The sequence below is a fragment of the Peromyscus eremicus genome, chromosome 4 (assembly GCF_949786415.1).
Source record: "Peromyscus eremicus chromosome 4, PerEre_H2_v1, whole genome shotgun sequence".
NCBI classification, from domain to species: Eukaryota; Metazoa; Chordata; class Mammalia; order Rodentia; family Cricetidae; genus Peromyscus; species Peromyscus eremicus.
Window position 1 is genome coordinate 105877879 of NC_081419.1, and position 71705 is coordinate 105949583.

Below are 71705 nucleotides of genomic sequence, written 5' to 3' on the forward strand. Positions count from 1 at the left end.
AATCAAGCAAAACTCTAGGAAAAAGGGAAGGGGCAGGTCTTTTTCCTTGTCTTTAAAAGGGAGAGTCAGCTACTTCTATTGATTGTATTCATTCCGACTGCGTGCTCCTCCTCTGCAGGGAGAGGGAACGCAGAGAGAGGAGGGTGGGACTGGGTGGGGGTGTAACTCCGTGTTAGAATGTTTGCCTCTTCTGTGCAGGGCCTTGTTTTTGATGCCCAGCATGGAAAAAAAGAAAGAAAGAAACATGAGGGAATGAAGATTTGAGGGTACCAAAAACAGGAGACCCCACCTGGGAGAGGCAAAAGCCACCCTAGGATGGTGGGCAAGGGTTAATTCTAGAACAAGAGTGGTGCAAACTGAGGCAGGCAGAGAAGCATTCTAAAGTCTTGAAGCAGATGTGATGACAGTTTCTAACACACCTGAATTCACAATAATGTAAGGTAATTATCATCATCATCATCATCATCATCATCATCTAAGTAAGATATCTTGTGCCTGAACATTCAGCTACTTGGGAGGCTGGGGGAAAGAACTCTTGAATCCACGAGTTTGACACTAGCCTGGGCAATACAGTCTAACTGTCTCAAAAACACAAACTGGGCTGGAGAGATAGCTCAGTGGTAAAGAGCACTGGCTACTCTTCCAGAGGATCCTGATTCAGTTCCCTGCACCCTCCCCGTAGCTCACAACCACCTGTAGCTTCAGAAGATCCAACACACATCTTCTGGCCTCCAAGGGCTCTTGCATACACATGGTAAATACACATATATACATAGAGAAAAAAATTAGTAAATTTTAAGTCTAAAAAATATTTTTAAACAATCAAATAGAAAACAAAAACTCAATAACTATTAAATCTAGGAAAAGAGTTATGTAGGAAAGGAACTAAATCATCCTGCATGGCACAGTTATGGGTAGCATTTTCAGACCATGCCGATTTAAACACTACATCTACATAAAAGTACAATCTATCTGCACAGGATTATGGAGGGGAATTCAGAAGGGTGTGTGTGTGTTGGGAGTGATTCACTTAGCTTCTTTGAACCTTAAAGCTAAAACCATGACAAGGACACATGGAAACCCTGTAGATTTCCCCATGTGGTGGTTTGAAAGAAAATAGCCCCCCCCCCAGAGAGTGGCACTATGAGGAGGTGTGGCTTTGTTGGAGTAGATGTGGCCTTGTTGGAGAAGTGGGAGTGGGCTTCGAGGTCTCCTATACTCAAACTATGCTCAGTGTGGCACACAGTTGCTTCTGCTGCTTGTAGATCAAGATACAGAACTCTCGCCGGGCAGTGGTGGCTCACGCCTTTAATCCCAGCACTCGGGAGGCAGAGCCAGGCGGATCTCTGTGAGTTCAAGGCCAGCCTGGGCTACCAAGTGAGTTCCAGGAAAGACGCAAGGCTACACAGGGAGACCCTGTCTCAAAAAACCAAAAAAAAAAAAAAAAAAAAAAAAAAAAAGATACAGAACTCTCAGCTCCTTCTCCAGCACCATGTCTGCCTGCATGCCACCCTGAGGATAATGGACTAAACCTGTGAAACTGTAAGTCAGTCCCAATTAACTGTTTTCCTTTGAAGAGTTGCTGTGGTCATGGTGTCTCTTCACAGCAATAGAAACCCTAAGACACCCCACTTTATTTCAGCTCGCCTAGCCATTGTCAAATTTTTCCATTCAGGATTTTTTTCTGTAAGAATCACACAGGGCCTGGTATGCTGGCAGCAGCCTCAGTCTGTGTTCCTGACTGCTCAGGATCACAAGGGCTTCCTCAGCAACTTAGTGAGACTGTGTCCCAAATGGAAAGTAAGAAGAGGACTGAGGGTGCAGCATGTGATCCTGCCTCTCATGATTCCATCTCTAGTACTCCAGAGCCAGAGAGTGAGGGCAAGCAAACACCCATGGAACCACTACCATCACAGAACATGTTATTCAGGACACCCGGGGCCCATGTTCCCAGGGATTATCACTGATTTTTGACTCAGAATGAAGTTAACAAACGTCAATACACTAAAAAGCTGTTCCCTCCCTAATTTCTAACTATTCATGGGGAGGCCAGGCCTGGTGACTCACACCTCTGATCTCAGCACTCCAAAGGCTGAAGCAGGAAGACTGTTCAAGTTCAAGGCCAGTCTATGCTAGTGAGTTTTGACCAGTCTGGGGCCTGGAGTACCAAGTAGGACTCTCAAAACAATAAATTTTTTTAAAAAAAAAAGTCAAGAAGGAAAGAAAAGACAAAGACAGAGCATAAAATTTAAAAACTGTCCACTAGGATTGCTGCAATTAACATACAGTTTCCACGGAAAAAAGTACTGAGAGAGAAAACAGTCTCAGAATTGGGAAAATTGGGGAATTGTATGATAAGAAAAAGGAACTGTAATTTCTCATAGATGTTTACTCAGAAACAAAATTTCCACTTTTTCTACTTTCCTATCAAAATTCCACATATTGGAGCTGGGGAGACTTCTCAGTGGGTAGTGTTATGCCCAGATTGTGGGGACCCCCGAAAGACCACCATGGAGGTTGAATCCCGTATGTAAAAGCAAAGAGCCTTTATTCAAGCTCAAGCTTGGACTCTCCATTCTGTCCAATGCTCTGGTGTGAGCAGAGAATGCCCAGCCTAGGCAGGGTGGGGTTTTTATCATAGCAGAGGTTAGGGATGAGGGGATTTCCAGGGTTCAGAACCCTGATTGGCTGACATTTGTCTAGAGGTATAGGTGTGTGCTGGGAATGTTTGGAATGTCAGGTATTTCCCCTTAGATGCTGGCCCTCCCTGGGTGGGTTTAGCTTATGGTTTTTTCTGGGGACCAGGGGGTACCTGACAGTTAGCCTGTCATGGCAGCTGTGTCTGGGCCCCTAAGCATGTGGTCAAGATGTTTTGGGCCCCCCACAGGTAGAGTCCTTTCTGAGCAAGCATGAGGATCTGAGTTCAGTTCCCCAGCACCCATATGAAATCCAGGCACCTATGACCCTAGCACTGGTGGGTAGAGACAGGTGAGTCCTGAAGGCTCACTGGCCAGCAAGCCTAGCTGGAATGATGGGCTCAGGTTCAGTGAGAGACCCTGCCTCAAAAAATAAGGTAAAAAGTGATTGAGAAAGACATCCCAATGTCAACCTCTGGCCTCCACAGATGCATGCATGGATACACACACACACACACACACACACACACACACACACACGCATCAGAAAGAGAAGGAGAACTCCACATACCCTCCAGCTTGTTTGCAGTAGATGTAGCAGCACTGAAACACAGGGTATAAACTCAAGCCTGATAGTAACTTAGACAAGTATTCAAGTAAGAAAGGGTAAAGAGACAGGAAACTGAGACTAAGTAACCGGAAGATTGGTAAGCAATTTCCACATCCTGCCTCTTGAAGTTCTTTGAAAGTGCCAGGATTTCACAATTAATCTTACACCAATTGAAAGACCTTCGAACATTCCTTGAGCAAACACCATCTTCATGTATCGAATTGACGGTCATCAGAAAACAGCTGGGGGGCTGGAGATGGCTCAGTGGTTAAGAGCACTGACTGCCCTTCCACAGGACCCAAGTTCAATTCCCAGCACCCACATGGCAGCTCACAACAGGAGTCTGTTAACTCCTCTTCAAGGGGATCCAACACTTTCCTACAGACATATATGCAGGCAAAGCACCAATGCAAATGAAACAAAAATAAATACTTTAAAAAAACAGCCGTAAAGCTACAGCAGGAGACTCCAAGGATCTTTTTATACAAACATTCGCTGACTCGCTACAGCAGGAGACTCCAAGGATCTTTTTATACAAACATTCGCTGACTCGATCATGTTGACTTCTTGATCTCAAAGCCAAGAAACCTTTCCAGCCTTTCCACACCTTTGACTCCTGGCAAAGTGTCTAGCTGCAGGGATATGTGTTTCAGGCACCTCTAGAACACACTGGAACTATTAAAACGGCATCACAGAAGACACTCCTGGGAGAGACGACTTCAAAACTCAGAACTATACCTGACTAAGTGCAGAAAAGACGAGAGGAATAAAACCAGAAATACTTTAAAATATTGTTATTGATTTCATGCGTATGGGCATTTGCCTGAAAGTATGTCTGTGCACCGTATGTATGCCTGGTTCCTGCAGAGGCCAAAAGAGAGCATCAGATCCCCTAGAACTGGAGTTTCAGAGGTTTGTGAGCTACAACATGGATGCTGGGAATCGAACTCAGGACGTCTGGAAGAGCAGCCAGTGCTTTTAACCACAGAACCATCTCTCTATCCCCACTGTGAATATTGTCTTTATTCCCATCTATATTTTCTAATGTCCTTATCGGACACGCAGAACTTTTGTTTTACAGAACAAGTGACTGAAGAAAGGAGGTGAGGGGGCAGCTGTTCACACGCTGCCTGGGAAGCCTTGGCCACCCCCTCCAGTCAGTTGTCATCTAGTGCTTCATAGCAAGTTGTGTTTTCTTTGCACCAGGCTGAAGGGGTTTCTGTACCTTGTCATCAACGTTCTCTAACTCCAAATTCAAACCATCTGGACATCCTAACCAAAGAATTAAACCCCATATTGTGTAGCTTCTCTGCCTCCACCATGCAAAGCTTTCATTCAGACTTTGTGGAAATAATACTCGATTCTCAATATCAGGAGTTATGGAAACCATCTGTCTTAGTTCACTTCTGATACTATAGCAGAACATCATAGGCTTGATAATTTATAGAGACTAGACATTTATTTTCACAGTTATGGAGGGTAGAGGGTCCAAGGTCAAGATACCAGCAGGGTTGGTGTCCAGTGACACCTACTGTCCCCTTTCAAGGGGGTGCCTTAGTGCTGTATCCTCTGGGGGCGTCGAGAGCGTTGGGTTCTCACGTCATCGTCACAGCAAAGAAGGCGTGACCCTGGTACTTACTCATGACTGCAAGCGTGTGTGATGGGTCAGGCAGAGAACTCAGACCAGTGCCAGAGGAGACTTCAAGGTCTACCCAAGTGACCCATATCCACCAGTTAGGGGTCATATCCCAAAGGCTCTATAGGCCCTAGAAGAGCACTACCCCCTGGAAATAAGTATCTGTGCACAAGAAATTGTGGAACATTTTACATGCAAACCATAAAGCTATGTGTGAAACTTCTTTTACAAGGGGAAGGAGGGGACCTGTGAGGGGAAGGAGACTCTACTCAAAGGCCCCACCTCATAATAATATCCCACTTGTGACATTTAAAGGGGACACATTCAAACTGCAACATCATCTTATGTCATCTGTACATTAGGGTCAAATAGTGCCATCTTGTCATTTCTAAGAAGGCAGGAGGTTTCAAATGTGTGGTTTGAGCCACAGGTGTGACAAACCACTTTCAGGCAAGTTGCTCCTTCCAAGACTCTATCCTAATCGGCCTGGGGCCTGGAATGTCTTTAGCACTGATGCAGGCACCTGCCTTAGGACAAGCTTGAGGTACTCCTCCACCAGGTGTTTGAAGTGTGATCCCAATTAGTCTTAACAATAAAAATCTGGAGTCAGATATCGAAGGTAAAAGCTGAAAGATCAGAGAAGCAGAGCAGCCAGCCACTAGAGACGCCTTAGCTCTATGAAATTCTCAGATTGAAAGGGGACCTTGTCTCTACAAATCCTCAGACTGAATGGGAGCTGAGATCCTGTCTCCACCTGCCTGATATTCCTGTCTCCACCTCCCAATTGTGCTGGAATTAAAGGCATGAGATCCCAAGGGCTGGTATCAAAGGTGCGAGCCACCACCACCAGGCTCTGTTTCTCTTTTAGACTGATTCAATCTTGTGTAGCTCAGGGTGGCCTTGAACTCCTGATCTTCCTGCTTCCTCCTCCCAAGTGCTGGGATTAAAGGTGTGTGCCACCACTGCCTGACCTCTATGGTTAACTAGTGGCTAGCTCTGCCCTCCTATCCCCAGGCAAGCTTTATTTATCAGAACACAAAATATCATACAAAAGGTACTCACTCTACCTTTCCATCTCAAGATGCCTCTTCTTAGCAGAAAAAACAGAAGCAACAAGCATTGACAAGAGGAACCAAAATTTTTAGAGGAGGTTTTGTGCTTCAACTTGTTGTGCCCAGATGGCAACCCCTGAGAGAGACCACCAAAGACCGAAGACCGAAGAGCATGCCGGAATGCAAAGGCAAGATTTATTGAAGCAGTTCAAGCCATGCGGCAGGGACCTTGTCAAGCCATCCAACACAATAGAGGTTGGAGGAGGTGCCCACCCCTCTGCAAGCTCAGTTTTTTTTAAGGCAAAAACCACAAGGTTACATCATTTAGGAGTGCTAGTATGGATACAATTCTGATTGGCTAGTTTCTAGGGACTTTCTAGAAATCATGGCTTAATCTTACTTCTAAGGGGGTGGTTGCCCATCACCACTTCTCATTGGCTGCCCTCAGGTGGGGACATTTCTGTGATCAGTTACCCTGGAAACCAGGGTTGGATTAAACAGTTATCACCGAATGAATAGCTTGTGACTCTGTACTTCGCATTTTCTAATTTCTGGAATCTGGGTTGACTGGCTCCAGTAACTCAAGGCCTATACCTAAAATAGAGGAAGCTTAGGCCTTGTTTCTAAGATGGAGGCATTTTGGTCTCATTTTGCTCTCACAAACTGACCACATTTGTCAAGCTTAGTTTGTCTCATTTTCTTCACTTAATGAAATAAAAAAAAAAAAAAACCACGACTGCAAATCAGCTTGGGCAATACCTCCAAGCATTCTCATGTTCACCTTTGCATTCTGCCATTCAAAACAGCAAACAAACCCTCTACACTCCTGCACTGCACTGCAACCTAGAACAGCCACCCAACGGCAGAAAGAGGACCCCTGGCAGCCATACGCTGCTTTTACAATACGTCCTTTCTCCCTGCAGTGACCGCTCAAATACTACACCACCGTGCCCAGCTCTGCATAGCAATAATAACCAGGCAGGCTGCCTAGCAGCCAATCCCCTTTCATTTCTAATCCCCCATCCAAAAAGCCTTTCAGGACACTTCCTGATGGGTAGAGAGCAGCCAGTCAGTAGATAATTGATTCATTTGAAGGAAAAGCTGAGTCTTGATGTCTTCTCACCAAGTCTTTCAGAGTCCCTGGGGAGGCGGGGTGCTGGTTCCTTACCTAATCTTATCTGGCCACCCCCTTCCACTCCTTCCCTGCCCTCCTGACTGCAAGTGGAAGACCTTCGAGACATTCAAAGATGTGTTCACCCCGATCCAGAACGGGCAAGTGGGTCTCTTCACAGTGTACTCTCTGAGGCAGGAAGGCAAGGCTCTGAGAGAAGGTCAATGTGTTCATGAAGACAGACCAAATGTCAAGCGGCCTCCAGCACTGCCTGTTTCTAATCGGCCGAAATCCAGTTTCAATGTAATTGAATCAGCTCAGCCAAACGCTGTGTTTTCCAGTTTTCCTCAGCCGTCAAGAGCTTACACACACACACACACACACACACACACACACACACACACACACACACACGGGGTGGGGGGGTGCTGACAAGGTTACTTTATAACAACTATAAGTCTCCCAGCTCCTACACTCCCTTACCACTGATGAGACCAAAATGAGACCAAAATGCCTCCATCTTAGAAACAAGGCCTAAGCTTTCTCCATTTTAGGTATAGACCTTGAGTTATTGGAACCAGTCAACCCAGATTCCAGAAATTAGAAAATGCGAAGTACAGAGTCACAAGCTATTCATTCGGTGATGACTGTTTAACCAAGGAATGTTCCAACCCTGGTTTCCAGGGTAACTGATCACAGAAATGTCCCCACCTGAGGGCAGCCAATGAAAAATGGTGATGGGCAACCACCTCCTTAGAAGTAAGATTAAGCCATGATTTCTAGAAAGTCCCTAGAAGTGAGCCAATCAGAATTATACCCATACTAGCACTCCTAAATGATGTGACCTTGTGGTTTTTGCCTTTAAAACCTGAGCTTGCAGAGGGGCGGGCACCTCCTCCAGCCTCCACTGTGTTGGAAGGCTTGACGAGGTCCCTGCCGCACGGCATGAACTGCTTCAATAAACCTTGCTTTTGCTTTCCGGCACACTCGTCTTTGGTGGTCTTTCTGGGGGTCGCAATCTGGCACAACACCACCATGTCCTCCTGGATCCTGATACCAGGCACAAATATTTAATCCAAGTCCAATTCTGTGTTTGTTGGTGGTCCTCAGCGTCTCTCCCTCTCAAGGGGGCAGAATGTTCTGTTTTCCCTGGGGTCTATGGCCCCTTCTAACCCAGTATTAGCAGCAATTCCTGTGCATACCACGGGGGTGTGTTACATGTAAATTGGGCTGTGTGCACATGTACAGGAGGAGGGTGCATGTGAACCCATATGTGGAGGTCAGAGGTCAATGTCAGATGTCTTCCCCAAGGACTCTCCAGGAGTTCTTGGACTCCAAACTCAGGTTCTCATGCTTGGGAACTGAGCCAGCTCCCCAGCTTCCTACCCACTGCCTCTTTCTGAGAAGGTATCATTAAGTTGCCCAGCTCAGCCTTGAACTTGAGAGCCTCCTGCCTCAACTTTCTGAATAGCTGGGATTACAGGCTTCATTTGTCCAACTCAGCAGGCATCTTGAACAAGAATATTGTTTCCAGCCGGGTGGTGCTGGCACACGCCTTTAATCCCAGCACTTGGGGGGCAGAGCCAGGAGGATCTCTGTGAGTTCAAGGCCAGCCTGGTCTACAGAGCAAGATCCAGGACAGGTACCAAAACTACACAGAGAAACGCTGTCTCAAAAAAACCAAAATATATATACAGTTTCCTCTAAGCTGCGTCAGGACACATGCAGAAGGAGCTGCTAAATTTTTCCCTTTGGACAAAATAAAAGCAGAAAGTGAACAGATGAGCTAGGCATGCCTATAATCCTAGCACTTGGGAGGCTGGGGCAGGAGCGTTGCTTTGAGTTTTTGAGGTCAGCTTAAACTAATTAGTGAGCAGTCCACGCCAACTTGGGCTACAGAGTCTGTCACCAAAGACAAAGAAAAAAGGAGGGAGAGAAAGAAAAAAGAAGAAAGGAAAGAAGGAGAAGGAAGGAAAAACCAACAGGCAGTAGCCGATGCAAGAGGCCTCTGATTTTTATAGTTTATGGGAAAATGCCTACATACTGAGCTAGAAAAATCTTCCTCTTCGGCAATTTCTTGCTACTAAAGTTCCAGCGATGGCTTTGCTCGCTCCGTTAGGTAACCTTTCATTCTCCCGCCTTCCCCATTATGTAACGGGAGCACTGGGTTCTGGACCAGTCTTCCATTAAAGATGATTTTTATAGTCGATGACCGACGTCAGGGAGTGATGACACCTGGAGGTGGTTTAAACAGATTCAAGTCTTTAAGCCAGTCCGGAGCGGTGACTCATTTCCCGGAGGGAGAAGCGGCGCTGCCATTGGTGAGCAGGCACGCCCCGCCCCCTCCGGCCCCGCCCCGCTCCCCCTGACTCCCTGCCCCGCCCCGCTCCCCCGCGGCCTCGGAGCAGCAGACCCGGTCCGCACGGCGCGTCGCTGACAGGTAAGCGGCTTCTGAAGCCTGGCCTAGGAAAGGAGTGCTGGAGCCAGGCCTCGGCGAGCCCTCGGCCTTCCTGGAGCCAAGCCCGGCTTGCTCCGGCTCTCGGGGCGCTGAATCCGCGGGGCTGAGGCCGAGCTTGGCTGGGAGGTGACCGTGCGCCCGCTGCTGCGCGTCCCCTGGAGGGACCGAACCCCAGGAGAGGCCCGGAGCCAGCCCTTCCTCCCCAGCCCGGTTCACTGCCCAGCATCGCTCGGGAATGGGGGTTGGGGGTTGGGGTGGCATCTTTTGACTGTCGTTTGCTGTTTTCTTCTCTCTTTGTAATAGCTACAGCGAACATAATTTTACACCACCGTGGTCTCGTCAGTCCTTAGCATCTCTCAGTCCCATACCCAACGCCGTGCTGTCTGCCCTGCCGGGCGATTTCACTGTCCTACCTCGGCGTTTTCATGGCTGTCTTATTTTCTTGTACTTTGAATATTGTGGTTTAATAGCAGTTGCCCATGTGCCGAATTCCGCATTTCATTAAGAGAAACTCCTGGGAGTGTGGAATTAAAGACGTGTGCAAATCTAATTACATAACAAACAGCCAGAATTTTGAATTAAGATATCAGTCATCTGGAAAAATTAGCTATTCAGTGAACTACTTTCCTTACACACACACACACACACACCTGAGAGCTTCAGCGAGGGGAAGGAAGCAGAAAGCTAAGAGGTGATTTGTGTTTTATTTGTATCTGGCACAAGCTTTCCATGTTATTTATAACAGGGACTAAATGATGAGTCATTTTTCTGAATAAGATGCAGAACAAGATGCAAATTAAAACAAGTTTGTTTGTTGTGTTTACATCTATTAAATAGACAAGAACAATGTCAACAGCAACCCTGAGAGGTTGCCTGAAACTACCATTCAGGTTTGGGGACAGGTGGCCCTACTTTAGGGCTAGAAAGATGGCATTACAATCAACTTTATGACGTGACATTTCCTGAGGTTCCTTTTTTTTTTTTTTTTTTTTTTTTTTTTTGGTCTTTCTCTGTGTAGTTTTGGTGCCTGTCCTGGATCTCGCTCTGTAGACCAGGCTGGTCCAACTCACAGAGCTTCGCCTGGCTCTGCCTCCCAAGAGCTGGGATTAAAGGCGTGTGCCACCACCGCTCAGCCCTGAGGTTCCTTTTGTTCATCTTTTTTTTTTTTAGACTTAAGTATTTATTTTATGTGTATGGGTGTTTTGTATCCACATATGCATGTATGTGCCTGTGCTGTGGAGGTCTGAAGAGGGTGTTGGATGCCCTGAAACTGGAGTTATGGATGGTCATGAGCCCAGTACCACGTGGAAACTTGGAACCAAATCCAGGTCCTCTGGAAGAGCAACCAGTGCTCTGAACGGGCTGAGCTAGCTCTGCAGCCTTTCTGGTCCATTCTTAGGAGAAAATGCTACCTGTGTCTGGCATTTATTGCAAAGATGAATGGTCTGTGTAAAACTTGATGTTGAATGTATACTATTCTGTTTCCCATTCACACTTAACAGGATATTGTAAGTCAGTAGGGGCTTTTTTGTTTGGTTCATTGGTTAGTTTGGAGTGTTTTCGTCTTTCTGAGTTCATAACAGTTCATAACAGGCTCTCAATATGTAGCCCTGGCTGGCCTGGAATTTGCTATGTGGACCAGGCAGGCCTCAAATTTGTGGCAATCCTCCCTGGTGCTTCCCAGAATGCTGGGTTACAGGCATGAGCCCCTGTGCCCTGCAGTGGAACAATCTGGTGAGGTATTATTAGTTGTGAGCTGTGACCCAGAAACCCTTCTGGCAACTTACCTGTGATAGGACAAAGGGCTATGGGAGCCATATGCCAAGCAGTGACTTAAAATTAGAACCAACTGAGAACCAATCTAAATGTTTAACAGCTGAGCCTCTAAGAAAACTATGGCAGGTGCGTGAAAGGAACCTTGGGGATCCTGAACACTCTTCATTTGGGATCCATGTGTCACTGGGGAAAACTGAGAGTCAGAGTATAGGTTAGGAGACCTAGCCTCTACTGGACTCATGCCCTATCCGTGTGAAAACCCAGAAGAGCAGGAATGAAAGGGCTCAGAAAGTGCCTCTGACCTTAACTGTAGGTTTGTGGAGGTACTGTTTCCTCGGCTTGTTAAGCATGGAGGGGTGGGTGGGGGAGACAGTTCACAGATTTCTTTTCTTGAAATACTAGGGATTGAATCCAGGGATAGTTTTTTAGTTTCTAAAATGACATAGACCATGCCATGTTTACTTTTTGGAATGTATTTGAGCCGAGCTGAGCTTATATTTCCATTTTCAAATACTGCCCCATTTTATGTGACTGTATTTAAATTTGTATATTAGACTAGATTGTCTTTCGGTTCATAGATTTATCAGTTCTAATTTTCCTTTTGTGTGTGTTTTGAAGGACTCCTGAATATATTTCAAAACCGAACAGTTTCAACTGAGCTGAAATACTCTGCCTTCCTGGTGGTACCGGTCCAGGTTAGGAGAACCGCAGCAGATTGTAAGTGCCCTGTGAATCTTGGTGGTCTTGGGGAGGTCTTGAGCATCACCAGCTGTCTGGGGTGGGGGGGCCAGAGAAGACTAAGCACCAGGCTTGCTCCAGAGGCTACCTAGTAATGTGGGACTTACAACACAGTGTGCACTGATCTCTTGTAAAGTCAGCTTGATTCCAGAGGACAAAGGCCACAGCTTTCTCTGGGACTGTGCTGGGCTAGGGAACTGCAAGCATTTAAAAAATAATAATAACAGATAGACATTTCTGTGCCAGATCTCAACCGAGTAAGAAAGATAGAGTGAAGTTTTTTCTTTTTTTTTTTTTTTTTTTTGGCAGTGGGTGGGTTGCTTGTTTTGGTTTGGTTTTAATTTAGATTTTTCCTTTTGTTTGTTCTTGGTTTGTTGTGGTTGTGGTGGTCTGGTTTTGCTTGGGTTTTTTTGTTTGTTTGTTTGTTTTTCGAGACAGGGTTTCTCTGTGTAGCTTTGCGCCTTTCCTGGAATTCGCTTTGTAGACCAGGCTGGCCTGGAACTCACAGAGATCCGCCTGGCTCTGCCTCCCAAGTGCTGGGATTAAAGGCGTGCACCACCACCGCCCGGCTAGTTTTGCTTGTTTTGAGGCAGGGTTTCATATGCGTGAGCTGACCTGGAACTCCCTTGCGCTCCTGTTAGAAGTTCAAAGCCAACCACCAGCCACCACACCCAGCTGGGTTTTCTGAATGATGGTTTTTACTTTCCCATTCCATCCTCTCAAGGCATCTATGAGCTACTGCATAATAAACACTTTAAAAATGCATCCTATCTAATGCAGAGATGGCTACAGTGTTACACAATAACACATAAGTGGATAGTGTGTGCACTCGCTCTTAGGCCCAGGAGAACTTCTGTCCCTGATGTGTTAAGCTAATCCTTTTAGTTGGAGGATATTCTGCTCATTGCTACCTCTGTGGTTGCTTCAAGGGAGCCGCACCCTCTTAACAGAAGGCAGAATAAGTGTAAATGTGGGATTCCATAGCTTAGCAAGGGAAGGAGGGCAGATGGGTGGCGGCATTCATGGTAGGCTTTTCCAACCTCTCAGATCCCGTCATTCAACACTTCCAGACTGTCCTGGGAGGATTTCTGATGTTTTATTCAAAAGTTTTTCAAGTAGTTCTGATGATGAGCAAGCTTAGAGACCCTTTACCCTTGATCCAGAGATGGGCCTTAAGATACCAGTTCAGACCACTAAAATGTTTTCTGTTATCTTACATAGCTTGATCCAGTTCCTTTAATGACGAGAAATGAATTAATTCTACTGAGCACAAGAGAGACAGGAAATTTCTCCCAGGGATGGAGGAGGAGTTGAGCACTGGTGTGTGTATGTGTGTGCATATTGTATCTGTGTGTATGTATTTGTATGTGTGTCTGTCTTTATGTGTGTCCTTTTGTGTATGTCTCTGTGTATGTATCTGTATGTGTGTATATGTGTATGTGCATATTGTGTCTGTCTGTCTGTATGTATGTGTATGTCTCTGTGTATGCATTTATGTGTGTGTGTGTGTGTGTTATCCTTTCTGCTTCATCGTTTAACTGATTAAACTTCAGGTTGTATGTGTTCTGAATCTTGGAGCACTGCTTTAGTGGACTGCAGAAACTGGTCAGTAATGTGGATCCCAGCAGCAGCATCTTACACCCTTGGGACCAGTTCTTAGCAGCTCTGCCCCTCGATGCCATACGTAGCGTGAATAGAATAACGGGAGAGTTGTGGACGTCTGTGCTGTCTCTCCTTCTGTAGCTGGATGTGTTGCTCTCACGATATCTATGCAGTTTTGCATTCTAAGACATGGCTGACCAGTGTGCTCTGAATTCTCCTCCCAACGATCATTTCTTCATTTTTTAGGGCTTTTTACTTTATTTTGTTTTATTTTTTTTCAGTGCTGGGGACCATATTCAGAGTCTTACATGTACCAGGCAAGTGCTCCAGCCTTGAGCTACATCCTCCATCCAGTCCTTTTTAGACAGGCAGGCAGAGAAGACTGGGCCTGTCTCACTCACGTAGCCCAGCCTGGCCTCCGACTCCTTGTGAGCAAGGCTCATCTTGAGTTCCTGACCCCTCTGCCTCCACCTTGCAGCCTCTGGGATTATGTTCGTGGGGCACCATACCCTGCATCCTTTTTATGTGTCACGGCATCATGCTTCTTAAAATCCTCTGAATTTAGATAAGAATGATGACTCTGAGTTATTTGAATGTAATTGGAATCTCTTTTATATTGATTTCTAAATTCCATTAATACATGTCTTTTTGCTTTTTCTAGTCTTTTTTTTAATATCTCAGCAAAATTGTATAGCTTTTCTCAGTAAGTCTGCTGTTTATTTTGAGGATGAATCCTAGATAATTTTTAGTTCCTTAATGTCATTGTGAATGGAATGTTTACCCTACTGTTGTCTTTTTTTAAATAATTTATTTAAATTTATTTTATGTGCATTTATTATGAAGGTGTCAGATCCCTTGGAACTGGAGTTACAGACAGTTGTGAGCTGCCATGCTGGGAATTGAACCTGGGTCCTCTGGAAGAGGAGCTAGTGCTCCTAACCACTGAGCCATCTCTCCAGCCCCCACCCCACTATGTCTTTAGATGTGGCAGATTTCAAAACTGCCATTCTAGTGAGCCCACTTATCCTCACCCCCCACCCAGCCCCTGGCCAAAGGCCTTTCTAGGTGATTTTCCATGGTTTTCACAGAGAAAATCACAACTCTGTAAGGTCCCAGAACAGTCTAAGAACGGTATAGATGGTGTTTTCATCACTCACATTAGTGAAAATGCTTCCTTGTACTAGGATTACAGGCATATGCCACCACACCTAGCTCTACTGTTTAAAATGCATATACTAGTTACTCAATAAAGATTCATTGAATAGATTCATTGTGGTGATTTATATATTAATGGAAAAGGTGCCTATTTCACAAAGATTTCTAATTCACAAAATAAATATAATATAGTTACTGTCCCTCTAAACCAGTGGTTCTCAACCTGTAGGTCACAACTCATTTGAAGGCCAAATGGCCCCTTCACAGGGGTCACCTAAGACCATCCTGTACATTGGATATTTACATGATGATTCATAACACTAGCAAAGATAGAGTTGTAAAGTAGCAATGAAAATAATTTGGTGGTTGAGGCTCACTATGACATGAGGTATTAAAGGGTCACAGCCTTAGGAAGGTTGAGAACACTGATCTAAAGCTCTCTCTTAGGCCATTTTCCCTTTCTCGTGTCCAGCCTACAGCCGCCATGTTTAGGGGTGGTTTTATTTATTTGTTTGTTTGTTTGTTTGTTTGTTTGTTTATTTATTTATTTATTTATTTATTTATTTATTTATTTATTTTTGATGCACAGCTGCACAGTCTTCTAACCCAGCACCAGGAGGCAGAGACAAATGACTCTCAAGAGCTCACAGGCCAGCCAGCTTAGCTGAGTCTGTGAGCTTCCGGTGCAGCGAGAGCCCTCCCCCGTCAGAAAAATAATAATAATAATAATAATAATAATAATAATAATAATAATAATAAGGAAAACAATGAAGGAAGACACCCAGCAGCCGTTTCAGTCTTCTGCATCACCTGCGCACACATGTATGCACACATGCATATATCATGTGCATACACAATAAGAGCGGTAGTAAGGCATACAGAAGCTTTTTAATTGACATAGTTATTGTACAAAGAATTGAGTTATATAAGGACATTTTCATACAAATATATAATGTACTTAAACCATGCCCCCTACCTTCCCTTTTCTCTTCCTCCCGCCTCTCATTAGTCCCCTAGATAGGTTCACTCATCCTTTCATGTCAGACAGACAGACGACAGAGTTTTATGTACCTATGTCAAATCTAGGGCTTATATGTGAGAGAAAACATGCAACATTTGTCTGACTTAATTCACTTAAAATGATAATCCCTGGTTGCATCCATTGTCCTCCACATGGCATGATTTTGCTTTTCATTATGCTGAATGAAGTCCCATTTTCTTTATCCCATTTCTCTGACAATCAGTGATAGTGAACATTTTTTCAGATGTCTGTTGACCATTTGTATTTTGGAATACTAATCACTTCAATGGCCTGTTTATTGTTCCACTTTTTAGAGCTGGGTCTCAGTCCATCGGACTGGCTGAAACTCAGCGGTGTTATCTAGGTTCCTGAGAGCTGGAGTCCGGCGGTGCGCTCTCTGCCTCACTCACGTTTAGGTCTTTGGTCCTATCTAGAGTCTACTTTTGCACATGGGATTAGGGATCCATTTTTATTTTTCTTCAGTTTCTCAGAAGCGTCAAGCCTTTCTTCCTTATTGGTTTGTGGTATCAAGTCCTTGTTACAGAATGTATGCATGCGTCCATATTTGAACTTTAGACTGTTGGTCTGTTTCTGAATTTTAATGGCTTTATGGTATTTTTTAGTGGCTTTATAGTATGATTTAAGTCTGGTGTGCCACGTTCTCCCCTCAGTTGTTCTTTTAAGGTTGGCTTTGTGATTAATAGACACATCTTTTTTTTCATATTAAGCTCTTCAGAAAAATCAACCTGGAATTAAAGTTTAGAATTTTCTGCCAAAAAACAAACAAACAAACAAACAAACAAAAAATCCTCTTCTGTTTAGTTTTGTCATTTCTAGATGTTTTATAGTTTGCTTGCTATGTGGATATCTTTTTTTTCTAGTTAATTCTGTCTGTTATAGAAATTATGTTGGTTTCTGTATATTCACTGTGGTGATTTGAATGAAGTGTTCCCATAAGTCTAAGGCGTTTGAGTGTCTGGTCCCAAGTTGGTGGCTATTTGGGAGGGATTAGGAAGTGTGGCCTTGCTGGAGAAAATATGTCACTGCTGTGTGATTTCAAAAGACTCCTGCCATTTCAAATTCTCTCCTCCCTCCTTCTTCACACACACACACACACACACACACACACACACACACACACACACACACACACACCCCGCTTGGGGATCAAGATGTGAGCACTCAGCTGCTGCTGTAGTACCTTCCTGCCTTGTGCCACGCTCCCCACCCCGCCCCCGTTATAGTGATAGACTCCTACCCATTGGAAATTAACACCAAATAAACCCTTCCTTCTTTCTGTTCATCCTGTAACCTGCAACCTTGCTAAATTTTTGTTTGTTTGGGCTTGGTTTGGTTTGGTTTCTGAGACAGGGTTTCTCTGTGTAGCCCTGGCTGTCCTGGAATTCAGTTTGTAGACCAGGCTGGCCTCGAACTCAGAGATCCTTCTGCCTCTGCCTCCCGAGTGCTGTAACTAAAGGCGTGCCTCATCTACTTCTGTATTTTCTGTTGTGATCTGGTTAATTGCAGATGATGTCGGTTTGCCCTTTCCTCGTGATTCCTGCTATTTCTTCCTCTTTACACAGGACATTGGAAGCACCTTGAGAACAATGGAAGTTTGGTTTTTGTTTCTTTTTTCTTTCTTCCTTCCCCCGCCCCCCTTTTTTAAATCTGCTTCTAATCTTGAATGTTTTCAAAGATCATTATGTTTCCTGGTTTTATTGTAATGTTTATCAAGTTAAGGGAACTCCTATTGCTATTGTTCCGGGAGTGTTCTTCTTAGTGAAAAGTAGATTATGACCTTTATTAAGTACTTACTAAAATATCTCAGATGACATTACAACCAGCCATGGACCCAGAAACCTAATCTCTATTCCCAGCAACCTAATGAATCAACAATCTTTTATAGTGCTGGAGCTGGAAGCTAGGCAAATGCTCTGCCACTCGCCACAGCCACAGCCCAGGAACTGCTCACTTGGGTGGCCCTATTTGTAGAATGAGGGCTTAGAATTCAATAGCTAAGATCGCCTAGGTCCTGTGTAAGGTTTGAGTCCCTCTTTAGAAATGATTCTGTAAACGAATTTCGTGATTTTAAATGTTGCTTTTCTTGCTCTCAATTGATTTTTGAAATGATCCTGTCTTGATATATTTTATAATTCTCCATCATTATCCAATGTCAGTTTCAGTACTGGTGAGCCTGGTGAGCCCTGTGTGCCCATGGCTGTGATGTCGTCGTGTTAGGTGTCTAGGGGACAGCTCCCACGCTGATGTCACGGGTTGGTGGTGGTTCCTTATCCCTGGACACTTGGAGCTCTTGACTCACAAGTTGTTTGACAATAGTGTAGCCAAAAACAACCCCTTTTTCCACCTCCCCCCAGATTGGATGCGCATTCCATGTTCTGTCCATGTGGCTGCCTAGTCCAGAAGCGGGGGTCCCACATGGTTCTTTCAGTTATATCTGCCACTGCACTCCGCCCAGAGGCTGCCCACTGACTCGCATGGCTCTCCTTCCACCTCAGCTCCCTTACTGCAGTGGCCTAAGACTTAGCCTCCCTGCTCTGTGTACACATACACACCTAGCCGTGCACGCATGTACACATAGTCCCTGCCTCATGAATGTTCTTTCTGAAAAAAGAACCCAAACTCTTCAGTGGCTCATGATGCCTCCAGACCCAGGTCAGGCCTTTCACAGGCCTCATCGTTAGGGCTGCCCTAGAACCGGCATCCAGATAGGAGGGGGAGGCTGCAAGGACACTGCCTGTTGTTGTCTTTGTAGAGCAGCTAGTCTCGAAACTAAAGGAGACGTAATAATGTTAGACCAAGAATGGCGGGTGTAATCTGTCCCAGAGGTCTGCTCCTTTTGCGTGGATGGCCCTGTTACCTGACCCCCGCCTGTCTTTCCACTGTACACTACAGCTCCAGGCTCAGGTGTCCTCAGATCTGCCAGTGTCCCTTTAACCCCACGCCCTCCTCTCTAACCGCTGTCCCCCTTCTCCACCCCCTTCTGCATCCGTTCCCCCCCACCTTGTGTCCTTATCACTGTGTGGTGTCATCTCCCACATCTGTGTCTCTCCACATCACAGAACTGTATGTAACTTTTCTTTGCAGTGCCGTAGACAGATACCAGGGCATGTTGAGGCCAATGCCCTTCCACTGAGCCACACCCCAGCTGGCTCCCACACAGCCTTAAAGAAGCGTCGGCAGGATTCCCAGCAGCCTCCTCTGGCTCCCACCCTTCTGTATCATAGAATACTGTATCTTCAGGCAGCCCGAGCCTGCCACAGTGGCTGGCCTAGGAAACAAATGTTCGGTTAGTTCAGGGCAGTTGTTAGCTGGCCCTTGGAGGAAAGCAGTCCATTACAAATACTTATTCCCAGCTGCTTGTTAGTTCCGTTTCAGTAAAGATGTCTTTGTAGCCATCCCTTCAGCATTTACTGTGCATGTTTATGGATCAGGCACTGTGTCTGGGGACATTGCTGTAAACAGACCCAAGACTCTACCCTGGAGGAACCTGCCCCTGGTGGAGAAAATGGACAATAGGTCCACAATAACTAGTATGTCAAGTGTATTATTTACTCTGGAAAGAAATGAAGCAGGAGAAGTAGACAGGAGAAGGGGTGCTATACCACATGATATGAAGAGCCTCTCCCCCACATTTGAGAGCCACGTGAGTAGTTGGGGGAGGAGCTACCTAGGCCAAGGAAGCAGCAAGTGCAAAGGCCCAGAGGCAGGACCCACTTTTGGGGTTGATGGGGAATGTTTGCTTCCTATCAAAGGTAGAGAGCCAAGATTCCATAAGTCACCCTGCACACCTTGTAAAACATCTTTACAGGTCTTTTCATCTCCCCCACCCAGTGAAGCCTTTGTTTACACAAAGCCCCCTACAAATGCCACATTCCCAGACCTTGGTGGCCTCTGACAGCCAACCCTTTCTCCCTTTCTTTCATTTCCTTTGTGCTGATTCTTTTAAAACTAGCCCATCTGAAAAGACTGTGAGGTAGGACCCCAGCCAATGAGGAAAAGACACAATCACCACCTGCCTTAGAATAAAAACCAAGCCAACTTCTGGCTGCCATGTGCTTGCTGTGGCTCCATTTTGGTTCTGGCATACCCTTTTTTCAAAAAGAAGTTGCTTTGTGCGTATGTTTCTTTGTGTAACTCTGAGGGTATTCTTTGTTTCTAACAGGTTTGAGTAGGCTGGTGGGGGAGGGGGGGGCAAGTCCCATGTTTCCCAGCCAACGTGGCCAGGACTTTGTATTTTAAACTGGGTATAGAAGAATGCCTCTTGGGGAACCGGTACAATGTGACCACATATTAAAAGGAAAACACAGGATAGGAGCTGGGGCAGGGCAGGGTCGGGGGACAGACAGACAAGATTCTAGATGGACAGCTATGGAAGGACTCCCATGAGCAGTGATGGAGGCGTCAGCTAAGAGAGTAGCGTTGAAAAATGTGGGAAGCTAAAGGGCTTAGGACTCAGTGTAAAGACAGAACTGAAAAGAGTTGCTAATAGAATTTTATGTGTGCTGTGACAAAGAGGAAATTCAAGAACTTATGGCTGGGCTTGGCTCAGCAGCATAAATGAAGTGCTGTGCATAAAAACCCTTGAGACTGAGAGGTTGGTTGGTTGGTTGGTTGGTTGGTTGGTTGGTTGATTGATGAATGATTGGTTGGGGTTCTGGGGATTGAACCCAGGCCTCGAACATGCTAAGCAAGTTCTCTATCACTGAGCTCCTCCTTTCCCTACCGTTATACTGAACTTTCAATCATTGTCTCAGCCATGTGCTGGGATTATAAGGCTTATCACCAAGTCCAGGATAGACTGAGACCTAAAATGAGGGGACAGTGAGGTTTCCTGAAACATGAGCAGCATAAGGCCAAGGACTGGGCTGTGAGAAAATGGGACACACCAGGAGCAACTGAAAGACAGGGACTGGAGGTGTGGGAGTATGTCCTGCCCTTTGACCTTCACTAGAAGAAACTTCCAGAAATCCCAATTGGTATGGCCTTAGCCCTTAAATCTGACTTGTATTTTCTAAATGTATTTTGCTTTACTTATTATCCCATTTCAATAATTTTACTAGAAATATGAACAGAATATTAGCTCATTCGTTTACTGGCTTTTCTCCTATACATTATGCAATTTAATTGAAACTAATTTTCTTTCTTTTTTTTTTTAAATATTTATTTATTATGTATACAGTGTTCTGCCCGCATGTGTCCCTGCAGGCCAGAAGAGGGTACCAGATCTCGTTACAGATGGTTGTGAGCCACCATGTGGTTGCTGGGAATTGAACTCAGAACCTCTGGAAGAACAGTCAGTGCTCTTAACCACTGAGCCATCTCTCCAGCCCCAAAAACTAATTTTCTAATTTTTTCAGTGTAACAGGAATGTCAGTGTTAGAAGCAGGACTCAGCAGAGTGTGACTGTGCGTGGCCTTTTACGTTTTATGGCTTACTGGCATTTCAGGCATGTGGTTTGGCCTAGGATGTGGCAATGCAGTTTGGTAATCTCTTGTTCTTCGGCCCCTGTTCTTGGATCCCACCGTTGCACTTGGGAACTCGGCTCGATGTTTTCCCACTCTCGGCAGCCCAGCCCATCTGTCTCTCTTGTCTGTGGAGAGAATGAGGAATTCTCAAGCCAGCCTGCTAACTCCTGGGTGTTTCCTGTCTCTAATAAACTCGGGTTGAGAATTCCTTAGAGGAGATTCTTGGCTTCAGTATGCTCAGAGGATGTTAATTCCCTCACTTGACAGCTGTCTGTTATGGCCCGCTCTGTGCCAGGCACTGCCGTAGCCCAGAGAAAACGACAACAGACAAGAGGCTCTGGGTTTGGTTTTTGAGACGTGAGCTACAAGGCCAGACTTGTCTAGGACTCACAGTCCTCCTCTTTCAGCCTCTTCCTCCCTACTGCTGGGGTCATAGGCGCGCACTGCGCCACGCCCCATGCCCCGCACCTGGCTTTTGAGAGACTGATTCCTAACCTCCACAGCTGCGGGGGACACGGAGTCAGCATCTTCAGTGTCTTTGCTCGTGCTATAGCCACTCGATCTTCCTGACTGGACCCTGACTCAGGGTTCCTCGGGACGGGTGTACTCACAGGTTACTTTTGAATTCTGGGGAATGAGGTCTCCATATGTGGATAGAGGTTGTCCTTGGTGTAGAGGCACGCACACACCCACAGGACCCAAGGTCCATTATAGCTGCCTTCTGAGTACAGATGCCAGGCTCCCCACAAGATCATACCTGGTTCTTAGTTCCACTGACCTAAAGAAGCTCAAAGCCAGGGCATACCCACCATGCAGTGCTTTCCCCCCAAACCAGATATTGTTTACCAATTGGGGGGTAATTCTTGTTTCCAGGGAATAGAGACATTTGTCCTACAAGAATGAGTATGAGTTGTATATCTTTGGTTTACGGTCATTTTTCTCCTAAATGCTGTCAAGGAAACGCCCCCCCCCGGGGGGGGGGGGGGGCGGCAGATGATGCCATGACTATCACTCATTTGTTCTGTAACAGATGTCAAGTAGCTTCAGCCCGAGTGCAGGACAATGATGCCTTGTTCTTCATTTTGCAGATCAGCCATCATGGCGAACCTTGGCTACTGGCTGCTCGCACTCTTTGTGGCTACGTGGACTGATGTTGGCCTCTGCAAGAAGCGGCCAAAGCCTGGAGGCTGGAACACTGGTGGAAGCCGATACCCTGGGCAGGGCAGCCCTGGGGGCAACCGTTACCCACCTCAGGGTGGTGGCACCTGGGGGCAGCCCCATGGTGGTGGCTGGGGACAGCCCCATGGTGGTGGCTGGGGACAACCTCATGGTGGTGGCTGGGGACAGCCCCATGGTGGTGGCTGGGGTCAAGGAGGCGGCACCCACAATCAGTGGAACAAGCCCAGCAAGCCAAAAACCAACATGAAGCATGTGGCAGGCGCTGCTGCGGCTGGGGCAGTGGTGGGGGGCCTTGGTGGCTACATGCTGGGGAGCGCCATGAGCAGGCCCATGCTCCATTTTGGCAATGACTGGGAGGACCGTTACTACCGTGAAAACATGTACCGTTACCCTAACCAAGTGTACTATCGGCCCGTGGATCAGTACAACAATCAGAACAACTTCGTGCACGATTGCGTCAACATCACAATCAAGCAGCATACAGTCACCACCACCACCAAGGGGGAGAACTTCACGGAGACCGACGTCAAGATGATGGAGCGCGTGGTGGAGCAGATGTGTGTCACCCAGTATCAGAAGGAGTCCCAGGCCTACTATGATGGCAGGAGGTCCAGCGCAGTGCTGTTCTCCTCCCCCCCTGTGATCCTCCTCCTCTCCTTCCTCATCTTCCTGATAGTGGGATGAGGGGGGGCTTTCCTGCTCCTCGTCCTTTCTCGTTCTTGTGGTCTAGGCTGGGGGAGGGGTTACCCACCTGTAGCTCTTCTTATTGAGGTGGTGTCTCATTCTTGCTTCTCTTTGTCCCCCATAGGCTAATGCCCTTGGCACTGATGGGCCCTGGGAAATGTACAGTAGTGCTATTCACTCCAGAGTCTTTTGACTGAGTCCATTATGGGCCAGTGCTAACACCAGGCCAATAAGAATATAATAGCAAATAATCGCTGGCTAGTTCGGGCTTTATCTTGGTCTAGTGAGTAAATACTGATATGACCCTCTGACTTCTACCCAGAGTACACAGTGACAGACACACATAACTGTTAAAATAGGCAAAGGGTTCTACAACCAAAGAAGTCATTGTTTGGGCGTGGTGCCCTAAGAAACATCCTCCCATTTGGGATATGTAAAGCATCCATATGTGGCATTCTTTCTTTACTAACATAAACTCTACCTGATTAAAGCAACAGGAAAAAAAATTACCCTACTAACTTTGAAAGCAAACCTTTGTTCATTTCCTAGGAACTAGAATGACTTTAACCTTGCTTGGATTGAACCAGGAGAGTTTGACTCTGAGGAGATCCCACACTGTGAAAGCGTGGTCCTCCTGTGAAGGGAGAGAGGGTTAGGACGCAAAGTCAAGACACAGCATTTCTTCATTTCTGTCTCATAATTGTCAAAAGCCAGGATTAGGTCATCCCCTTTGTCTCTATACTTGTATTTGAATCGGACAACAAAGAGACAATCTAAACATTCTCTTAGGTTGCAGATGAGAGAAATAGGTGCCATTCAAAGTGGAAAGAGAAATTCTGTTAGCGTTGTTTAAGTAAAGCAAACTTTGTTCCTTAAATTACTCCGTATTTCCCTGCGCAGACGTACACCATTCTGCAATAGCATCGGCCTGCACTGCAGGAGTTCTGTGTAGAATATATGAAGTATAACTACAAGCTTAGGCCTTCTGTTCTGATGCATCCGAAGTATGTAACGCACTGACCCTTTCGTCCGGTACTAAATGCTTACTGTGTGGCCCTTAGGCTCAACATGCACTCAGTTCCGTCTATGAATCCAAAGTGGACCCCTCGCTGGTCTTTGAAATCTGCATGGACTTCACATTTTCTATATTTGTAACTTTGCATGTACTTGTTTTGTCATATAAAGGTTTATAAATGTTTGCTATCCACCTGACATTAAATACGGGCTATGATGAGCGTCTCTCTGTCCGTGCTTCTGGTCCTGGGCTTGTTGCTAGGGTGGCTTGGGGCTCATCCAAGGCAGGGATGGCTAATTTCACATACTTGCCCCTGATGACCTCGGTTCTTACCTCTGGTCACGGACTAGTTTATTTCCACTGCCTTTTTATTTTTCCCTTAAGTGACTCAATGGACTCAACCCTGCTAACCACAAAGGTGCTCCTGAGGGGGGGTTGGGGGATGGGGAGTTGGAGGTAAGGCTCATGCTGTAAAGGAGATTTTCTTCTTGCCTGCCCGCTCACCCGCCTTCCCTCCCTCCTTCCTTCCTTCCCTCCTCCTTCCCTCCCTCCCTCCCTCCCTCCCGTGTGTCAGTGTTCTGCCTGCATGGATGTCTCTGTACACATGCACTGCCCTCAAGTCAGAAGAGGGGTCAGATCCCCTGAAACTGAAGTTACAAATGTTTGTAAGCCACTATGTGGGCTCTGGGACTTAAACCCAGGTCCTCTGCAAGAACAGCCAGGGGTCTTAACCACTGAGCCACTGCTCCAGCCCCAGTGGAAGTGTTTTTCTGTCCTGAATTCAGATTCAGTTTCTCTCTTCTTCCTCCTCCTCCTCCTCCTCCTCTCCCTCCCTCCCTCCCTCCCTCCCTCCCTCCCCATTTGTTTGGACCATGCTGTGGTGATTGAGACCAGGGCCTCAGATACCTCAATTCCTAAAAATAGGTTTTCTGGTTTTGTTTTTTTGTTTTGTTTTTTGAGATTAGGTTAATTTTTCTCACTGTATAGCCTAGGCTGGTCTGGACCTCACCAGGTAATCCAGACTGGCCTCAAACTCACATTGGTCCTCTGCTGGGGACCAGCCTCAGCAGTTCCTGGGGTCTGAAGGATGGGATACCTGGAATCACAGTAACGACTCAGAGACAATGTTCGTGCAAGCTGACAGGTCACTTTGGGCTTCTGCAGCTGCTAAGTTTCTTTTGCTTCCCTGGCTTCTCTAACTTCTCTAGCTTCTCTAACTTTAGCCTCTGCTTTTGCCCTGGTAACCTCAGTCTTTTATTATCATAAGTAAAGGGGGAACAGAAAGAAAAGGGGAAATCACCCAATACAAAATGTTCTCATGATTCCAACGGTTATTCTTAGGAAATCTCCAATGTATTCTTCATCATCTTTTACTAAACACCAAAACAAGCATAATCTATTTTATTAATGATTATACAATCTTCTGAGCGCTTGACTCAAAGGCTAGCAACATGAGATTTCACAAAAATAAGAACAGTGGTCCATGTACCAGACAGTCATTTCCTTCTCACACAGCCTGCTCCAACCTCAAGACCCCTGTAGCTGCCTAAGTTCCTCCTCAGCCCTCTGCAAACACCAAGCTCCATGACTGGTGAGCCACAATGACCTCAGACAAGAAATCTGCCCCTGCAAGTCAGCAACTTCTGTTCTTCTATATCTAACAATTCCAAGGAAGACTTAATCTCATTTTCAGAGTTTCTATGAAAGGAAGCTCACCTTTTCTGACAGCTTCTTTTAATCTAGGAACCCAATAAAGCTTGTAGCAATCAATCACTCCATCAATTGTCACATTATCTCCACACTCCTTCAGGAGGAATAAAAAATATCTGAAAGTTGCCATCTCCATTTCTTGGTGGAGGCCACTATTTTCCTCCTATTCTAGGTTCCCACACATTTAGTTTGTCATTTCATCTATATGTTACTCCATCCACAGTCTTCAGCCAATACCCCTTAGGGTCTCAAGTTTACACAATGCCTTTGGAATATCCTCAGAAGCTGAATTATTCATCATGGCCAATTTAAGTCCAGTGTGTTGGTACACATCATACCATGTGCTATAGTTGACCACACATTCAGTATAGTTTATCCAAGCCTAAAAAGCTTCCCCAGGCTGCAGGTTCTTTCCCATGAACTGCATAACTGCCTTAACCCCAGTCTGAATGATCATCTCTGTATAATTTCCTGTGAAATTTACTTCACTCCTTTCCTGCATCACAGAAATCATCATTGATCTAGGAACACAGAACATGAAGATCAGATAGAAGAAGAAGACTAGTATTACAAGAAATATTTATATGGAGGAGGACATGGCAATTGCATGCCATAAAGCATGACCTTGGGACACAGGCATTTCTGCCTTGGCCCTCTAGAGGCATGCTAAGCAGAAGATCCGGAGGGGAACACACGGAGGGTTGATGGTCCACAGTCTCGGGTCCCCTTTTCTCCAATCTCTGCTGGCGGCACGTCAGCCATCTTATATGCCGTCCCCGGCAGTCCTCTTGTCTGAGTCTCTCAAAAGTGTTGGGATTACAATGGTGAACTCCCATGCCTGGTTTAGAAACATAGATTTTCTTTTTTTCCAGAGACAGAGTATCTCTACATAGCCCTAGCTGTCCTACAACTAACTATATAGAACAGGCTGGCCTTGAACTCACAGAGATCTGCCTACCTCTGCCTCCCAAGTGCTGGGATTAAAAGTGTGCGTCACCACGCACAGCTTAGAAATAGATTTTCTTGATTAAAATGAAACATAAGCTCCAAAGCCCATTTAAAATCCCCATAACTCAGGCTCTGCAATTTCAGGTTCAACCTTTTGGCCCCAAAGGCCACACTTGGCAATTGACCCTGTGAAGGTGTCCATTGTAAGGGAAGGCATCCACACTTGCTCACCTGGTGGAAATTTTTCTGAGCAGCTGTCTCGTACAAAGGCAAGAAATCATGAGAAGCCTTGATGGAAACCACAATGATCCCCTCCCACAGGTGCCCCTGCTGTGACAGTGCCACCAGCCGGCCTTTGAGGAGCACCCAGCTCTGCTGAGGGAAATCCCACTCCAAGAGGCCTGAGGAATTAAGGCACTCATGACAGTCACAGGCCATATAGGAGAGCTCTCTGTGAGCGACTCCACCATGCAGGAGAGAAGCCTAGAGACAAAGACTTCAGCAAGTGCCTTTAACTTGAGGTCGGGGAGGAGTCCACAGGAGGTGTGGAGTGGTGGGGGACTTGTGGGTGTGTTTCAACACTGATAGACAGTCAGCAGCATAAGGAGGCACCATGGACTAGAACAGGTCTTATCACACTGCTGCACTTGTTACCTTGGACAGAGTACATGCCTGTTTGTAAAATGCTGAGGCATCAGTGAAACCCGATACTGATACCCATCGCCTGCAGTAATCAGTCAGTTTTGTACCTCAAGATGAAAGGATAGCACCTTGAGACATCCTTCACAAAACTAAAAACAACACAAAGTCTCAACAGCACGACTTAACTGAAAATGCACCTCAGAGCCAAATCTTAACAAAAGTTCACACAACCATTCCCACCCTACCTTTTGGGCATTTCCCCACTTACTTAGAAATAAACTCCATTATCTGACAATCACAATTTCTCGGCTGGCCTGCTAAACAATAAGACGAGGCCAGAGTGAGCGACTGGGGTCACCAACTGATCCTGCCTTTCACAGGCTCTGACTCCAGTTCTGCATCAAGAATTTTTATCTGAAAAGTATTGCTGGGGAGACAGCTCAAACAGTGTTTACTGTGCAAATGTGATGAGGGACTGAGTTCAGTGCCCAGGACACATGAGGGACTGAGTTCAATGCTCAGGACACATGACAAACTGAGGTCAATGCCCCAAACACATGACAGACTGAGTTCAATGCCCAGGACACATGAGGGACTGAGTTCAATGCCCAGGACACATGAGGGACTGAGTTCAATGCCCAGGACACATGAGGGACTGAGTTCAATGCCCAGGACACATGAGGGACTGAGTTCAATGCCCAGGACACATGAGGGACTGAGTTCAGTGCCCAGGATACATGACGGACTGAGTTCAATGCCCAGGACACATGACGGACTGAGTTCAGTGCCCAGGACACATGAGGGACTGAGTTCAGTGCCCAGGACACATGACGGACTGAGTTCAATGCCCAGGACACATGACGGACTGAGTTCAATGCCCAGAAGACATGACAAGGGACTGAGTTCAATGCCCAGAACACATGACAAGGGACTAAGTTCAATGACCAGAACACATGACGAGGGACTGAGTTCAATGCCCAGAACACATGAGGGACTGAGTTCAATGCCCAGGACACATGAGGGACTGAGTTCAATGCCCAGAACACACATTAAAAAGCCAGGCATAGCCAGGCGGTGGTGGCGTATGCCTTTAATCCCAGCACTCAGGAGGCAGAGCCAGGCGGGTCTCTGTGAGTTCAAGGCCAGCCTGGGCTACAAAGTGAGTTCCAGGACAGGCTCCAAAACAACATAGAGAAACCCTGTCTCAAAAAAACAAAAAAAAAAAAAAAAAAAAAGAGCCAGGCACGATGGCGTTCGCTTGTCACAGCGCTGGGGAGGCAGGCTTGCTGGCTAGCCAGCCTGGCCTACTCAGGAAGTTCCAGGTCAATGAGAGAACATCACAAAAGTGGATGGCTCATAAAGAATGACGCCCAGTGTTAGCAGTTAGTCTGGGATACATTTGAACTCGTGATCCTCATGTGTCAGCCTCCTGAGTAGAAGTCCAAGGGTAGATGATGTACCTCCAACGTTTGCTGTCTTGTCAACATGTTTTTAAAATGTCAATATTAAAATGCTTAACAGAGGAGAATATAAGAAATATTAAATACCTCATGTGTGAAAAAAAATGACACCCAAGATTGACGGCAAGCCTCTACATGCACCCAAACATACACACCCACCCACATAGAGACAGAGAGATAGAGTTAAAAAAAAAAACAAAAAGGACTTAAGTAAATACCTTAGGTCTACCCCGTCTGTCCCCTACAGACGGTTCTCCAAGAGAACTGCCGGATGCTGCCTTTATCCTCCCCCTCCACCCTCTTCTCCTTTAAGGACTTAAAAGTGTCCTCCACCCTCTTCTCCTTTAAGGACTTAAAAGTGTCCTCTGCCTCTGGAGGGAAATAGCTCTATACTGCTGTCTGCTCCAGTAGGAGCCTTAATCCAGAACCCCAGCTTTTCCAGACCTTTAGCCTGACCTGGCCAGCTGACCCAAACATTCTGTGATTCATTTATAAAGCCAGCTGACCTCTCTGGTTCTGCAGAACTCTACCCCACGCTGGGATCTGGCTACACTAATCTATTTCCATCCTTTGCCTTCACCTATGAGTCCTACCCACATTCGCCAGGGAAACTACAGCCTAGCCCACATGTTTTCTTGGCTGCCTCTTGACCTGGAGCAGAGCTCCTTGTCTTGAATGTATGCATGAATCTGCCAGCCCCAACTCCTGGGTCTTAGAACCAGTTCCTAGTTGATGCTGTGCTGGATCCGTAGGCCGCTCTAGCACAAGGTCTTAGGAGTTCCCACACTGGCAGCTGAATCTGCAACTCTTGGAAGACTCATTACACAGAGTGATAGGATCCCACCCAGAGGGTTGCTGATTTCTGAGAATGGGGTGGGGCCTGGAAATTTGCATTTCTAACAAATTCCCAGGTGGTAAGGTGTTGCTGATGCAGACATTCTGCAGAGAAATCTACTCCTCTCTGGAAGATCTAGGAAGGAAAGGCTGTCCAGCTCTGACATACAACGACCAAGACCAGATGTCTGTCTGGAAATACTCTTAGAAGGAAAGAACTGGGCAAATAACAGAAGTGGGGGAAGGGATGGCTAAGTCCCTCTGTGTGAAAGCCTTGAAGTTCAGCCCCAGTCCTGAGGTCTGACATTAGTGACATGTTTAGCTAAATCAGGATAGGAGCCATCCTAATGATGAGCTTCTCACACACGTGCCTCAGTCACTCAAGGCTAATTAAATACAGGCCCCGAGAGGACTGCAGGCAGGTGGTGGGCTCTGCAGTCCAGAGTCTGTGGGGTCTGCAAGCTCCCAGATCATCTACTGCTGATCCGAAGACCAGCAGCTGAAAAACAAGGAGGCTGAGGTTGGAGTCATTCGTTCTCCTCTAGCCGTGGACAGGCATTTGGTGGAATCATAGAGGGCTCAGGACATGGCAGAGGAGTCTTTGCCTTCTCTTGGTTTGTTGTTGTTGTTGTTGTTGTTGTTGTTGTTATGTTTCTTTGTTTTGTTTGTGGGTGTGGCTTACAACAGGATCTCATATAACCCTGGCGGGCCTCGAACTGGTGGAAATCTGCCTACCTCAGTACGTCCGGCTACCTTCTCTTACTTCTAAGGAGTCTCTCCTAGTCGACAGGAGTACCCTACTGGCAGTGAAGCTTGTAGCTTATTTGAGAGCTGACATTGTTGTGCCCAGATCGCGATCCCCAGAGAGAGACCACCGAAGATGAGCATGCCAGAATGCAAAAGCAAGGTTTATTGAAGCAGTTCAAGCCATGCGGCAGGGACCTCGTCAAGCCTTCCAACACAGTAGAGGCTGGAGGAGGTGCCCGCCCCTCTGCAAGCTCAGGTTTTAAAGGCAAAAACCACAAGGTTACATCATTTTGGGGGTGCTAGTATGGGTACAATTCTGATTGGCTCACTTCTAGGGACTTTCTAGAAATCATGGCTTAATCTTACTTCTAAGGAGGTGGTTGCCCATCACCATTTCTCATTGGCTGCCCTCAGGTGGGGACACTTCTGTGATCAGTTACTCTGGAAACCAGGGTTGGAACATTCCTTGGTTAAACAGTTATCACCGAATGAATACCTTGTGACTCTGTACTTTGCACTTTCTAATTTCTGGAATCTGGGTTGACTGGTCTCAGTAACTCAAGGCCTATACCTAAAATGGAGAAAGCTTAGGCCTTGTTTCTAAGATGGAGGTCTCATTTTGGTCTCATTTTGGTCTCACAACATCATTGGCTGACTTCCCTGCAGGCTTTCTCTAAGACTCCACTCGCTTCTGCAGTCTCTTAACCCCAAGACCACACACAGTCTTCTTGAACCTTTGGAAGACTCACTTGCTCTGTGTAGGTTGCCCACAGTTCCTGCAAGGGAACAAGGAAGGTGGCATTTGGGGCCATGTGGTTTCTCTAAGATGGATATAGGCCTGAGGGGTTCAAGAGGCATATGTGAAATAAATAGTCATTTTAGAATTTTGGCAGAGACTTTTGGGGGTGGCTGCCTCAAGGTCAACATCCAACAGAAAGAGGCCTCTGCCCTTTATCCCATGAGCCCAGGACTGATTCTTCAAGCTGCTGCTTCTGGGTCCAACATTTCACGATACTTTGACAACCCAATAGGGTAGGGAATTAGACCTCAGAGGTCCATTGCTGTCCCACACGGCCCCAGCTCACACCTCTTCTGATACACTGGTTTCTCCAAAACAAAGTCCTCAGATCCAAGTTGTCACACACTGAGTGCTTAAAGAGTCCCCTGCAGGCCTCTCCTCCAATCTCATTGTCTTTTTCCAAAACCATATCCAAGTACCAAGGATGTTGGAAATCAAAGGTCAGGCCTCTTATATCCACCTCTCACATCAGCCTCTTATCTATTTGTTCTCTCCTGGGTGGATTACACCATGTGAATATTTGACTCTGTGTCCTATAGGTAGCTGAAGTGCGGCTGTAAGGAACGAGGAGATTGAGAGAAAGCTTGGGTCTATGAGCCTCGCATGTCCGAGTGTCCACATCTGTGAACTCCAGACCCTTACACAAGGCGCATTATGGTAGAGAGAGAAGGGATGGGCACAGGCTGGGGGCCTCCCTTTAAATTCTTTCTCTCAGCCCTGCTAAAACCACAGGCAACCCTGTCCCTGTCCATGGGAAAGAAAGTGAAGGATTTTTACAGTAACGTCATTACTTCTTACAAATGCCCCAAACCATGAAAATAATTTGAAGTTTTCCCTTAGGATGAACTGGTTGTGTTATGTCCACTCAAGGCACCTCTCATACCTAGAAATTAGTAGATTTTCACACTGATAACTTCCAGCCAATTCAACCACCCTAGACAGTCACTCCTCACCTGCCCAGGGACTTTCTTGGCGACCCTCTAGAAGGTGGCCGGTGCTACAGAAGTTTCTTAGAGTATCCGAGTTAGTTAGTTACACTTCCCATCGCTGTCACAGTACCAGGTGACAGTTTGATGGAGGAAAAGTTTGGTTTGACTCGGTTTCTGAAGTTTCCGTTCACGGTCACTTGGTACCGTTGTCGTGGGTGTCCCATGGCAAAGATTATGGTGGGAAGGATGTAGTGGGGCGGGCTGCTCACCTCATGGTCAGAAAGCAAAGAGAGACAGACAGACAGGAAGGGGCCAGGAATAAGATACCCCTCCAAAGGCCTCCCCAGGGACCCGCTTTCTCCAAGAAAGCCCTACCTCCTAAGAGCCCATTCAGAGTGAACTTAGTAATGGATTAGCCCATTGATGTGGTTGGTGTTGACATGACCCAGGCATCTCCCAATGATGGCATCCACCAGAGAGGGACCAAGCCTCCAACACGTGAGTCTTCTGTAGCGTATAAACCGTGACAACGTGTCTCAGATTGTTAGGATCCCATTGATCAGACGGCCAGAGCATACTTGGTCCCGCTAGAGAATCTGATAGTGCTTGAACTCTGACCTTCAGAGCCAATTTGATTTTAACATTACAGTAAAGCACAATTTAAGTTTTAAAATACATGTACAATATACACATGTGATAGAATGTTTCACAGCAACTAAAAACTGCTTCAAAAAACACTCGCTACTTAAGTAACTCCACAAACTAAAAGAAAAAGCGAAGAAACGGTAGGGCCACAGCTTTGGCTCCAAAGAGGGGTCCTGAGCACGGATGTGGGGGGATTATGATAGTGTGAGCAGGGTGGCTATGAACCTGGACCACAACACCCTGCTGAAGGTTGGATTCTCTTTGTCACTGGAGTCCACAAAGAAACCACTGAAGAAGATATCCATGACAAAGGCGCCAGATCTGGGGAAATAAAAAACATCCACCTTAACTTGGACTGGCACACAGGATACTTGAAAGGGAATCCTCTAGTTGAGGATGAAACACACAAAGAGACTCAGACTGCCGCGGAGGGACTCGATGGTCAAGATTTGATGAAACAGTCAGTGTCGACTGGTGTTTTGTTCTGAGTCCTCCAAAGGGCGAGAGGAGAGGTGGCCGAAGATGAAACAGGAGTCCAGACCAGAGATGTTGTTGATAGATCCTCTACTGACCAGGGGGTCTCTCCACAAGGACATTTGGTAAAATGTCTTGGATAAATAGGGCTGGGGTAGAACTTGTGTTTGTATTAATTTCTTACCCTATCTTCTTAGTATTGCTTTTGAGTCTAAAAGAAGATAAATGTTCCGTTTTGTTTTCTACAAAAAGGGAACTGTATGTAATATAATATACATTATATAGTTTTTATACTTTTTAAGTTATTTTTTTAATTTTTAACTTTTTTAATTTGTGTATTGTTATAAAAAAATCAAAGTACAAACCTGTAAATATACATATATAGATGTATATGTATTTTTTTAGAAGACAGAAATGAAATACACAGGGAAAGTACTAGAAATGATGTTATCAGTGGTGGTTAATGAAGGGACTCTGGCAGCTTGAGCATGGGCATGGCTCTGGCAGGTCTTGCCCGTCTCTCCCATCCCCTCTGCCTTGCTAAAAGCTGTTAGATCACAGACTGCCGCAGAGGGACTCAATGGTCAAGATTTGATGAAAACAAGCCACCAGTGTCTATTCCCTTATTGGCCACTTCCTCCTCCCGAGGCTGACTAACAAGGTCCAGCTTTCAAAGTACTAAAGTCCAGCAATCAAAAGCCCCCTTTGTCCATCCTAATTAACATGTGCAATTAAAATTAAACACCTCATCCTAACAGGAGGTTTCCCCCTTTACCTTTATAAACTGTCATTTTCCTATGAGCCACATCTGTCTCCTCTCTAGCCAGAGGCAGTCCTTTGTCCTCCAGGACAAATACCCCTCCCTCCCCCTGTTCCCTTCCCTCCCTCCCTCATCCTTATTTCCTGTCTTTGTCTCTTACTCGCTGCCCTCTGTCCTTCTGGGACAGATAAATCTCCTTTGTGCTGAGAACCTGGTCTTGGGGTGTCCTGATCTGATACCGATCTTTCAGTTACTGCTAGAGGGTGATTTTTATTTCTTCAGCTAGCAGAGAACAGATCACGGTACTTCTTAGCCTCCATCATTATATGAGCCAGTTCCTCACAGTAAATTTCTGTTTCTCAGGAGCGCTCTGTTTTTTTGTTTGTTTGTTTGCTTGTTTTGTTTTTACAGTGAACAGACATTGCTCCTGTAGAGGGGACATTAGCAATTATTACTTCCAATCCCCTCAGAGCACACATAATCCAGGCCCACTGCCTTCAAGGGTCCTGTCTAGTCTCTGTGCCTCGCTCTTGTCAGGCATGGCCTTATCAGGTCCTCACCATGGTCTCCAATGTAAAAAGCTGACATCCAGGAACACTCATCTGTCACTTGCCCCAAGTATTAGTTCTCCCAGAAGTGTACTATGGAAACCCTTTGTCTTTAGTTTATAGCGGTGCTCAGGAATCTGGTACAGAGGTCACCTTCTCCCTGCAGAAGGCTTCCCTCTGTGTGTGTCTGTGTCATAGTCGTCTCTCCTTATAAGGACTTGGGCCGTGTTTGGATTATGGCTCACACATATGACCTCATCCTAACCACTTAAATCTCTCCTTTAGGAACCTGGACTCCAAATACAGTCATATTCTGAGGTACTAGGAGTTAGAATCTCAACCTATATGTTCTGTGAGGACACAATTCAGTTGACACCATCTCTTTGTAAGCATCTGAGTAGTGTGCTTGTCATTCTGTACAAGTCCTAAGACACTCTCAGAACTGTGTGGGCTTTCTGGGCTCTCTCCCAGGTCTCTAGCGAAGATACTGCTATTTGGTATACTCTGTGCCCTTGCACAGATAGAAGTCACTGGCCCAGCGTTCACTTTAGGATTGCCAAGGGTGCCACCTGCTTATGCCCACTGAAGGATAAACGTAAACGTTTCCATTCTGTATATAGCTCAACCCCTGCACCACGATGTCTGGCACCAAGTGAAAAGTTTCATGTTCAACCAAATTAATTTAGTTTGGCTGATGTCTGTGAAGATGCAAAAACTCTAAGCCAGATAGTGTTCCTCCCACACAGATAATGTGGCAAACAGTCCTGGCATAAAGCTGGACTAATTACGAGTTAACATGAAGCAGTGATTGTTGGCTGTAATTCAGTGGGAGTTGTGGAAAGCTGGCAAGGTCCTCTGCCTTCACAATACAAAGCCCACCCTGTGATCATACCTACCACCCTGTTCACCAACACCACTCAGGCAAGGGATGTGTCCTTACATGCTGGAGCCATCCATTCAGCTTCATAATAAAGCTCACCTTTCCAAGGCTCCAACTTCAATGTAGAAGGAAAACCACTTGGAAGATTCCTAAGCCTCCAGGCCCTCTCTGCTGTGTGGCATCTCCCCTGGCCCATTGTGGACTCAGGGACCAGAGAACTCAATGAAAGGGAAGACCACAAGCACTGGTCTTTTCTCACAATCCAGTCTGAAGACCCTTTCTAAGCTGAGTAATGACCCCTTTGGGGGTTCACAGCTGAAAGCAGGGTCATGAAGAAAGTAGAAACGGTACAAGGTTCTTGGATGTGCTTGGACCAAAGTTCATTCAGAGTCCAGCTAATGTTTCTCTGAGGTCAAGCTCTGGACCATGAAGGCATGAACGCTGTGAGCTCTGGGGCTGTGGAGGTTGCTTCAGGCACCACGCAAGTCCAACACCACCTTCTCTACTCATTCTTAGTGGCCCTTGTAGACAAGACTATCTCCACACCTTCCTTCCACCTGGTGGAAACTTGATGTTTTTCCCTCCCAACTTCTCATTCTGTCCAGATGTTGCTTCTCTACCTCACAAGGAAATTATGCAGGTGAGTGAAGGCATGCCCTTATCACACTTAAGATGTTTGGCAAGCCTGGGCTATGTGAATGCCAGGTTTTGCAAGAGGAGGCTTCCCTTGGGGCTCAGCTTCTCAGAAGCCCACGTTGCAATCCTCCTCACTCATCCTCACCTGCTCCCTCTCCTCTGGGCCTTGCTGAATCTCTCAGGAATGTGTCGCCCTGTCTTGAGTTGTGTCTGGGATAATGTGGCCTTTCCTGCAGTGACTTTCTTTCATACTGGTGTTCCTCCCCATGTGTACCCTCACATTGGCTTGTCACTTCCACTGACTGTTGGTTCATATCCAGATGCAAAATCTGACATCTTCTCATGCGGCAGTTAGAGTGATATGAGGATTTAGCCAATCCTTTACATTGAGGCCACCCATGTTGCAAGTGGGTGTTGCCATAAGGGTACACCAGATACCTCACCAGTGGCCAGAATTCCACTCCTGAGTATTTGCCCAAAAGAAATGGAAACTCTGTTTACCAAGAGACCTACAGAAGAAATTTCATTAGCAATAGATTCATTCACAGAAGAGGAACAGACAAGTAGATTGTGGTCTGTGTATATAACAAATACCAGCAATGAGAATCCAAAGTTCATGTCTCTAAGATGACAATGTTGGTGAATCTCACACACATGATGTCAAACAAAAGAAGCGAGCCATGAAGGAGAGCCTACCATGTAATTTCATCTATATTCCATACAAAAGACAGGGGAGTCTAGCCTGATATTAGAAGTCAAGACATTGGGTGCCATTGAGGACCTGAGTGCTAGGAATAATATATTGCATACTTAGAGGGATACAGTTTGTTAAAAAAAAAAATGACTAAATTTTGTATTTGTGTGTGTGCACTTTTCTGTATGTTATACTTTAGTAAGAGCATTTGAAATATTGAGTCCCTAATTCCTAATTCTTGCCAGATCTAGTCCCAAGCAGTGACCGCCTTGGCAGTTTTCTGTCTGGCTCTGCAGCTTGGTAATTGCTTTCTCCTCCAAAGCTAAGCAGCATAGAGAGCTTTGATTTGAGACCAAGGGTTATCACAGATCCAATCTCTGGCACCAACCTCTCTTATTCTTTGCCAGTTGCTTTTCCAGCCCGAAATACTTCATTAGTGATTCTGGTAGGTCAACAATTAACATGTTAACACATGCCTGTGCATTCAAAGCAGCCATTGTAAACTTACAATGCTTTATACTATTTCAGGGGAAGGGTGTATATGGAACTTTGCCCTCCCAAATGTATGTGCCCAACAGCATTTGATAAGCCTTCATTGTGGCAGTCCTGAAGATAGAACTTGTGACACTTCTGCATGGATGTGGGAACTAACTGTCATGGTCAACTCTGGCCTCCCCCAGAGATGCCCAGAAGGCACAGCAGTGTCTGTGTAAGGCAGAGGGTTCTTCCCAGGAGGGAACAAAGGTAGATACCCTCCTCTAAAGTGATAACCAGAGTGGCTGTAGACAGAGCTCATGGCCAGCACCTGAAGACCTTCCAGAGAGTAAAACCCAGGATGATGATAGTGGCCATGAGACTCCCTCAGCATCACAAGTACCTGCTACAGAGTCCTGGTTCTGCTCAGCACTTCTCACCCTGCCCCTACCCTAAACCTCTCCAGCCCCTGACTTTGCTCCCCCCAGCTTCTCTTTCCTATATAACCCAGCCGTTTTGGCTACAAGTTCCCTTGGGCTCTTTGTTCTCATTCTCTTGGTTCTTCTCCCTTTCCTGGTCCACTCACTTGACTCCCTCTCTTTTCTTCCTCTCTGGCTCCCTCTCTCTGCCCGCCATGGCCTGGTCTATCCTGTTGGCCATGTTCAGTCTTCCAAATGCCTCTAGCTGTTCTCTCCCTCAGATCTACAATAAAAACCTTCTCTTTAACCATACCTGGGGGCAGTCATGTCCTCATTTTATTCATCACAAACTACAGATCAAGTTGTCAGCCCATCACTCGAGAGGTCTGAGTCAAGAGGAGCTCAAGTTCAAGGCCAGTCTCTCTTAATCACGCTTTCAAAATTCTCAGAGACAATGAAAAACATAGAACAAGGAATTCTAATCTGATGGAGGAGCACGGCATTGTCTGGCTCTCCTCTAAACTTCCAACTTTCAGCTAGGAATCTTCACTTTTTCCTGGTCCATGCATGTCTGGACAGCCGAGACGTCGCCTTAAAACATAATGCCTACTCTGGTCCTGCTTTCTAAGTCTCCACTGTTTCCCTAGAACCAAAGTCTACCTCCCAAGCACCTGCTCCTTCCTACATGAGATGAGTAGCAGCCTTTAGTACTCCTGGCTGCATACCACAGTGCCTCTAAGACGAAGTACCGGAGTCTTTGTAGGTGGGAATGTGTTAGTCACTTTATCGTCACCGTGACCAAACACCTGGCACAGATGAGGGAGGAGGGTTTATTTTCCTCGCAGTTTGAGAGGATGCCATCCATGACTTCTTTATTGACCACTGTTGTGTGATTTTTCCTAAGGAGGTGTAAACAAATAGCTATTCACACCCCAACAGACCACAATGACAGAGAAAGTATTCCACTCAAGTCTACTTAGTGACCAGTGAACTTTCAGAGGCTGGGAGAGGAGTGGGGGTAATGGGGTTGCCTACAGGAGTGTGGCTGACTCAGGCAGCTGTATGACCCTTCTTGTGGGCTGGCCCTTAAAATCCAACTGGAAAGGAATTGGTTACACCCTAACAGCTGCTGTACCAATGAGCAATCTTGCTTGGCGTGTGGTCACTGTAGACCTAAAGTCTATATAGCCAAGCAGGACAGTTGGCGACAGTTCTCCCTCAGCAGCCCACATGGGACTTTCTGGCGCTATCAAAGCCAGCCAGCGTGGAGGAAACTTCCAGTCCACCCCCATCTTGATTTCCCCATATCCTGAATCCAAAGTGTACAATGCCTTTAGTAATAGGTGCTTACCATCTAGTTCTGGCATGCAGCCAACCACAGTGGCAACAGCTTTTATAATTTCTGAGAGCTTGAGGGCCTCCCTGGCCAATAACTCCTAAGAATCTCCCTTCCCACTCACATAGTGTCTTCATTTAAACTACTGTCCTTTCAGATGCTTTTAAAAATCTATAAGACTGCCAGTCGTGGTGGCATGCCTTTAATGCCAGCACTCAGGAGGCAGGCCAACCTGGCCTACACAGTGAGTTCCAGGCCAGCCAAAGCTGCATGATGAGACCTTAGCTCAAAAATCAAAAGAAAAAAATCTGTAAGACATAAAACATTTCGCATTATACAGTGAAATCTTCTTATGGAGGACGGACAAGCTCTCTAAAGGCCCCCACTGTCATCCATTCCAATGATCTTGGGCAGCTAAGGGGATACCAAGGAAACAATGCTAGCAAATGTCCGATACAGCATGATCTCATCATGTCTGTCAGCTGTTTTCTCTAAAGGGCAATCTTGGGTACGGCAGCATGGACGGAAGCCAGCACCCTTTCTAGCTCTCCACATCAGCCGCCTTTCATGAGCCACCTGACTTCTCGTTCCTCGATCCTGCTGCTACAGCAGGGCTGGCAGCTGGCTGTCTCCTCCCTGTTGACGGTTATCAGCAGAGCTCAGCCCGGCTCAGGCCCCCACATCCCTTGGCCTCACAGACCAGGCTGTGATGCTTTCAGAACTTGTTTAAAAGCCCTTCCAGCCCAAGCAGTTTGGATATTGAGCATTCCCTGATTACACACTGTTTGGTGCAGGGTCATTATTAAGGTTCCACCTACATGCTGGACCATGGATATTCCCTTCCTTTGTATAAAAGGTCACTCTCAAAGGGTATCTTTTATTGTCTTCACCTTGTTCTTTTCCTCCTTGTTATCAACTCTTCCCCCAGGCTCCAAGTTTTGGACCCCAGGAAGGGCTCTTTAGCATAGATCTAATTCGTATTCCCTTGTTGTTGCGCCCTGCTTGCTATAAGAAACAGGAAGCCGGTGTCTCCATCCCCCACATCTACTTTCCTTGACAAATTGGAGGTGAGCGTGTAGGCACGTCCACACATCTTTTCCCCACTGTAAACCTTCCCCCCTTATACAGGCGAGCTCTTTCTGAGAAAACAGCTCAGACTTATTTACATGTCTCATCACCCACAACACAAACCATGCGCCTGATGCCACAGTCTGCTTTCAGTCCCATATGTGATACTATAGGGGTTACAATATATTCTCTGGTTTTCCAGAAGTTCGAGGGGCATCCCCATAGTCACATGGTAGCTCATCAAGGAATCACAGCACCTCATATCACATAGAAGATGGCCGCCCTAAGACTCCCTGCAAAGACGCCCATTCTCTGACAGCTTAGCATTGGTTGCATGTCCTATCACTCATCTCAAGGAGCATTGGACTACCGCCACCTCAAGGAGGCGCATTATCTCATACCACATGGGCAAAGAGCCAGGGGGACTGCCTGCTCCATAGGTGCTCCATCTCATACAGATTGGCCTTGGCTGCGTATGTCAGCACACAAAGCAGGACTGTGCAGCTGCTCCTCCCCAGTGCAGGGGCCATGCAACCACCCCTTCCCAATGCAGGACCATGCAGCCATCCCTCCACAGTGCAGGGGTCATGCAACCACCCCTCCCCAATGCAGGGCTAAGCAGCCACCCCTCCCTAATGCAAGGCCATGCAGCCACCCCTCCCCAATGCAGGGCCATGCAGCTACCCCTCCCCAATGCAGGGCCATGCAACTACCCCTCCCCAATGCAGGGCCATGCAGCTACTCCTTCCCAATACAGGGCTGCCTGGCTTGAGCCCCGCTTCATCCGAGCCCGGCTTCATCTGTCTGGCATGGTCAGACTAATGAGCACTAGCTCAACCCAGGGAGGCCTAGCATGGGTGGGACCAAAGGCAGATCCCAAAGGACTGCCAGTAAGAACACCCGGGAGACTGGAGGGGGCCAGGGAAATTTATACCCTAGGAAGAATGGTAGTTGGATTCATGTGGTGTATGTCATTGGGGCAAGAACATCGAGGGTGCTTCATTTGCATACTCAGGGGTAACAGGAGCCAGGAGAAGGAACTTTATAAGGTCATATAGGAAGTCCAGCCCATATACATCCAGTCCTCATAAGGACTTCTTATCTGACCGGGCAGTCAGGTAAGAAACAACCAGTCCCTGTAGCCTTGGAGATGCATGAGCTTATCAGTTGTTCTGGGCACATCAGCACTCACTCGGGGAAGTCTATCTGCTGGGGTCTGCCTGGGCAAGGCCAGGGAGCAGCCAAACTCCCCACCACTCTCCGGATGAGAAAATCCGGGTTTTAGGCATGCTTCGACCCCTTCTGAGCTTCGCGAAGTCACTTGTCTACTCATCTTTGGTTCTGTCGTCCCTGTTCATGTGCCAATTGTGTTGTGTGACTCTTTCCGAGGAGGCACAAATCAATGTCTGTTCACGACAGAGAGGTCACTGATGATAGACTCAAGAAGCAACTCCACTCAAGTCCAGCTCAGTGCACCCGTGAGTTTATTGAGGCTACTTACAGGAATATGAGTAAGGAGCACACGTGACTGACTGAAGGGCGTCTGCATCACCCTGAAGCCCATCCAGAGGCACAGGTGACAAGTGGGGCAGCTGCATCCCTGGAGTCCCCCGCACAATGAAAGCTGGTGGCTCTGCAGGTAACTTGTCCCCTGCCAGTCGCATCTCCCTGGGGGGGAGGTGGGGATGCTAGTGGCTCCTTTAGGTTTCAGCTTTCTGAGACTTGTAAGTTTGGATCAGTTCCCAGGTGCCTCTTCCTCTCTCTTCCCTCTTTCTTCCCTCCCAGCTTCCCTCTCTCTTCCTGGGCGGGAATGCGACAGTTTGGAGAACTTGCTGTACCACAGCTCCATTCTCTGGTGCGAGCATCCTCACCTCACAGGAAGAGACAGGAAGAGAGAAGAGGGCCAAGCAGGAAGCGGCCAAGGCAAGATGAAGCTCTCCAGGACTCTTCATCCCACCTTCCGCTATAATGTGAGTCCACCAAAGGCTGAATCCAGTCAGTAGGTCAGAGCCCTCGGGATCTGAGCAGCATTGGAAACACTCTCACAGACACCCCAGAGGGGACTTCACCAATCCCCTGAGTGCTTCTCAAGCCAATCAATTTGACCATCGAAATTAAGCACAACAAAAAAGTTCTCGGTGAAGGTGCCAGCGGGTAAGCGCCTGCTCCCTGGTTCGTCCTCGACTGTTCTTGCTTGTTTCCCCTGGCGGAAGCAATGAGGGGCTTCTCAGCCTCTCTGCAAGGGCACTAACTTCACTCATGGGGACTCTTCCTTCATGATCTCTTAAAGTCCCACCTCATCTTGGAGACTAGGATCTATCTATCTATCTATCTATCTATCTATCTATCTATCTATCTATCTCCTTCCCTCCATCCCTCATTCCCTCCCTCCCACCTCTCTCTTTTTCCTGCATCCTTCCTTCCTTTTTTCCTCCCTCCCTCCCTCCCTTCCTTCCTTTCTCCCTCCCTCCCTCCCTCTCTCCCTCCCTCTCTTCCTCCCTCCCTCCCTCCCTCTCTCCCTCCCTCCCTTCCTTCCTTCCTTTATCCCTCCCTCCCTCTCTCCCTCCCTCTCTTCCTCCCTCCCTCCCTCCCTTCCTTCCTTTCTCCCTTCCTTCCTCCCTCCCTCCCTTCCTTCCTCCCTCCCTTCCTTCCTCCCTCCCTCCCTCCCTCCCTCCCTCCCTCCCTCTCTTCCTCCCTCCCTCCCTCTCTTCCTCCCTCTCTCCCTCCCTTCCTTCCTCCCTTCCTCCCTCCCTCCCTCTCTTCCTCCCTCTCTCCCTCCCATCCTTCCTTCCTTCCTTCCTGGCTGCATTAGTGATGGAGCTTGGCTAACCCATTCTCGTCACTTCTCGGCACGTATGCAGGAATGATCTTCTCACACAGAAACCTTTTGAAGTAGAGTTTATTTGACATCGCAGGTTGTGTCTTGATGGTCACTGTATTTACTAAGTGTTCTTAACTAATCCAAGATCTAATCAAAATGAGGAATTCATCGAATGAAGACCATTTATGCACATTGGAGTTTCCCCTTTCCCTGTCACTTCTTTTCAACACACTTAAATTTCTGGTATTTGTGTATTGACAAGACATGTGCCGTAGCCCCCCGGGGTCCCGAACACCCACACCCCAGGGGTGGCCCATTACACCCTGGTAGCCTGCCCATCACTGTCAGGGTGGGGAGACGATGCCTGAGGCCCTGGTCTCTCTGCTCCGGGAAAGAAGCCTCTCTCTTGCTCACTTGTTTCCCACCCTTTAGAGCTGGAAGGCTGTCTGTGAGGCAGGCCGCCTCACACACTTCTCCTGTCTTGTTGGCTGCTTGCAGAGTCCTCCTTCTTCTCCAGCATGTTCTGTCCTCCACACTTCTGGATGTCTTTGAGAACAGCCTTTTGTTCACTATCAAGAGGAATCTGAAGTCTCTTCATTTGGACGTTGCCTCCTACTCTACCAAAGCCCTGCTCAGAAAAGGAATGGAGAGCCGAGGGGGGTGGGCAGCAGCAGGGACAGTACACAGACTCTGTGTGGAGGGGTGAGGCCCCAGGCTGCATTGCTGCCAGGCTAAGTGGCCTTGGAGCTGTGCGAGCCTGTGACCCAGCTAGTACAGAGTTTCGGTAAGACTAGAAGATTCTGGGTCCTTCTGCAACAAACACTAATTATGTCCTTACGTATGTATATAACCAACAAATTTTCAGTGATAAATGTCTTTGGGTAGTAAAATATTAGAAGTGGTTTTTTGTTTGTTTGTTTTTTCTTTTTTTTCTTTTTTGGTTTTTCGAGACAGGGTTTCTCTGTGCATCTTTCAAGCCTGTCCTGGATCTTGCCCTGTAGACCAGGCTGGCCTCAAACTCACAGAGATCCTCCTGCCTCTGCCTCTCGAGTGCTGGGATTAAAGGCCTGCACCACCACCACCCGCCTGTTTGTTTTTTGCTTCTCTGTATTTTGCAAATAATCTACACAAGGATTACTGTGGGGGTGTTTGGGTCATGTGTGTTCACACGCACAGAGTTGGTAAGTCTACAAAGAAACGCAAACATTTTTTAAAAGAAGAAATGAAACAATTTTTTAAAGTCAAACAAAGGTAAGGGGTGGGGTGGGGGGCGCAGCTGGAAATCCTCAATCCAACTACAGTAGTTCTGCTGCGACAGCATAAAGTCACAGTCAGGCAGAAAATCTTTGTACGTTGTTCTGGCGCCATCTGCTGATTATTACAGGGAGGACAGCTTAATTTAGTTTGCAAAGGAGCCCAGAACTACAGTTGCAGTGAACAGCAGTGGGATCACACTGAACACTGCATTATGTTTACAGGCAACCTTACCTATCCTTACCTACAGAACTCACTTTCAATTTTGCTTTTCTGTAGTGATCACTCCGGAAAGTTCCAGTGTTTAAGGCCTGGGGACAGTCACCCCTACCTGTGAGCCTCCCTCCATGGGGTGGCGGCATGATTTAACCCCTCCTCCTCACTGCGCCTGAGCCTCTCAGGTAGTAAAGGCCCTCAGGGAATAGCTCTACCTCCCCAGTTCTCTCAGGTCTGGAACCTATTGGCCTTGGGGCTAACCTTGACCCTAAAGTATCCCTAGGGACCCCAAACAGCCCAAAGTCCTGCGAAGTCCTCAAGTCTGTCTCTCTGCTCAGTCAGTCCTGCTTTTCCATCTAATCAGGAGAAGCCCAGCAACTCTTCCACCTTGATGGACTCCAGCTACAGGGCATGAGAATGCAGGCAAATGCCAGTCCTTCTTAATTGCTTCTTCCCCTAGAGGCTGCCTGAAAGAGGCCCCTGGCCACTGGAGGCTTATCTTAAAGGGCAGGACAACAGATGTGTCCAGCAAGGCTTCCTTAAGTCGCCTTGAATACGGGCAATGGAAGACGCCCAAGCTGTAGTTCTGAGTATTGTTCTCAGGTCCTTTCTTAACTTCAAGATCTTCACGTGGTTTCATCAGTGAAGAGTAACGAGAAGCTCCAATCTTCCAGGATGGAGGAGTGACCCGGGAGCCCTTGATTGGTCCTGCCGTGGAGGGAAGGGCTGCCCTGTTTGGAGGGCGGTAGCGAGGCCCCCTCCCCCCAGCAGCGCCTATATAGCTGAGTGGTGGCCTGGAGAAAGTGTTCCGGAGCAGTACGGGACACCTTCTCCAGGCTCCAGAGGTCACAGTAGCAGAGAACTGAGGTATGTGGCAGGGGTTTCCCAGACCCAGCGGTGGCTTGTGACTTCCCTTCCTGCCTCAGGATCCCAGGCAGGGAAGCTATGAGCACCTCAGGTCTAGCTGCCCCTGCATTCCTATGTTCTGATGCTCCTGGGAAACGCTACTTCAGGGCTAACTGGCGGGAAATTTGCTTCTGCTTTTAAGCCCTTATCTGTGAAAGCTAAGTCCTTTCTCAAGAAATCTGTGCTTTCATTTTTAAAAAATGTTTGACTCACTCTTAGAATTCTTCCATGATATTACTCTTATTTCAGATTTCTCCTACCACGATATGGTCTGATAACATGGGGGTACAGCCCCTATTGGAAATCAATAAATATTTACTTCATACTTGGTCCTCTTTGGGGAAAAGATGGTTTGAGTTCGTTGTGATTGGGGTGGGAGGTGCTAGAGGCTGGGTATTTTACCCAACCAAGGGCTGAGACTGGCAGTGCCCACGGGGATGGGGCAGTGAAGCCCCTCTGCATCCTCCAGAAGTGACAGGGTATGCTCATAGGCTGGGATGAGCTTGGGTCTTCTTTTGGTTTTGTTTGTAAAATAAGCATCAGTGTTACCCCAGAGTCTGTCTAGGGATGCAGCAGAGAGCGGGGGAGGCATGCTTGCTGTGGCACTCCAGGGACCCACAGTAAATCTTCATCTAGGTGGTAGTCCCGCCCCATTGTGCTGTAGGAATCTATGTCCCTGATCAAGATAGACAAAGGGCTTGATGCTGGAATACTCTGGTGCTGGCATTCAGGGTGGATTTCCACAGTAACTAACTTCAGGAGCAAGATGTCACAGCTGATACAGCTGGAGATGACAGGGATGAGGGAAAGTCCCTGAGATCAGCAGCTCTTTGGACCCTGGGATAATCTTGGCAGTCTCCCAAGTCCTGCTAACATCCCTTTCCCCTAATGCAGTGGTTCTCAACCTGCTTAATGCTGGGACCTTTGATACAGTTCCTCGTGTTGTGGTGACCCCCAACCATACAATTATTTTGTTGCTACTTCACAACTGTAATTTTGCTACTGTTAGGAAATGTAATGTAAATAAGTGATACACAGTTTATCTGATGTGTGACCCCAAGGGGGTCTGGACCCACAGATTGAGAACCACTGCTCTAATGTCTCCTGAAACCCCTCAACAGCCCTGATTTCTGTTTGGTTTAGGAGTCGTCATGCCCCCAGCAACACAAACCATTAGCAGCACCTGTCCCGGACTTCCTCACGGCCAGTGGGGCAGTTAATGGTGCACGCTCTCAGAATCAACGCTGAATCCAAACTGGCCAACTCCTACAGTGCAGCTTTGGGCAAATTACTTGATATCTCTGAATCCCGGAGCAACTTCTTATAAAAATTGGATAAAAGTGCTTTCTCCTTGTGAGAATTAGGTATCACAGAAGGGCTTGACGTGGTGTGTGACTGGAAGCTATTGGGATGAGCAGAGGGTACATTGTCCCCTGGATGAGACTGGGGAAGTTACCAGCAGCACATTTTGATGGTGACGTAGGAGGCTGGGACTCCCAGCTGCATGTCCATCCTCCTCTCATTGATCTCTTTGGAATCAGCAGCCATTTCTTAGAGTAGACAGTGGAACATAATGGGACAGTGCCACCTCGGGGCAACAAGGAAAACTGAAAATACAGCCCTGATCAGGCCCTTTGGTTCCAACTCTTACCTCCCAGGGGTCGTTGCCTTGAAAGACCTGGGCAACACAAGGAAGAGGTGCCTTCATGGTGCATCTGTTTTCCTATGCATGGTCAACAGCTTTCTAATCTTCTCATCCTACCCAAACAGCAAAGATCAGACCAAGTGGAGAAATCCCTGGGCAAAACAGAGAAAGCTACTAGGAAGTTGGCCCTAGGCAGCCTGTGCATGAGATGTCATTATGAGCTGAGGCTTCCTTTAAAATCTGTCACCTCTTGGAGGGCGGGAGTCTGAGGCCTGTGGGGAGGGTGACAGCCCAGCCTTTCCTTGCAGATTCTCACACCATGATGAAGCGCCTGGGCACATGGGGGCTGGCCATCTTCTGCATGCTGCTTGCCAGCCACTTCTCCACAGTCAAGGCAAGGGGCATAAAGCACAGGTTCAAGTGGAACCGGAAGGCCCTGCCCAGCAGCGTCCAGATCACCGAAGCCCGCGTGGCTGAGAACCGCCCGGGAGCCTTCATCAAGCAAGGGCGTAAGTTGGACATCGACTTCGGAGCAGAGGGCAACAGGTACTACGCGGCCAACTACTGGCAGTTCCCAGATGGGATCTACTATGAAGGCTGCTCTGATGCCAATGTGACCAAGGAGATGCTGGTGACCAGCTGCATCAACGCCACCCAGGCGGCCAACCAGGCTGAGTTCTCCCGGGAGAAGCAGGATAGCAAGCTCCACCAGCGAATCCTCTGGCGGCTGATCAAAGAGATCTGCTCCACCAAGCGCTGCGATTTCTGGCTGGAAAGGGGAGCTGCACTGCGGGTCACTGTGGACCAGCCAGCAATGGTCTGCCTGCTGGGTTTCATTTGGTTCTTTGTAAAATAAACAGCAACGAGGCTGGCGGCCACAGAGGTAAGCCAGTGGGCAAAGGTGGGCAGAGGTACCCCAGTTCTCTCTCTCTAGCCCCTAAGTGTCTGAAGGTACCAATGTGTGACGATTCACGGCACTTCAAAAGTCCCTCCCGAGTACTCCCCTCCCCACCGTGTGTTTAATAAGGTGTTTCACTGTCCCCATGCCCCACCCCTGTGGGACCTGGCTTGCTCCCACTTTTGCAGCTACACTAGGTGATAAACCAGCGAAAGAACACAGAAACTGCACGTGATTCCCCAGCTCGTGGACGGAGCCAGGAAACTGAGGTTTACATTGCTGAAGTCATCCTCCAGCACAGACAGGATGCAGCAGAGCTGGGGTTCCCCTGGTCTGTCTCCCCTCAGGTTTTCTGCTCTGTGTAGCCTGAAGCTGCCTGGTGATCACTTCAGGACTCAGGTCCCAGTCCAGGCCTGTGTGTGTGGAGTGGAAGTCACACCCTGAAATAAGTGGGGATCCCTGGGCAACAGCTCTGCACCTTGACACCTGACAGTGAGACTAAAATATTACAAAGAAGTTAAACTGAAGGAGACACTACACAAGACAAAGGTTCAGAAATCAGATTGTAGGGGAATTTTCCACTCACCCCCAGAGAGCAACTGCAGGGCGGGATGCATTTGTAGGGCTAGATACTGCTTCACAAGGATTGGTATTTGCTGCTCTAGTCCCTGCCTGCAGTGATCTGCAGAGTTAAGAAACCCCTTGTAAATGACACGTTTGCATCTTTCTTTTTTTCTCTCTTTGTTTTGTTTTTCTAGATGGGAATCTATGTAGCCCAAGTTGGCCTCAAACTCAGGATCTTCTGGCCTCTGCCTCCTGAATGCTGGGATTACAGACATGCGACCAAGCCCAGATGCTTGTTTACCTCTGATGTCCCCTGGTCCTGTGTGTGTGTTCTTGGGTATCCTGTGAGCATCTTCAAACATGCTCCCTTTGTACAGAGCTCTCTGCAATATATATGACTATTATTTAAATTTTTAAAAATCTAACCTTTGAAGATCCTTCCACGGGCCCTCCTCCCCTTTCGGGGGGGCCCCAGGAGTTGCTGAGGGTGTATTCTCTTTTGAAAGGAACATCTGTGGGGGCTTAGTGGGAACGTGTATTGTCAAAGGATTCATCTGCAGCATTTCAGGACATGAGAGCTGATAACAGTACCTCATGTGCTGAGTTCCCACTGCTTCAGTTCTTCTCAAGGACATCTCTGGGAGGCTTCACATGGTAAAGGGCCTTGAGGCGGGCAGCCCAAGGACACACGGCCTTCCACGGAACCTTTCACCACTGGTCAGACAGCGCAGAGAAACCAGCCTGCTGCTGCACTCTGCCGCCAGCCCGAGACTCCTGGACTCCCGACGTCTGCTACTCCTAAACCAGAGAGCAAGGAGAAGCCCCGAACTCACAGTTTCTTCTTTGCATGCCATTTTAAACAGCAGGCAGTAAAGAAAGGTGGTTCTTAGATGGTGATGTTGATGTTTCAGCTCCTGGCTCGAGGCTTAATTACTAGGGTGGGCGCACAAAGCTGTTGGCTACCAACTTCATTCTGATGTGAAAATGCTCAGACTGGACATAGTCCATGCACCGTGATTACTGTGTTCTCTCATACCACTGCTTGTCACACCCAGCGAACCTAACTGTGACAGCAAATGAATGTTCATGTGGGATTTGACTGCAAATTTTGCCTGTTAATTTTTTAACTGAGACGTCCTTACTCTTACAGATCAGAATGAGGACATTCGAGTCTGGCTTTGACTTGGCCAAGAGTTTACTGGCTGACCATTAAGAACAGAGTTCCTAATGGCACTTGTAGATTATTCTAGTAGTGACTTGATAACATGAACAATTTCACCAGCCATTGTTTTCTTATCCCTTCTGAGCATTACCAAGTTAGCATGTGTGTGTGTGTCGTGTTGGTGCTCAGGCAAGCTGGAGCAGAGTGAAAAGTGGCCGCACTTTCACATCCAATTTTGTCAATGCCTTTCCACTTCTCCTGACTCCCCTCTCCTTCACTCACTTGCAAATGCAAACGTAGAAATTTGCAATCCTAATACAGGGCGCTGGATATCTTAAAGCTTTACTTAACTTCATTTAATACTTTCTGTCCATTTTTTTAATGACTTTTGTTTTCTTGTTTCTCCAGCCCCATCTCCCTCCTTCTACCCTGGTTTGAGACCTGTACCCCTTTACTGTATTTAAATATAAAGTCAAGGGTTTTTATTTTGCTCCATTACAACCTTTAAAACACTATGATCGAGTGTATAATATTTGTTTCTGAAGTTTGCCTTCCTGACTTAATAGAATGCCATTAAATTCCCTGGATCACTATCTAACTAGTTAACATGTCCTTCTAGATGACTGCGAAATATTCCACAGCACAGATGTGCTGGGACTGACATAATAATTTCCTTGTTGATAGAACTCCAGATTGTTCTTACCTGGCAAACAATAAACACCCTTATAGAGACAGCCACAGTGCCTGGTGGTTTTATTTCTCTAGAAAAGATTCACTCCCACAAAACCCCTGCAACAAAGCAGGTCTATAACTCAAACTTTACTTGCATCCCCTGTTGTGTGGGGACACAGCTGGTGATGCCCTCTGTCGCAGCCTGAGAATGATCCCTTTGCAGTGTGTGAAGCTGATGCTCCTTCCAACACTGTTTCTGTATCTGCTGTCCTCAGCCGAGGACACACGCAAGCTTCCGGAGGACCCGGAGGACCATTCAGACAGCACAAAACCACTCTCTACTCCAGACCTGGTCCTTGGCTCAAAACACGAGGAAGAGAAACCTCAAAATTAGGCAGTGAGACTGTGGGCCTTCCACTCAAAGAGCAGTGTCTGTGGGCAAGAGGGGACTCCTGGGGTTCAGTTTGACCCTGCCCTTTGGACAGACTCAGTAAAGTTGTCCATGCCAGTCCTGCATCCCAGTGAGGATGCTCCAGATTGTAAGGCTCAATAGAACAGGATGGAGCTCGGTCACAGTAGCCACCCTCCCCTCTCAGCTTAGGCAAAAGACCAATCAGCATCCCTTTCAAGCCCCTGTACCTGACACAGCCCAGGAGGCAGCTGCCAGCCTGCAGAATCTCCTCCTCTAGGCTTCGTGAGATGTGCCACTAGCAGTGGTCATGATCCTCCCTACCCCAAACTCTCAGTAACTGGTTTAGGTGGTGGCACATTGTATCGGGAACCTCAAGGGTTGCTTCACTTGCAGTATGGACACACTCACACCCCTGCCCAGCACTTTTCCTCCATTACTGTGTAAAGCTAGACAAGGGTGCCCTAAGGTGCCTGGGTATTCCCATACAGCACATTCTGGAGTCTACCAGGGTCTGTTCTGAAACTCTAGCAGACAGCCTTGTAACAGAACACACTTGCCAGAATGATCAAGATCTCCACTGATGTGCCACCAGAAGCTTAGACACAGGCCTTTTGGACAGTGAACCTGTTGGCAAGCCTAGCCGGGCCAGCAGCCACATGTTTGTCCTTTCTGCCCCAAGGCAATGAGTCAGACAAGCACAGATCCACTTCCACTGGGCACCCACATTTCTTGTAGAAGGCAAAGGATCAGACCAGCCTACCACTGGGAATTCGGGACCTTGTCAATGGGAGTAAATCAGGACTTCCTGGAACAGTGGGAGCAAGCTCCTGTGCTTCGAGACTTCTCTAAGCCCATCCTAAACTGTCCAAAGAAGGCCCCAAGGAAACACACTCAGCTAGTCCCTTAGCAAGTAGGAATCATTACTTAGGCTTGGAGGCTCAGTGGAAGTGTTGCCTCTGAGCAGAAACAGGCACCAAGAATGCTCAAGATCCCACCCTGTGGACCCCAAAGCCCCAAAGCTGTCACACAACAAGCATTGAGCCCAGAGATGGCTGGAAGAATTGGTTTCTCCGATACTGTGTTAGAAGCTTCAGACCAGGATAAGCCACACGAGCTGACCACCCCTCACCCATAAAGACCTTCCTGGTTGGCATCTCCCAGTACTCAATCATCACCACCTCCCCAAGAAACCTTCCCTGTGCACGGGTCTCCGCTGGACCGACCACCAGGGGATTCCCAGATTCTATTTTGGTGCTAACCCTTTTGTGGAAGTGTTGCCTTCTTAAACAATGTAGATTGTTTTAACTCCAGATGACTCGACCAGAAAGCTGTGGAAGGAAATTATCAGGAGACAGACAGGAACTAGAGGAAGCCGGAAACAAGCAGGTCAGGGCCAGAGGTATTAATTACCACAGCTGGCCTCCCTGGAGGGAGGGAGAAAGACAGTGTCGGGGAATGGTGAAGGGCAGTGGAGAACGCACCCATGGCTGTCCAAGGAAGAAGTCCCTCCACTCATGTTCATTAGAAATGAAGTGAGTACTGGGATTTACCAGAGGAGGGTGTTAGCCCCAGGCACGCACATACAACCCCTGCGGGCCAGTTCAGCACCTCGGAGAAGGCTTTCAAGTCCAAAGCAGAGAATGGATGGGGAAGGGCTGCATCAGTGTGTGGTTCTGGAATTTCCAAGCCTATATTTAAGCTTCCTACATTTTTAGCTGGCTCTTTTTTTTTTTTTCTCTCTCTCTCTCTGTGCTACCTCACACTCAAAAACCAAAAGGAATGGGGTGTGACTTAATGGTAGAGCATTTGCCCAGCATCCATGAGGCCCTGGATTCAACCCAAAGAACAAAAGAGAAAGAGAGAGAAAATGAGGGGGAAAAAAGAAGCTTGAATAAGCCAAAATACGTCCTTGGAGTCTGAAGAGATGTCACAGCAGTTAAGAGCACTGGCTGTTCTCCCGAGGATCTGGGTTCCATTCCCAGCACCTACATGGCAGCTCCCAACTGTCTGACTCCAGCTCCACAGATTTAGTGCTGATTTCTGGCCTCCACAGGTACCACTAGACCCACACGTTGTTCCCAAACATACACACGGGCAAAACACCCATACACATAAAATAAAACTAAATCAAAGTTAAACAACAACCATGGTCTCCCCTCTGCTTTCCTTTGAACAAAAGGCAAAGGGTTAGTGGATTTTCCTTAGCCTTTGGCCCACTTAGAATGACCAAAGCGTGGAGGCCTCTCCCATCCCCCACTTCTGTGTTAGTGATGTTTTCTGAGTTTCTTTGGTTTCTGGGCAGAATCAAAGAAGTATCCCTGGTTGAATTTGGTGTTGTCTGTAGTTTGGTTCCTCTTAGCTGAGAAGAAACTGGCCTGTGCAGACAAACGCTCCCAGAAATCCAGCTGTTGGGCCCCCAGCAGGGCAGGCTTTGACTGCCATCATTTTTCTGGAGGGCCCCCATGTCCAAATGTCAAGGCCATGGGCCCTCTGCCTTGGCAGATGGATTTTACTTAGATCAGATGGATTTTCCTCTGGGCACCCAGCACAACTCCTCACTTAGAATCAGTGTTTCAGACAACGTCCACTTTTGCCTCACCCTGGGGTTCCACAAGCTCATCTTGTCTTCATCCCATTTTTATATCCATAAATTCTGCCCACATCTGGAGCTCCTGTGATGTACTAGACCACAGTAGTGGAGGACAGAGACGCCATCCCTACATAGGTTCCCGTGGATAACCAGAGGTGTGTTAGTACACCATTTGGGGGTGAAGATATACTATTTGTCACTTTCTACAGTGTAAATGGTGACGTGGCCAATTTCGAGGCACCAGCTTGACATACTAAATGTAGAGTGTGAGGGAACTAATATGTGTAAAGCTCGAGAGCCAGTCTGACCAGCTCCCACACAATTTTCAATGTAAGTTTAATGTAGAACCTTTACACATACTAGTTAATCTCCATAAACAGTTTCTATAGCCTTCCCAAGTCGGAGCTCACAGCAGCTCAGCTGGATGGATGAAAAGCTGCCCCCTCAGCCAGCTGGAGACCCAGGACTAGGTGGGCCTAGGAAGAGCTGAGCAGAGAAGAGATGTGGCACTGGCCACTGTTGGAGTTGAGGACAATTTAGCAGTGACTGTGGACTTTCTCTTACATGCCCAACGGCCAACCGGGCTGTTGTGATGTCACTGTGAGTGACTCTCTACCACCCGCTTCCTGTCTTCACGGCCTGATGGAGACCTGAGAAAGTTCTAGCTAAGCCCAAATGTCCTCAGTGTTGGGGGGGGGGCATGGAGGGCATGACCCAAGATTTTCCAGGAAGCCTTGATGGCTTCAGCAGGTGCTCTGTGGACACCTTACTCGGCGAGGATGTTGGTGAGGGAGAAGCATGGCAGGCCTTAGGAATGCGGAGGCCGTGGCCAGGCTTGTGTTTCTGGAGATGACTCCAGGCATTATGGGCGTTAGCTGCAGCACATGGCAGAGACAAGGCAGCTGAGTGTGGAACACATTGAGTTTGGGGGTTTCCACTGGGATCATGCTTTTGTCTAGCTCCTTCATTGTCTATTTCTCCTGCTAAGTGGGTGCTGGAGCCCAGGGTTCCTCCAGCTCCAGGACCCTGCTCAGGCCTCGTGCACCAGCCAGGCGGCCCCAACGGGCTTTTGCATCTTAGGATCTCCCAGTCCCACTGCACAGGGATTTTCAGAACGCCTGTCCAGGGAGCATCTATTCGAGACCTAGCAGGGATGGCCTGTGTTTTCCACCATCTTTGCTGAAAGGGGGTGCTACAGGGAAATCCCCAAAGATCTTAAGCCCATGTCCCACTGGGAGGGAGAAACAGCAGAGGCTTAAAGGGTCTGACATGTGATCATGGGAGCTCAAGAGGGGGCTTTTAGCCCGCCCTCGAGTCATCAGAGATAAGACTTGGGCACAGTCTAACAAGAGGAAAGAATGGGGCCACAAGGGCAGGTTCTCCTACAGAAGAGGACATGCCCAGGGGCCTGAAGGGCCAGAAAGGAACAACATGTTCTGTACACCCTGCACTGCTCGTGTGAGTCCAGCGTAGACGGACTGGAGAACGCTGAGAAATGGACCAGACAGCAGATAGCAGGACACAGCAAGCCTCCCTTAGAGACCAAATGAACCCAGCCACACTGCCCACCACCGGCCCCACCCAACTCTTGGGAATAGGGCTGATTGGGCTTTTTCTATGAGCTGGCCTGGCCCCGGACACACAGCGAGGGGTCCACTGCACAGCATCTTCAGCAGGCCAATAGCTGATGAGACTGGAATAGTGGCCCAGAATCTTTAGTTCCAGATGTGATAAGGGCCTTTAACAAGTACAGGGGCTTTGGGTAATAAATAAAAGGCTTTCACCGTCTGGAGGTCAGGGAAGACCTTCCTACAGAATGATGTCTGGGGGGTGAGACTGAGACTGAATTAGAATGAAACACATTAAAAACTCACTCCCAACCACCTTGAGAACCTCCTTGGTAATTTCTAATAGTTAGAACATGTGGTCTGAGCAATCCCAGTCCTAAGCATGTATCTAAGAGAACTGTTCACAGCAGCCTTCTGCAGCAGCTGAAACCTGAACAAAACACAAGTGTCCTGTGGTAGGGAGTGGATTATCATCGTATAGTGACTCCAACAGGACTACTCAGCGACAGAGAAGAATGAAACTCTTCCAACTGATGAGAACCATGTGCACAAATCTCAGAGTTTATCACTGAGCAGAGACAACACTCAGAAAATACACATCTCATGACTCTGGTTTTCACGGGGTTCGAGAACAGACAAAATCATCCCATGGCAACACAGGGCAGAATGGAGCAGAATGGCTATTTAAAAAGATGAACGACATCCCTGAGGATGAGATTTCTGCATTTTCATCTGCATAGTGGTTCTGCAGATGCACACATGCTGAAATTTTTTCCACCTTCCTGCTCTTGCGCGGGTGGTCTTTGATCAAATTATGTAACCTCTTTGTTTTATGGTGCTGGGGAGGAACCTAAGCCCTTGCACACACTGGGCAAGTCCTCCATCCCCGAGCTACGAGGGCAGCCAACTCTGAACTTCAGCTTCTTCGTCCACACAGCGAGTGTGGCACCACCCTCTCGGGAAGCCCTGGAGAAAAGCAAGCAAGAGGTTGCCTCAGAACTGAGGGTTCTGCCACTGTGTCCAGATAAAAGTGTAGGGTCTTAAGTAAGAAGGTAAACAAGCTTATTCTGGTCTAAACAGGTCTCCCTTTTTCTTCCCTCCACTCGCTGCCCTGTGCTGGGGTCCCCCACAGTAGGTTCCCTGCCACGCCATTCCTGGAAGGAATGCAGTGGGCCAGTACACCAGGGAAGCTCAGGGAAAGCTTTCAGTACCTGAAGTGCTTGAAAGTTCACAGCGTGCACAGCTGGAGGCCTCTGGGGGCTGTGAAGGACACCTGCCTCAGGGTCATCCACCCACCAGCATCTCTCCTCTTTAAAAAGCTGATTGAGGACAGTTCCCAGGAGGCCTTACTTCCACAACGCATTGTGAGCCTGGGCTCAGAGAACCTCAGACCACACAGGTCTCATCACCTAATGATGAGAGCTGGAGTCACAGGAGCAAATAAATGGCAAAGACTTTAATCTCTGAGGAAATGATCCACCTGACCCTTGACCTTTCTGGCAGCCCTATCAGTTCTTACCATGTTTCTATTTCAGGGGTTTTGACAAAGGACAGGTGATTCCACAATGCCAAGTCTGGTGAGTAGGTTAACCAACCTCTGAAGTTCTGGAATACCAGTTGTTGTGGGAATTCGCTCCGTTCAGCCAATGGCTTTGAAAGGACAGAGCAGATGCCATAACAGGCTGCTCAGTCTTCTCTCAGAGATCAGGCCTCAATTTCAGTTTCCTGAGGCTTGAGCAAGCAGCTTCTGGGAGGGCCATGAACAAAAGACATGGTCCTTGCAGTAGCTCCCTTTCTGCATGTACTCTGACTGCTCAAGGTTCAGCCAGTTGTTTACTGTCTGGGACCCCTCACCAACTTAGAGCTACATGCATCGGTCAAAGTGAACATGTGAGGCCAGTCAGCCTTCATGGCAGCTCAAGGACAGAGCCTGGTCCACTGAGTCAGCCCCCATAGTCAGTACATGCTAGGCCAGCCAGCCTCCACGGCAGCTCAAGGACAGAGCCTGGGAATTGTCCAGGCCTGCCCAAAAATGATAACTGTAACCCCCGACCAGTAAATTCAAAAGTACACATCCTCACCCAATCATATGATGCAAAGGCTTGTACCACCCTGCTTGCAGTTTTTCCCTTTAAAAACCCCTCACCCTGAGAGCTCAGGGCCGTCCTCCTCCACCCATTGTTGTGGAGTGTTGGACACGGACCAAGCCCAGGCTTGCTTGTTATCAATAAACCCCAGTGTGTTTTGCATCAGATATTGGCTCTGTGGTGGTCTTGCTTGGGGGGTCTTGAGATGAGGGCACAACAGCTTCAGGCTAACAAATCCTAGGGCATGGTCTTGTCTGCTATGTGACCCCTTAAGAGCTGAGGGAGAGGGGTCAGGTGCTCTCTCTTGAGTGGTGAGAGCCCCATTGTGGTTGGTCCCCTGGCTACATTAGTTACTCTTTTGGTTGCTGCAACAAAAATGCCTGACAAACAGAATAAGAAAGGAAAGGCTCATTTGGGCTCACAGTTAGCAGGCACAGACCATCATAGAAAGGATGGCGTGGGCAGCAGGAGCCTGAGTCAGGGCCACATTGCATCTTTAGTTGGGAAGTGTAGAGATGAATGTGGTGCTCTATTCCTATGACAATTTAAATGACAATGGCCCCCATAGGTTCATACATTTGAACACTTGGTTCCCAGTCAGTAGAACTGTTTGGGAAGGATTAGAAGGTGTGGCCTTGTTAGAGGAGGTGTGTCACACCATTCTCTCTCTGCCTCCTATTTGCAGATCAAGATGTGAGCTCTCGCTGGGCGGTGGTGGTGCACGCCTTTAATCCCAGCACTCGGGAGGCAGAGCCAGGTGGATCTCTGTGAGTTCGAGGCCAGCCTGGGCTACCAAGTGAGTTCCAGGAAAGGCACAAAGCTACACAGAGAAACCCTGTCTCGAAAAACCAAAAAAAAAAAAAAAAAAAAAAAAAGATGTGAGCTCTCAGCTGTACCTACCACCATGCCTTTGCTCTGCCATCATGGGCTTTAACCCCCTGAAACTGTAAATCCAAATTAAACACCTTCTTTATAAGTTGCTGTGGTCATAGTGTCTTATCACAGCAATAGAAAAGTAATGAAGACAGCTCACTTTCTCCTTTTATTTAGTCCAAGACTCCAACACACTGACAGGGGCTACCCACACAGTTAAAGTGGGTCCTCTCACCTTGACTAACCTAATCTAGATCCTTCCTCACAGGTATGCCCAAAGGCTTGCCTCCTAGATGGGTCTACATCCTGTCACATTTATAATCAATATTAACAATCACACCAGGTGATCTACATGTTTTAGGCATTCCTTTTAACTGAAAATATGAAAATATGCACCATGGCTCAACCCAAAGACCTTATACAGCATATGCTGAAAACATCTGACACAGTACTTAACTTGAAATCTAGGGTAATTGCTTTTTTTTTTTAAAGATGTTATTCTTAACATGCATCATACACGTGATTCGAGTAGTTCCAACTTCTAATTATAGAAGGATCCGCTTCTTGGCTCACCCTGAGAATGTGCATGCGGAAGAAGAGACAGCTGCACCCCAGGCTCCCCCTTTCCCAAGCCACAGCTCAGGTCTATGAGATGCACCTTGAGACAAGAAACGGGACATACCAGGGTGTGAGGGCTTGCTGGTGGGCACAGGCCGGCCAGGAAGTCCCTCCCTGTGCAGTCAATCCCTGAACCAGCACAGGTCCTGTGCCATGGAGACATGTGCCCGTTCTACCAGCTTCCTGCACAAGTCTACGCATGTGGACTGGCCAGACCTAGAATTCTCCCTCACTGCTCCCCACCTGCTTCCCCACAGCCAAGCTCATCTCTGAAGTCACAGTGTCCTTACATTTACCAGCACGTTATGCCGCCCTGTCCTAGCCATTGGCTTTGTTGCCTCTCTCCAGCAGATGGTGGGTCCTTGAGTACAAGGACAAGAATCCTGCCTCCTTTCATGTCACATTGCACCTGACACAGAGCGAAGCACTTCAGGCCTGTGAATGGATGGATGGATGGATGAGTCAGCGAGCGGATGTGCCCTGGAAGCCACATTTCTTCCTTCCTGTTACTCCCAACACCGCCTGGGAGACTCTGGTATGTATGTCGTCGCCATAGCAACATTTTTATACGTAGCTCAATGTTGTCTGGTATAAATTTCTTTCCCTTCTTACTCACACAAAAGTCCAATTACTCCAGAGCTTAACTTCACCCTAAAAAGTACACAATTGTTGAAAAAAATATGAATATTTATGAGAACATCCTTTCATCAGAGACAACTCAAGCTATAAACATGTAAGAGACTGCAAGGAAAACAGAATAAATTGATCTCACATCTATTCAGAATCCTTTTAGGATTCTGCACAGCCCATGACTCCTTCAATAAGTACAGGATATAGCCTAAAGCCTGCCTGGCTCTCCAGACTCACCAAAACCCAGTATGTGCCTTACCACACACTGCCCAGGTCCTCCAAGCCCTTTCCCTACCCTATACTTTATTATTTTTTAGAGATTTATTTATCATTTTCATATGTGTTGGTGTTTTGCCTGCAGGTATGTCTATGTGAAGGTGTCAGATCCCCTGGAAATGGAGTTACAGACTGTTGTGAGCTGTCATGCGGGTACTGGGAATTGAACCCAGATCCTCTGGAAGAGCAGCCAGTGCTCTTAACCCCTGAGCAATCTCTCCACACACACACCCGTATACTTTATGCAATATTAGGTCACAAAGAAACATTTCTGTTCAGGAATGAGTATGAATTTCTTTTCTTCTTGTTGGGACCAGGCAGGGTGGAGATTAGGGGGTTGAGACACAGTCTCACTGTGTAGCCCAGGCTGACCTTAAACCTGTGGCCATCCTACTTCAGCTTCCCAAGTATTGGAACTGCAGATGTATACCACCATGCCTTGCTTGTGTATAAACACTTCCTTCTTGACACATGCAAAAGTTGTTGGTCTTGAGGAGCCAAGGCACACGCTTGCCAAGGGGTCTTTTATACCCACTGGTCACAAATCTAAAACCAGGGAGTGAAGGTAAACCCCCAGCCCATACTTTTTAAAGAAATGAAATGGGTATACCTGGTGCAGGGCACCTCCTGGGGACATCTGGTCTCTAAGTGGCCACGGTCTTTATTAGACTTCCAGGGATATCTGGAGTTCAGTTTAGACTCTCCACAGACCAACTTGGGGGTTGGCCCCATCCTTGTTCATCCACCAAGGTCTGCTCTATCGTATGCATTAGTACTTCGCTCATGCTGTTGTTCCCACGAAGGTCTAGTATAACAGCCTGACACAAACCAAGTGGAAATGTGTGATTAATTAAGTGGAAGGTGGAAAGGAGGTCATTTTCTCACTGTCGTAGTGGGGATTTACAGAGCAAGAGGAGACTCCAATGATCCGTGTGGTAATTGAGTGGTGATGGAGATATTCTGCTAACGGGACTAGCTTAACACAGCTACAGAAAGTTACATATGGAAACCTGTGTGTATCTATGTGCACGTCATTAGTACATACACACACATGTCCTTGCTCTGTCAGCTAAGAGGACCTAAAAGAATGCCATCCAGTAGTAACCAACACACCTGGCCCCAAGATTCTGGTTTCCAATCCCAAGAACCCTTAGAGAAATGGCAATTTTTATAACAGGCAGAAGATACAAGCCACAAGATGCTGCTAATCCCACTAGTTAAAAATAAGACCGTTACCACAATTCAAAGCCAAATTTGAAGCAAGCTTTAACTAAATACTATCCAGGTTGATGAACTTTCTGGCCAGGTCCATCTCTGGATTCCCAGAAAACGGCCATGAGTCATGGCTTGCAGAGGTTTAAAAAGGCAAAAAGCCGGGTGGTGGTGGCACATGCCTTTAATCCCAGCACTTGGGAGGCAGAGGAAGGCAGGTCTCTGTGAGTTCGAGGCCAGCCTGGGCTACAGAGTGAGTTCCAGGAAAGGTGCAAAGCTACACAGAGAAACCTTGTCTCAAAAAGAAAGAAGAAGAAGAAGAAGAAGAAGAAGAAGAAGAAGAAGAAGAAGAAGAAGAGGCAAAACCATAGGGCCACTGAATTTCCACTCAGGTCCAATCAGGAGCAAGCATATATCCTAATATACTTCTTGCCTGTACACCTCCCACCTACACCCAGTCAGGGGCAAGTGTACATCCTGACATATTTCCTGACCACATACCTCCTGCCTACATGTGCTGTGGGATGGCCTTTCTATACGCCGTGAATATGTGTTGCTCTCATTGGTTGATAAATAAAGCTGATATGGCCTATAGCCAGGCAGAATATAGCTAGGTGGAAAAGTCAAACTGAATAGAAGGAGAAAGAAGGACAGAGTCAAGAGAGATGCAAGTCAGCCTCCCAAGAAGCAAGATGCCAGCAGACTGGTAATGCCATGGCCATGTGGCAATACATAGATTAATAGAAATGGATTAATTTAAATTGTAAGAGCTAGTCACTAATAAGCCTGAGCCATCGGCCAAATGTTTATAATTAATATAAGCCTTTGAGTGATTATTTGGAAATGGCTGTAGAATGGATTGGAACAGAGAAACTCTGTTTACATACATGTGATCAAGCATATCTGGAACAGATAAGTCAACATGGGGAGTAAACAGGAACTTGTTCTTAACAGCAAACAACATTGGCCTTGAACAAGACCAGTGACCCTCTGCAATGATAATTTGCAAGTAAAGTTATATGGATAAAAGGGTTTACTGTGTGACTCACTGTGTCACACTACAGCTTCCATGACAAGATTGGTTTCTTCAGTTTCTTTTTTCTTCTTCTTTTTGTTCTTCTTCATCTTCTTCTACTTCTTCTCTTCCTCCTCCTCCTCCTTCTTATTTTTCTTAAGTTTTATTTTATTTTATTTTCAGGGGGAAGTTGCAAGGGCAGAAAGCAGATACAAAGCAACAGGGAAATGAAGGGGCTGGAGATGCATGATGTGAAAGACACAAAGAATAAATAAAAAAGAAGGAAAGAAAAAGCTTGGTCCCCAGCCCATGGTGCCATTGGAGGCAGTGTAATCTTTAAAAGATGGTGCCTTATAGTAGAATATTATTTTAAAATGTGTTACTCTTGTTTATGTTGCATTTGTTTAACTCCATGAAACTGTGTTACTGTACCTGTCTAAAACACCTGACTGGTCTAATAAAGAGCTGAATGGTCAATAGCAAGGCAGGAGAGAGGGATAGGAGGGGCTGGCAGACAGAGAGAATATATAGAAGGAGAAATCTGGGAAATGGGAGGGAAAAAAAGAGATGGGGGAGTGAAAGGAAGTAGGAGCCAGAGAAGGAGGAGGACATCAGGAGCCAGGCACCCAGCTACACAGCAAGCCATGGAGTTAGAGTAAGATTTAAGATTTACAGGACCAGACGGTGGTGGCGCATGCCTTTAATCCCAGCACTCGGGAGGCAGAGGCAGGCTGATCTTTGTGAGTTTGAGGCCAGCCTGGTCTACAGAGCAAGGTCCAGGGAAAGTGCAAAGCTGTACAGAGAAACCCTGTCTCGAAAAACCAAAAAAAAAAAAAAAATAATAATAATAATAATATTTACAGAAGTAAAAGAACAGGAAAAGTCCAGAGGGATAATTTAAGTTAAGGGAAGCTGGCTAGAAACTAAGCCAAGCTAAGGCCAAGCATTCATAAGTAAAAATAAGTCTCCATGTGTGATTTATTTGGGAGCTGGGTATTGGGCCCCCCTAAAAGAGTAAAAAGAAAAAACAACCAACAACAGTGCCGAGTAGAAAGAAGATAGGTCACTGGGCATGTGTTCTTTAAGGCAACAATGGAATCCTGCTACACCCACCCCAGCCACCATGAGCTTCCTAGGCCCTGTGTCCCCACCCCTGATTCACACAGACCCAAGAGCAGTAGGGCTGACCTTCAAGGACTGAGAGACAAAATGAACTCCCTGTCTTATAAATCAATTATTTCAGTGTGTTGTTGTTGTTGTTGTTACACTAACAGAAAGCTAACACACCCATACTCACAGGTCTATGTCAAAGAAACACAGAGGCTATAGGAAAAAGTCCCCAGTGACCAATGACCAAAGCCAGAACCACCTGAGCCACAAGGGAAGCAGTGCTGAGTTAAATCCCCTCCCACAGTGTGAGAGCCCCTAGTGATAGGAGCAAAGGGGAAGGAGAGAGAACTCTCCCAGGCAGAGGGATTTCAGACAAGTTATGCAAGTGCCTCTCCATCCCGGGGGAGGGGCAGCACACACCTCCACTTAGGAAGAGTGGAGCAAGCTGAAGACAGAGGGCAGGGACTGTCACAGGACCTCAGCAACTGGTCAAGGTCAGCAGCAGCAGCTGTAAACCCTGCTAAGGTTCTCCAATGTTCTCCTGACATGGAGAATACTAGCTTTCCCTGTCACTCCTGGTCTCGGCACCAGAAAGCATAGACAGTCAAAGAGACAGTTGCGAAGCTCTTCAAACTCTCAAGTCATCTACAACAAGGGAAGTGTCGAAGCCCAGAGGAACCTGAGAAGACATAACAGGTGAGAAACACAACCAATGTGGGGGGCCTGGGTGGGTGTTTGGGAACTCTGTACTGTCTCCTTGGTTTTCCTGTAAGTATAAAATCATTCTAAGCAACAACAACAACAACAGAAAATCCTTAAAACACACACACACACACACACACACACACACACACACACACACAAGCATTGGGGGTGGAGGAGGTGCTGGAGAGATGGCTCAGTGGTTAAGGGCCCTTACTGCTCTTGCAGAAGATCCAAGTTCTGTTCCCAGCATCCATATCAGGCATCCTCCAACCACCTGTAACTCCAGCTCCCAGAGGATCTGATGCCTCCAGCCTCCACTGGCACCTGAATTCATGTGCACACACCTATACAGTGATAAACATGTATACATGATTTAAAATAGTAAAAATACATCTTAGAAAAACTACCACAGAAGGTACGGAAATGTTTGCAGAAACCAAGAGATGGCAGATTGCTGCCCAGACAGTGCAGAGAGCTTCCATAACTGGGGTGAGTGTGCAGGCTGTGTGTGAGGATTGATGACAGTGTATTCATCCGATGCTTGTGCAATTAAATATAAGTCAATGAGGGTGAACGTTTAAGAAAATTTGAGATAGATGAAGGCATAATTTTTGCCATAGTGTAAAAAAAAAGTACAAATAAAAGTTGAGGGGGGAATTTGAACCTGTAATCCTCGAGACTCAAGAGGCTGAGGCAGGAGGAACTAGATGCCAGCCAGCCCCTGCAATTCTGAGAAACCCCGCCTCAAAAACTAACAAGAAGGAAAAAAGCAGTGGTAGGTGGATGTCCAATGGCCAGTGAGCACACAAGAGGGTACTCAGTCTCACTGGAACACAAATCTACAGTGAGTTCCACTACACAGCGAAATGCTGATACCAATACAATGAGAAAGAGGGCTGAGTCATACTCATATATAGGGACCAGGGCTACAAAAGACACATTGAAATGTTCAGAGTCACCTCTCCACAATAGCCACAACATAGAAGCTGCCTGAAGACCCAGGGTAGAGGGATTGCTGCAGTGATGTTGTTTTTTCTGTTGGCACAGTGGCTGCACTTTAATCTTCTGCTGCTTCAGACAGTAATTGTGGCTCCGAAGCTACTGGCCTGCTTCTCTGGCAGCTGCCTGGCTGCTCAGGCCGAGGCCTGGAGGGAATTCTGTCCCCCAGGCACCAGCTCTGTCGCTGCTGCCAAATATAGCTTTTAATTAAATCCCTATGTTCTATCTGTCAATAAGACTTGGGAGTCAAAGGCTGGGGTGAAAACCTGCTAGCTCAGAGAGGTTGAGCGGCAGCTAGCTGACCTTCTCTCTTTACCGGTGTCTCCAAGAGAGCATCCTTCAACTTTACCAAAACAAAAGAACCCATGCTACACTAAGTCCCTCCCTACTACTTCCTGCATATCTCTGAATCTGTCTACCAGACACCCTATGACTCTCTATGATTACTTTCTGTCAACTAGGTGTTAACTCAGCGTCCTGACATAAGGTTGATTTTATTTAATGAACGCAAATGCAAACTCTAGGTTCGCAGTGTGATTGAATATCCCGCAGCACAGTGATGTTCTAGTTATACCATGGAATACTATACAGCTACCTAAAGAGCCGATTACTGTAGTGCTACACCCAGAATGAATGAATCCTACAGATTTCTTGAACTCTCTGTGTGTGTGTGTGTGTGTGTGTGTGTGTGTGTGTGTGTGTGTGTGTGAAGGGCTCTAGCAGGCCCGAGCACAGAAAACATGACACCAAAGGTTTTGTCCTTTACTCCTCTCTCTCCCTTGCTAAAACCATTAGATTACATTCCTAAAGCTAGCCACCAAGGTCTATTCCCTTATTTAGCCACTGACTTGTTCCTGAGACTGATCACCAAGGTCCAACTATCAAAACATCAAAGTCCAACAATCAAAATTCATTATTTTGACTAACCTAATTAAAATACCCAATCAGAACTAACCAATGCCTTCTAGCTTGTTCTAACACAGACCTCCCTTTTCTGCCCTCTTAAAATTAACACTTGCAAAGCTATTTGCTGCTGTTTCTGCCTGATTCAGATCCAGCCACCTTGTCTCTTTGCCCTGCTTAATATAGGATCTCTGTGTTTGGTTTGTGCTTGGAAATTGCTATTTGGGTGTGGTCTGTGCCTAATCCAGGGTCTAGAGAGGAGCACCCTGCAGTACTCAGGTCCCTTCAGATAGATAGATAGATAGATAGATAGATAGATAGATAGATAGATAGATGGCTCTAAGAAGCTCAAGGGAGACTTTTATTTTTTGAAACTGAATTCTCACTATGTTGCCCAAGCTGGCCTTGAACTAGGATCTCTCTGCTTCAGTCTCTCAAACAGTTATGATAACAGGTGTGTGCCAATATATCTGCCTATGTGTAGGCACCAATACTGAGATAATGGAAATGAGAATAATAGCAAGACGTGGTGGTGCATACCTGTAATCCCAGCCCCTGGGAGGTGGAGGCAGCCACGACTACTACATGAGAAAAGAAAAACAGAGAAAAGAAAGCAAGCTGAATAGTGGTTTCCTGCTAGGGTGGAGTATAGGGTCCACCTGACAGGAGGCTTGTGAGAGCCTGTGGGAGGTCAAGGGAGTCTGCCTCTGTGTGGTTACTCAGGCAGAAACACAGAAAAGCATAACGACCTGAAGATGCATGCACACCAACCTGAAGACATGTGCACACTAACCTGAAGACACGTGCATACCAACCTAAAGACAAGTACATACTCACCTGAAGATATGTGCAGGCTGTAATGGGTCTGGAATGTCTTATGGAAGCCTTGTCGGAAGCATGGTCCTTGTTAGATAAAGAGGCAGCAAGAGGTTGGTTTGTGAAAGGAACTGACACAAAATCCTCCTAGGAATGAGCTTCAAGGAACTGGGAGCCATGGTCAGGCCTTGGGGTAGCAGAGCATTAAAAGGGAGCAGGACATTGTATGAGAGAAAACAAAATGGGGTCTTCATGGGAAGGGGAGGCTATTGCAGTCCCAGGGAACCAGCCCCAGGCTGCAGCAGGGCTCTGAGAGAAAGCCACAGCATCACGAAACTAAGACAATTCTTTTCTATCTGAGGGATTTTTAGAGGATAGGTAAAAAACTCATATATACTCTGGCTGGTTACTTGTCTTTATTTTCTCATGTTGCTTTTTCTCATCTCTTTGTTCTTCACAGATATATATATATATATATATATATATATATATATATATATATCCCCAACAGCATCCTTTAGGCAATATAAAAGTTACATTTGAGGGCCACATTTCATTTCTTAAGTAAATGATAAGAAGCAGAGTCGTCCTGACAACATACATGTGATAAATCTCAACTTCTTAATTAGTGGGGCTGTAAAGTGCGGCTGCAGCTGCAGAAAAAGAATCAGCCTTTATGTTATCTAACTAAAGAGATAATCTCATGAAGGATTAAAAAGAGTTATAAAGCTAAACTATGGAGGAGTCTGAGAAAAATAAAGAAATTGTGCATATATTCTATATTTCTAAGTGTAATAACATTTGAAACTAACATTTTGTGATTAACAATCATAAAAATGTCAGTTTCTCTTAGACTGGGAGTGTTTACAGAGAGCAATGTGGTAAATGCTTTGGTTGGAACTCAAGTTTACCTTAATTCTCTTAATATGAGCTCATTTTGGCACTTTCCAAGGCATAGGGACACAAAGTATTTTAAATCTTAAAATACATGTATATATTTTTGTCCTGGGTGTAGCTTCTAATTATCTAAGAACACCTACAGCCCATATTTGGGGCTACAGAGTCAAGTTTTCTGTAGTCTTGGCTAGTCAGAATACATTTTCACAAACTGAGGTCAGGAATGGGTAGAAGGACTTAATCACTTGCCAGCTAGCAATAACTGGGCTTTTTGTATTTGCATCCTAGCCAGATAGCTCAGTATGTCCTTGTGAACTAAGATAGGGAATGTTTATCTAAAAAATCATTATCAAGATACCTGGTCTAATCCGAAGTTACTTTGAAGCTTTAACTCAGCTGAGGGTATAAAAGCTGTCTTAGAGCTGAGGAGATACAACTATTTTCCTATGTCAGCCTGAGCTATGCTAGAAAACAGCTCTCAGGGACTTATAATTGCTGACTTGTGTAGCATTACTTTGTATTCAATTATTCATCAAAACAATGTGTAAGCTAGTATTATTGCTATCAAATGGACAATAAAGCTTAAGGAGGAGTCATCTTCACCGATAAAGATCCCAATAGATCGGGCTGCATTCACGAGATAAACACACTACAATACAGGCAGTGGAGGATTTCCCGTAGCCGATGAGGGGAAAATTGCAGTAGCGCGTGTGAAATTACAGGCAGAAGCAAACGATAGTCTGGGGTCTGTGGCCCCACAGCCGTGCTTAACAAAGTTTCCCATCAGAGAATTATTCACCTAGTGGGTTGGCATCTTGAATATTCATTGCCACCTGCTGTGCTATGTCGTGGCCCTTGGCAGGAGGCTTTGCTTCAAGACCTGGGAAGGAGATTCACCAAAGCAGCAGGAGGAGAGATGGCCGCCTGGAGGCAGGACTGGGGAAGGGAAGCCTGGGAAGACCTCATATGCTTTCTCTGTCTAGGCCTGAGAACCAGGGGCCCATCAGGTATCTCACCCATCCACACTCAAGCAGCCAGGACTGAGATTCAGAGGAGCCATTCTTGGTCCTGGTGACCTAGTCGTGGGACACAGAGGTCAACAGCTGAGGTCTGCTGGAGACAGGGAACAGGGTGGCATAGGGACAGAGAAGAGGCCCTCTACAGGGAGTCACCCCTAAACAAATCGTGTGCATGCTGGGACACTTCCTCCTCTGTCAGGGGTTACACAGGGACCCACAATGGCCACACCCCCAGTGCCCTTCAGCTCCAGACTGTATAAAGAGGGAAGGATGAAGGGCCAAGGCACCAATCATCTGTCCAATGACTTTAAAATTAGCAACCAAAACTGTGAGGCAGCAGCAAAAGCAAGGTCACAGCAGGTCCCGCAAGCTTCCTCCAAGATCAGTGTATTCTGTTCAGTAGTGCTATTGTAGCTGCTGAGGACAAGGCCAGCCTCAAGTAGGTCTCAAAGCACCAAGCCACACTGCTTCATGCTAGTGTGAACTCGGGCTAGTGTGAGAGGTGAGAGGTGACCACCTTGTCCACAAGGGAGCACAAGGACCAGAGAAATGGAAGCCTGTGTTTTGCTCAAGGTTTAATCTCTCTCTCTCTCTCTCTCTCTCTCTCTCTCTCTCTCTCTCTCTCTCTCTCCCATCCACTTTCCATGCACTTGACTTGCTTAAAGACCAATGGTCCGAGGAGATGGCTCAATGGGTAAAACAGTTGCCATGCAAACATGAGGACCTGGGTTCAAATCCCCAGAACACATCTAAACATCCGGCATGGTAGGGTGTGTCCTTGTTCCCAGTATCTCTACATGAGATGGAAGTGGGACAGTAGTACCCCTAGGAGTTCAAAAGCCAGCTAGCCTGGTGACACAGCACAGTGGCAACCAACAGAAGAGCAAAAGAGACCCTTTCTGTCTGTCTGTCCGTCTGTCTGTCTCTAGAGAAACAATTTTATAAAAACTTTTCTGAGAGAGAGAGAGTAACAATTTTATAAAAACTTTAATGTGACAAATGAGAAGAAAATATTTAACAACGCTGATGTTACTGCTTTGAAAATGGCAAAGAGAGCTGCCAGGTTTGTTGAGTGAATACTATGTGTCAGGGTTTCTTCCACGAGGCAAGAGGAGTTTGCTTCATTCGCACAACAACCTGCCAGGTGGACCCTAGTAAAATCAGCCCATCTTACACAAGAGGGGAGCCTGAGGCTTGGTGATCCGGGCACCACCGGCCATCAGCAGGAACACAGGCTTCCAACCCACACGCACTCTTTTGTTCTTTTTTATGCTTCTGTCACATTTTGTTTCCTCCTTTTAAAAGTCTTTTACATTCTAGCCAGGCGGTGGTGGTGAACACCTTTAATCCCAGCACTTGAGAGGAAGAAGCAGGTGAGTCTCTATGAGTTCGAGACCAGCCTGGACTACAGAGCTGAGTTCCAGGACAGCCAGAGCTGTTACACAGAGAAACCTTGTCTCAGAAAAAAAAAAAAAAAAAAAAAATTACATTCATTTATTAACTTACTTACTGTGTGTGCATATATTTGTGTGTGTGTGTGTGTGTGTGTTTGTGTGTGTGTGCAGGCATGCACATGACACAGCATGCATGTGGAGATAAGAACTCAACTTGAGGGAGACTTGAGGGAATCGTTCCTCTCCTCTCATATTGCAGGTTCTGAAGATTCGAACTCAGATCTTCAGGATTGACGGCAAGCACCTTTCCTTGTGGGGCCATTTTGCTTGCTGCTTGTTCTCTTTTTAATAAACTTTATTGCTTTCTACTCCTCACCAGGGAGGCTGGAAGATCTGCTGGAATCTCCCATCAAGGGTGTGGAGGTGGAGAGGGGCAGGAGACAGAGCTGCTCTCTGCCTGTGCGCCTGCCCTCCCCCCACCCAAAGCAGGACAGTGAGGATGGTGGGAGCCCTGACCGAAGGTTTGGAGATGCCAGATCTGAAGGACGCTCTCTGTCATGGTAGTGTGGCTGGTCCTCCTACTTGTTGGCCCTCTCTATCTGAGGCAACCTCTCAGGGAAAACTCTGGGCTCCTTCTCCATCATGGAAGCCCTGCTGGTTGTGTAAGACCTGGCAGGCTAGCTGAAGAGCAGGCTGAGATGACTTCTGACCTCTGTCAAAGGTCATGTCCGGATCTGAATGAAAAACGTGCCTGGGACTCCCAGGAGTCCCTCCAAATACCGTCTGTTGGGGCCACACATGACTTTATTCTTTGCTCAGTCTTAGAGGAACTCTCCATGTTGTTCAATCCATTCTTGTCATGAAAAGAATCATCTTCTGTCCTTTATCACTACATTCAGAACCCAAGCGAGGATACAACCTGGGGTCCGCCCCATCGCTGAGCCTGAGGCAGAGTTCAAATGCGAGTGCTCGGTGCGGGAGCACAGGGAGGAGGAGGCATCATGCTGCAGGAGGACCCTTAAAGAAAATGCAGAACACACCTCAGGCTTTGCCCAGCCAGGAGCAAGGGAGCCTTACCCACCAGCAAGCCTGGTGCAAGGTAAAGTGGTTCTGGGCTGCCTCACATGATTCCAGACAGAGCAGAGACGGAGACAGGCAGAGACGGAGACAGGCAGAGACGGAGACAGGCAGAGACGGAGACAGGCAGAGACGGAGACAGGCAGAGACGGAGACAGGCAGAGACGGAGACAGGCAGAGACGGAGACAGGCAGAGATGGAGACAGGCAGAGACGGAGACAGGCAGAGACGGAGACAGGCAGAGACGGAGACAGGCAGAGACGGAGACAGGCAGAGACGGAGACAGGCAGAGATGGAGACAGGCAGAGACGGAGACAGGCAGAGACGGAGACAGGCAGAGGCTTCTGCTGTGGTCCCCGGGTGGGACTAGAGTGCTGAGGGAGATCTAACAGAGCACACGGATAGGGGATCTTAGAAAGCTGTCTACAGATATGTAGAGGGGAAAGCAAGGCTTGGCAGGCCTTGCACTCAGTCCTCTTGTTTTGAAGAATGGGAAACTCCAAAACCACACAGAGAAATTCAAGTTCACAGCCTGTCTCCCTGATTCGTGGCGGAGTCCTTCTTGTAAGCTTATCCTATACCTTAGTATTGGGAAGCCTCATTCCTCGAGGCAAAAATCCCAGTGGGCGTCTCTGCCAGAGAACCGAGTGAAACCGCTTCAGTCCAAACAGGAGGTGAAGATGAAGGTGTCCGTCCTGAGGAAACAGAAGGCAGGCTTTCTCAAACGCCATTGTTCTCCAGTCTCCAGCACACCAAGGCAGTGTGGGGGCCAGCTGAAGGACACCCTGGCTCCGGCTTTTGTCACTGCTTCCTGATATCGGTAAGATCAGGGGCTAGCCAGAAAGGAAACCCACCGAACAAAGAGAGAGAGGAAAGTCGGAGCCCCCCCCCGCCCCCCCCCCCGGGGAGAAATTGCAGCTGGCCCAGCAGCTCCTGTGCTGTGCAGGGGGGTGGTGACTCTGAACACAAGCCTTTCCCTGGGAATAGACTAAAGATGACATCACTGCCAAACTAGGCACCGGCTCGGAAGACAGGGACTGAGTTCAGCAGAGGGGATTTTTCCATATGTGTCTAAAACCTTGATAGACGAGCGTGGAGGCGCCCATTCCCCGTGAGTCTCCATGCACCTCAGTGCTCCCAGCTCCTCTGAATGAGTGTTTGGAGGCCAGGCCCCACTGGTAGGGTCATATGAATCTGTCAAGAT

General features: G+C 47.2%; 2 protein-coding genes across 2 annotated transcripts; both read left to right on the top strand.

The window, feature by feature from the left end:
• The first annotated feature begins 11895 nt into the window (after window positions 1-11895).
• Window positions 11896-24380, top strand: Prnp (prion protein). The gene is made up of 2 exons (XM_059259593.1): window positions 11896-11996; window positions 22370-24380. Exon 2 carries the CDS (start codon window positions 22380-22382, stop codon window positions 23142-23144), a length of 765 nt encoding a protein of 254 aa, XP_059115576.1. The 5' UTR covers window positions 11896-11996; window positions 22370-22379; the 3' UTR covers window positions 23145-24380.
• A 22097-nt stretch (window positions 24381-46477) lies between these two features.
• On the top strand, window positions 46478-50362 carry Prnd (prion like protein doppel). Its single transcript, XM_059261467.1, has 2 exons — window positions 46478-47887; window positions 48091-50362. The coding sequence occupies exon 1, from the start codon at window positions 47324-47326 to the stop codon at window positions 47858-47860; it is 537 nt and encodes a 178-aa protein (XP_059117450.1). The 5' UTR covers window positions 46478-47323; the 3' UTR covers window positions 47861-47887; window positions 48091-50362.
• The last annotated feature ends 21343 nt before the right edge of the window (window positions 50363-71705 follow it).

Bases quoted from the DNA above. Each gene is read 5' to 3' on its own strand.
- Prnd (XM_059261467.1), top strand. From the start codon at position 47,324: ATGATGAAGCGCCTGGGCACATGGGGGCTGGCCATCTTCTGCATGCTG.
- Prnp (XM_059259593.1), top strand. From the start codon at position 22,380: ATGGCGAACCTTGGCTACTGGCTGCTCGCACTCTTTGTGGCTACGTGG.